Source organism: Mustelus asterias, chromosome 8 (assembly GCF_964213995.1).
Source record: "Mustelus asterias chromosome 8, sMusAst1.hap1.1, whole genome shotgun sequence".
Classification (NCBI taxonomy): domain Eukaryota; kingdom Metazoa; phylum Chordata; class Chondrichthyes; order Carcharhiniformes; family Triakidae; genus Mustelus; species Mustelus asterias.
In genome coordinates, this window is record NC_135808.1 from 6,414,302 (window position 1) to 6,485,863 (window position 71,562).

Below are 71,562 nucleotides of genomic sequence, written 5' to 3' on the forward strand. Positions count from 1 at the left end.
AGTAAATGTTCCAGCACGTAATGGCAATTTGAACTATGCGGCCCCTGGAAACATTGTGATACATTATGTCAACGCTGAACGCTGTGAACAAGTTGATTGAATCAACGGGTTGGGAGCTCTGTATATCCCCATTCAAATCACACTGGATCGGGCCTGGACTCAGAAACTAGCCATATAGGACAAAAACCTTAGTTTCCAGGCATGGTGTTCGATTATTTGATTTCACGTGAGATAATAGTTGACTCCAAATTGCCTCTGAGAAGTCATAGAGTCATAGACTCATATTCATACTGTGCACAAAAAGGCAATTTGGCCCATCGAATCTGCACGACATATCTACCACTAAAGGCGCGCTAATCCCATTTTCCTGTGCTTGTCCCATATCCTTCAATGTTATACTTCAAATGCTCATCCAAATTTTTTTTAATGTTGTAAGGCTTCCAGCCTCGACTACCTTCCCAAACAGTGCATTCCGACAACACTCTGAGTGTAAAAGTTTTATCTCATATCCCCTCTGAACCTCCTGCCCCCACTCCAGAACTCTGCCCCCTTCGTGATTGACCTCTCATCCAAAGGGAATAGCTGATTCCTATTCACCCGCTCTCCATATCCTTATATACATAATCTGATACACCTCAATCATGTCTCCCCCACCCCCCACCCCTTAAACTTCTCCGCTCTGCAGAAAATAATCCAAGCATATCTATTCTCTCATTATAGCACAAATAATCCACCCCAGGCAACATCCTGGTGAACCTCCTCTGTACCTCCTCTAGTGCTATCACATCCTTCCTATAGTGAGGTGACCAGAACTGCACACAGTACTCCAGCTGTTGCCTAGCCAACACTTTGTACGACCCCAACATTACCTCCTTGCCCTTCGGAGGTGTGATTTTTTTTGTATTTATTCATTCTCAGAATGTGGGCATTGTTGGCTGGGCCAGCAGTTGTTCCATATCCCTAATTCCTCCCTCTGAAGATGGTAGTAGGCTACCTTGTTGAACCGCTGCAGTCCATGTGGTGTAAGTGTACAGTGCTGTTAGTGAGGGAGTTCCAGGATTTTTACCTGGCAACAATGAAGGAAAGGTGACATTTTTCAAGTTGGGGTGGTGGGTGGCTCCTATTCGTTCTGTGCAGGTGAGGACAGGATCCAGCTGTACAGGAATGCCTTCCCTGAAGAAGTATTGCTCTTCTCTCCGACAGCTTTCACAAAGGGTCATCTGGACTCAAAACGTCAGCTCTTTTCTCTCCTTACAGATTCTGCCAGACCTGCTGAGATTTTCCAGCATTTTCTCTTTTGGTTTCAGATTCCAGCATCTGCAGTAATTTGCTTTTATTTACTCTCTATCTTGGGCCGAGAGGAGGAGGGGGATGGTGGGTTTGTTGTACTCGATGCTATGGGACGAGTCAGAGTCTTCTGGAGAGAAGGGAAAAAATGGCAAACAGATGAAGGCGGGTTGTTTTTTAAAGGGACTCAAGCAATGTGCGCAGACTGACACCACAGGGAGAGCAATGGTTCAAAAAGGCAGCTCACCACTATCTTTTCAAGGGCATTTAGGGATGAGAAGCAAACACCCACGTCCAGTAAACGAACAATATATCAGATAAACTCTCTCCGATATAAAACAGCATCCATGTTGAAACGATCCATTGAGTTTCAAGTGCACTTTCTCAAAAACTCAAAACGTTTGAAGGGATATTGTTCATGGCTGACACTGTCACTGGAGTTGATATTTGGAAATGTTGAACATTACTGAGTGGAGGTCATTGATGAGCCAATCGCAGTCACCAGGAAGTGCCAGAAATTCGAATCAGATAAATTCTAACAAGAAATGACAGCTCCCCAATCATTGCACCACTTAATAGAATGATAGAAACTAGAAGCAGGAGTAGGCATTTCGGCTCTCTGAGCCTGCTACGCCATTCATTTTGGTCATAGCTGGTCATCGAATTAGAAATTTAGAAATACACAACAGGTGGATTTTCACCTTGAATATCCGGGTGTTAAGAATCCAGTACACATCTGGGCCCAGATCCCATTGAAGAAAAAGGAAAGAAAATATACATTTCCCATCTTATATCATTGGATTAAATGAGAATAATTCAGAGTAGACCATTTAGGATGGAGGTGAGAAGACATTTCTTCACCCAAAGAGTGGTGAGCCCGTGTAATTCATTACCACAGAAGTGGTTGATGCCAAAACATTGAATGTATTCAAGAGGCGGCTAGATATAGCACTTGGGGTGAACGGGTTCAAAGGTTATAGGAAAAAAATAGGATCAGGATATTGAATTCAATGATCAACCATGATCATAATGAATGGTGCAGCAGGCTTGAAGGGGCAAATGGCCTCCTCCTGCTCCTATCTTCTATGTTTCTATGATTCAGTCAACTATTTCAGTCTTTGAGATCATTGGCAATATCTCGACTGTTTGCTAGTTAGACCCCTCAGTGAAGGGCAGGAAGGAACCTCTGGTGGGGAGGTGGGAATTGCCTTTACAGTCCTTTATAGTAATATAATGTCTGGAGGCTATCCCGCCTGGTTTCCATTTTGCCCAAGTGCCACTTAACACCCAGTCAGCGAAAACAAAACCATTAGCCATAATTGTTGGGTAAGGTTCTTTTTATTTTCTTGCTGCCAGTCTCCGGTGTACTGAGGCATAGTTTTTACAAACCAAAGGGCTGCAACAAAAGCTGTCCAGAAGATTGAATTGTACCAGAAACTTAGAAAGAAATTAGATATAGCTCTTGGGGCTAAAGCGAACAAGGGATAAAGCACTGGGGGAGGTGGGATCTGGATATTGAAGTTGATGATCAGCCATGATCAAAATGAATGGTGTAGCAGGCTCGAAGGGCCGAATTACCCACTCCTGCTTTTAGTTTCTATGTTACTATAAGACCTGAATAATCCTCCATCGTGCTGTTGACAAAGTTATTTATGCTGGGCTCTGGTTCACTGGACCCTTGTGTCCGGGTATCTTGGCTTGGATACACATAACAGGCACCAAGTGTGAGACAGGGTAATTCAACATGAAGTTGGTTAGACCAACTCCTAACTCATCCTCAATCAATCCGAGCGGTGTTGTTGATGGAGTGATAATGCCACTAAACTAGTTATTCGGGGGCCGAGGTTAATGTTCTGGAGGCAGGGGCTCAATTTCCACTCACATGAGTTGATGGAAGGTAAATTTAATTAATAAAACCAGAAATTGCAAAGCTAGATTCAAAAACAGTGATTGTACAATAATGGTGATTTTTCTTGTTCAAAACCCATTTGATTCACTAATGTCCCTTTTGGGAAGCAAATCTGCTGCCCTTACTTGGCCTACATGTGACTCCAGACCCACACAATGTGAATGACTCTTTTCTGTGCTCTGAAGTAGCCCAGTAAGCGCAGGCAATTAGCGATACTTAAGAAATCCTGGACTTGCCAGCACCGTCCACATCCCATGAAAGAATAAGAGGAATGTAAATTTCTAGCATGTATTATTGAATTAAACCTGACTGATTTAATCACTCACCTTTCAGAGTCTTTGAAAGCATTGATGCCACCTCTATTGTTTCAGAGTTATAGCCAGAAGTCAGTGCTGCCTCCTTTCGGACAGGCAGTGCATGTGGGGAAACTACTCAACTCATCTTCACATGAAGAATGAAGACGAAAGTTGTGAAAATTCATGGAGCTCGACACCAGACAAAACACCAAACAGTCCTGTTTGATTGGCATCACCTCAAAACAGAAGATGGTGGAATTTGAATTCAACAAATGTCTGGAATTCAAAGAGTAACAATAATTATGAAACCATTGTTAATGTCCGTGAAAGCCCTTCTGATTTACTGATTTGCCAAACTCTGCAGTCCTTACCTGATCTGGCCTCTTAGCAAGTCACTCAGTTCCATCAAACCGTGGGCAGACAACCCAGCATCGACCTAGACCCAGAAACAACAACAGCAAACTCAGCCCTGTCGACACTGTAAAGTCCCCCTTACTAACATCTGGGAATTTGTGCTTGGAGGGCAGTCTCTCGGAGTAGTCAAACAACAGCCTGACATAGTTACACTCACAAAACATACCTTATAGATAATGTCCCAGACATCACCATGCTCAGTGATAGAATCATAGAATCCTACAGTGCAGAAGGAGGCCATTCGGCCCATCCAGTCTGCGCCTACCACAATCCCACCCAGGCCCTATTCCCACAACCCCATTTATTTACCCCAGCTGGTCCCCCTGACATTAAGGGGCAACTTAGCATGGCCAATCCATCTAACCCACACATCTTTGTACTGTGTGGGGAAACTGGAGCACCCGGAGGAAATCCACGCAGACACAGGGAAAATGTGCAGACTTCGCACAGACGGTGACCCAAGCTGAGAATCGAACCCAGTCCCTGGAGCTGTGAAGCAGCAGTGCTAACCACTGTGCCACTGTGCTGCCCCTGAGGGCATTCCTGGATATGTCCTGTCTCACCGACATAGTAGACCCAGCAGAGATGGCGGCACAACTCACACACACCCCCACCAGCTCCCCTCTCCCCACCCCCTACCTCAACCCCTTCAGTTAACGAATCAGTTCTGTCCATGCTGAACATAACTTGGAGGAAATGCTGAGGGTGGCAAGGGCACTGAATGTACTTTGCTCCAATATCCATCACCTGGAGTGGCTCGATAGCGCCACTACAGACCGAGCTGGCCAAGTCATCAAGTACATAGCTGCTATACTGTGTCTGCAACAGGCGGTGAGGGAACCAGCAAGAGGGAAAATATATTTGACTACATCCTCACCAATCTCCATGCCATAGCTGCATCTGTCCATAACAGTATCGGAAGATGTGACCACCACGCGGCCCTTGTGGAGATGAAGTTCCATCTTCACATTGAGGATACTCTCCAGTGTGTTGTGTGGCACTACCACCATGCTAAATGGGCTAGATTTCAAACAGGTATAGCAATTCAACGTTGGCACTATTTGCTAGTAGAATTGTACTCAACCACAATCTGTAACCCTATGGCCCGGTACATCCCCCACTCTACCATTACTACCAAACCAGGGGATCAACCCTGATTCAGTGAAGAGTGTAGGAGGGTATGTCAGGACCAGCAACTGAGGGATCAACCTCGTGAAGCCGCAACACAGGACTACCAGCATAAGCAGCAAGTAATAGAGCTAAGTGGTCCCACAATGAAAGGAACACATCTAAGTTCTACAGTCCTGTCACATCCAGTCGTGAATGGTTGTGGACAATTAAGCAACTCACTGGACAAGGTTCCAAAATATTCCCATACCCAAAGGTGAGGAAGTTCAGCACATCAGTGCAAAAGGTAAGGCTGAAAAGTTTGCAACAATCTTCAACCAGACATGCCGAGGAGATGATCCATCTCGGCCTCCTCCAGAGGTCCCCAGCATCACAGATGTCAGCCTTCACCCAATTTGATTCACCACACATGACATCAAGAAATGCCTGAAGATACTCGATACTGCAAAGGCTATGGGCCCTGGCAATATTCCGGCAACAGTGCTGAAGACTCCAGAACTTGAAGCAGTGTTGAGTTTTATTATCGATCTGTGCCCTCATTGAGAAGCGAAACTCAAGTATACGAAATGATACACTTTTTCCAATGGTTCGACATGGGTCCTGCTAGCCAGGGAGCGGGAGGGGTGGGGTACATAGTGTTGTGCAGCGGGAGCAGGCTGGTCGATTACCTTTGTCCTTCAGATGTTTAGTCTAAGGCCCATTCCTTCATATGCCTACATTAATACATCGATGCTAGTTCAGAGCTCGGCCTCCGAGTATGCATATATTAAGCACCGCCAGTATACTACAGTTCAGTGGTAGAGCTTGGGGTGATGATAGTTCTTGAATGGAGGCATGATAGCTTGAATATTTCCCCACTTGCCCTGTAGAGTAGATTTTCTTTTTAATCTGATGTACCTCATCACAAGTTGATATGTTTATCTACATGTGTGTATTTGTCAGGCTGCTTTCCTGCATATCGAGGATGGATGAACATGTAGGTTGTTAGGTAGGTGGGAGGAAGGGAGGATGGGAGGAAGGGAGGAGGAAGGGAGGGAGGGAGGAAGGAAGGGAGGGAGGAAGGAACGAAGGAAGGAAAGAGGGAAGGAAGGACGGGAGGAAGGACGGGAGGAAGGGAGGGAGGAAAGAAGGGAGGGAGGGAGGCAGGGAGAGAGGGAGGGAGAGGGAAGGGGAAAGGAAGGAAGGGAGGTAGGGAGCGAGGTAGGAAGGCAGAGAGGGAGGCAGGGAGAGAGGGAGGGAGGGAGGAAGGGAGGCAGGGAGGGAATGAGGGAGGGTGGGAGGGAGGGAGGGAGGGAGGAAGGAAGGGAATGAAGGGAGGGAAGGGAAAGACTCCTATCACCAGGGAGGTCACTTGGCCCTTCAACATTGTTTATATTCAAATAATCATCTAGTGCCCCCTTGAATGCTTCAATTGAAACTGCCTTCACCACACTTCCAGGCAGTGCATTACAGACACCAACTCTCACTGTGTGAAAAAGTCTTTTCTCATATCACATGTCAATTGACCCTCGTGTCAGGGGGTTAGCAGGGTAAATTTGTGGGGTTATGGGATTAGGGCCTGGGTGGGATTGTGGTCGGTGCAGACTGGATGGGCCAAATGGCCTCCTTCTGCATTGTAGGGATTCTATGAGATAAAGTTGGTGAGAATCAAGTTTGAAGTAATTGATGCTGTGCCCTGATCAATATTTTGGGGAGAGAATCTATGCATGGAGCCAGAGGAAATGGGCGAGGTATTAAATGAGTACTTTGCATCAGCATTCACCAAACAGAAGGACTTGGTGGATGATGAATCTGGAAAATGGTGTGTAGATAGTTTGAGTCATGTTGAGATCAGAAAGGAGGAGGTTTTGGGATTCTTGAGAAACATTAAGGTAGACAAGTCCCCAGGGCCTAATGGGATATACTCTTAAATACTGAGAGAGGCAAGGGAGGAAATTGCTGAGGCCTTGAGAGAAATCTTTGTATCCTCACTGGCTACAGGGGAGGTGTGATGTGGAGATGCCGGCGTTGGACTGGGGTAAACACAGTAAGAAGTTTAACAACACCAGGTTAAAGTCCAACAGGTTTATTTGGTAGCAAAAGCCACACAAGCTTTCGAAGCTCTGAGCCCCTTCTTCAGGTGAGTGGGAATTCTGTTCACAAACAGAGTTTATAAAGACACAGACTCAATTTACATGAATAATGGTTGGAATGCGAATACTTACAACTAATCAAGTCTTTAAGAAACAAAACAATGGGAGTGGAGAGAGCATCAAGACAGGCTAAAAAGATGTGTATTGTCTCCAGACAAGACAGCCAGTGAAACTCTGCAGGTCCACGCAACTGTGGGCGTTACAAATAGTGTGACATGAACCCAATATCCCGGTTGAGGCCGTCCGCGTGTGTGCGGAACTTGGCTATCAGTTTCTGCTCAGCGACTCTGCGCTGTCGTGTGTCGCGAAGGCCGCCTTGGAGAACGCTTACCCGAATATCAGAGGCCGAATGCCCGTGACCGCTGAAGTGCTCCCCAACAGGAAGAGAACAGTCTTGCCTGGTGATTGTCGAGCGGTATTCATTCATCCGTTGTCGCAGCGTCTGCATAGTTTCCTCAATGTACCATGCCTCGGGACATCCTTTCTTGCAGCGTATCAGGTAGACAACGTTGGCCGAGTTGCAAGAGTATGTACCGTGTACCTGGTGGATGGTGTTCTCACGTGAGATGATGGCATCTGTGTCGATGATCCCCCATGACGATGGCATTGCTGCAACGGCCTCAGTGCTCAGCGCCAACAACTGCCAGTTTCCAGATGCAACTTTACATCTCATCCGCTTCATCCTGGACCACAATATCTTCACCTTCAACAACCAGTTCTTCATCCAGACACACGGAACAGCCATGGGGACCAAATTTGCACCTCAATATGCCAACATCTTCATGCACAGGTTCGAACAAGACTTTTTCACCGCACGGGACCTTCAACCGATGCTATACACTAGATACATCGATGACATTTTCTTCCTTTGGACTCATGGTGAACAATCACTGAAACAACTCTATGATGACATCAACAAGTTCCATCCCACCATCAGGCTCACCATAGACTACTCTCCGGAATCGGTTGCATTCTTGGACATGCGCATCTCCATTAAGGACGGTCACCTCAGCACCTCACTGTACCGCAAGCCCACGGATAACCTCACGATGCTCCACTTCTCCAGCTTCCACCCTAAACACGTTAAAGAATCCATCCCCTATGGACAAGCCCTCCGTATACACAGGATCCGCTCGGATGAGGAGGATCGCAACAGACACCTCCAGACGCTGAAAGGTGCCCTCATAAGAACAGGATATGGCACTAGACTCATTGATCAACAGTTCCAACGCGCCACAGCGAAAAACCGCACCGACCTCCTCAGAAGACAAACACGGGACACAGTGGACAGAGTACCCTTCGTTGTCCAGTACTTCCCCGGAGCGGAGAAGCTACGGCATCTCCTCCGGAGCCTTCAACATGTCATTGATGAAGACGAACATCTCGCCAAGGCCATCCCCACACCCCCACTTCTTGCCTTCAAACAACCGCACAACCTCAAACAGACCATTGTCCGCAGCAAACTACCCAGCCTTCAGGAGAACAGTGACCAAGACACCACACAACCCTGCCACAGCAACCTCTGCAAGACGTGCCGGATCATCGACACAGATGCCATCATCTCACGTGAGAACACCATCCACCAGGTACACGGTACATACTCTTGCAACTCGGCCAACGTTGTCTACCTGATACGCTGCAAGAAAGGATGTCCCGAGGCATGGTACATTGGGGAAACTATGCAGACGCTGCGACAACGGATGAATGAACACCGCTCGACAATCACCAGGCAAGACTGTTCTCTTCCTGTTATGGAGCACTTCAGCGGTCACGGGCATTCGGCCTCTGATATTCGGGTAAGCGTTCTCCAAGGCGGCCTTCGCGACACACGACAGCGCAGAGTCGCTGAGCAGAAACTGATAGCCAAGTTCCGCACACACGCGGACGGCCTCAACCGGGATATTGGGTTCATGTCACACTATTTGTAACGCCCACAGTTGCGTGGACCTGCAGAGTTTCACTGGCTGTCTTGTCTGGAGACAATACACATCTTTTTAGCCTGTCTTGATGCTCTCTCCACTCCCATTGTTTTGTTTCTTAAAGACTTGATTAGTTGTAAGTATTCGCATTCCAACCATTATTCATGTAAATTGAGTCTGTGCCTTTATAAACTCTGTTTGTGAACAGAATTCCCACTCACCTGAAGAAGGGGCTTAGAGCTTCGAAAGCTTGTGTGGCTTTTGCTACCAAATAAACCTGTTGGACTTTAACCTGGTGTTGTTAAACTTCTTACAGGGGAGGTCCCAGAGGATTGGAGAATAGCCAATGTTTTTCCTTTGTTTAAGAAGGGTAGCAAGAATAATCCAGGTAGTTACAGGCCGGTGAGCCTTATGTCAGTGGTAGGGAAATTATTGGAGAGAATTCTTCGAGACAGGATTTACTCCCACTTGGAAATAAGTGCACGTATTAGTGAGAGGCAACATGGTTTTGTGAAGGGGAGGCCGTGTCTCACTAACATGATCGAGTTTTTGGGGGAAGTGTTGAAGATGATTGATGAGGGTAGGGCAGTGGATATTGTCTACATGGACTTCAGTAAGGCCTTTGACAAGGTACCTCATGGCAGACTGGTACAGAAGGTGAAGTCGCATGGGATCAGAGGTGAGCTGGCAAGGTGGAGACAGAACTGGCTCAGTCATAGAAGACAAAGGGCAGCAGTGGAAGGGTGTGTTTCCCAATGGAGGGCTGTGACTAGTGGCGTTCCTCAGGGATCAGTGCTGGGACCTTTGCAGTTCGTAATATATATGTAAATGATTTGGAAGAAAATGTAACTAGCTTGATTAGTAAGTTTGCGGATGACACAAAGGTTGGTGGATTTGCGGATAGTGATGAGGACCATCAGAGGATACAGCAGGATGTAGATCAGTTGGAGGCTTGGGCGGAGAGATGGCAGATGGAGTTTAATCCGGACAAATGTGAGGTAATGCATTTTGGAAGGTCTAATAAAGATAGGAAATATACAGGAAATGGCAGAACCCTTAAAAGCATTGATTGGCAGAGGGATCTGGGTGTACAGGTACACAGGTCACTGAAAGTGGCAATGCAGGTGGAGAAGGTAGTCAAGAAAGCATATGGCATACTTGCCTTCATCAGCCGGGGCATTGAGTTTAAAAATTGGCAAGTCATGTTACAACTTTATCGAACCTTAGTTAGGCCACGCTTGGAATATAGTGTTCAATTCTGGTCGCCTCACTACCAGAAAGATGTGGAGGCTTCGGAGAGGGCACAGGAAAGATTTACCAGGATGTTGCCTGGCATGGAGGGCATTAACTATGAGGAGAGGTTGGAGAAACTTGATTTGTTCTCACTGGAACGAGGGAGATTGAGGGCCGACCTGATAGAAGTCTACAAGATTATGAGGGGCATGGATAGAATGGATAGTCAGAAGCTTTTTCCTAGGGTGGAAGAGTCAATTACTAGGGGGCATAGGTTTAAGGTGCGAGGGGCAAGGTTTAAAGGAGATGTACGAGGCAAGTCTTTTACACAGAGGGTGGTGGGTGCCTGGGACTCGCTGCCAGGGGAAATAGTGGAAACAGATAGTGAGTTTTAAGGAGCGTCTGGACAAATACAGGAATAGGATGGGAATAGAGGGATATGGTCCCCGGAAGGGTAGGGGGTTTTAGTTCAGTCGGGCAGCATAGTCGGAGGGCCGAAGGACCTGTTCCTGGGCTGGAATTTTCTTTGTTCTTTGTTCTTTGTTCACATTTGCTTCTTGGGCCAAACATTTTATATTGTTGCACTCTCGTTCTTGCTCCTTTTACGAATGAGAAGTTTCTCCATATCTACACTGTCCAGACCCTTGAACATCTCTATCAAATGTCCTATGAGCCTTCTTCTCTCAAAGGAGAACAGTCCCAACCTCTCCAATCTATCCTCATAACTGAACCTCATCCCTGGAACCATGCTTGAAACCTCTTCTGAACTGTCACGAATGTGTTCACATCCTTCCTATTGTGTGACTCCCAGAACTATACACAATATTCCTGCTGAAGTCTAACTAGTGTCTTTTATAAATTCAGTATAACCTCCTTGCTGTTGTATTCTGAAAGGCGTGCTGGTTAGGTGCATTGACCCGAACAGGCGCTGGACTATGGCGACTAGGGGAATTTCACAGTAACTTCATTGCAGTGTTAATGTAAGCCTTACTTGTGACTAATAAATAAACTTTACTTTACTTTTACTTTCAGTACCTCGATTAATAAAGCCCAGGAATACTATATGCTTTATTAACTGCCATCTTCAATGATCTAGGCATATATATGCCCATGTATCTCTTCTCCTGCAACCCCTTCAGAATTTCACCCATTATTTAATGTTGTCTCTCCATGTTCTTCCTACAAAAACGCAGCACCTCACACTTCTCTGCATTAATCTTCTATCTCACCTCCACCATCCTTCCCAGTCCGTACATATCATGATTTCCTTAGATTCCAAAAATCTACTATATGCATTCACTAATTTTGTGTTATTTGCAATGCTACCTATTAAGCTGGATTGCCAAAAAATGTTTCAGGTCCACCACGAGACTGTCAGACATTTGTCCTTAGAACACACTGGCAAATAAGGAAAATGTGAAAAATGGATCAAAAGCAAAATTACCATACGTAGATTTCTTTGTAAATATTCTTGGCGTTTCCTTTCTCATAATTAAGTATGAAACAACCAGTTGAAGTTTTTTCATAGAACATAGAACAGTACAGCAGAGAACAGGCCCTTCGGCCCACGATGTTGTGCCGAGCTTTATCTGAAACCAAGATCAAGCTATCCCACTCCCTATCATCCTGGTGTGCTCCATGTGCCTATCCAATAACCGCTTAAATGTTCCTAAAGTGTCTGACTCCACTATCACTGCAGGCAGTCCATTCCACACCCCAACGACTCTCTGCGTAAAGAACCTACCTCTGATATCCTTCCTATATCTCCCACCACGAACCCTATAGTTACCCTGATGTTGAGTAAGTGCATGACTTGAATAACTAAGGCACAGTTAAATGAGGAACAGCAAACTGTACAACCACTGTATATGGTCTGACTAACAGGAGGTTTGCAATTCAAGTGGAATTTCAAATTGCGAACTTGGTGGATGGTCAGAAACTGGGAGGATCTGGTGGATTAAATCCTCCACAGGCAAAAAAATATAAATTGAAGCTGGGCACCAATGCAGGAAATCTGCCCTCCTTAATCGACCTGGCCTAAATGTCAGTCCAGATCCACAACTATATATCCGCAACATCTTAACTGCCAGTTGAAATGCAAGGGACTCAATTGTATTCAAGTAGGCTGTGAATGCAACCACCAAGATGGGTTGTAGCAAACACCACATTCTCCAATTTATTGGGAAAATTGCCAACAAATAATGAAGCATACAAAATTCTAGGCTTTATTGATAGAGACGTATAGTGCAAAACAAGGAAGTTGTGTTAAACTTGTATTAAACACTGGTTCAGCCTCATCTGGTGTGTTGCCTCAGTTCTGCGCACTACAATGGGCAGAGGAAGGATGTGAAGGCATTAGAGAGTGTAGATGGAGAAAGAATGGCTACAACAATTATTTGCCAACAATATTGGCAATAGTGGCTTCACAATGGGGTTATGCTGCAACTGTACAGGACCTTGGTGAGACCACATTTGGAATATTGTGTGCAGTTCTGGTCACCTCACTATAAAGAAGAATGTGGAAGCGCTGGAAAGAGTGCAAAGAAGATTTGTCAGGATGCTGCTTGGTTTGGAGGGTAGGTCTTATGAAGAAAGGTTGAGGGAGCTAGGGCTGTTCTCTCTGGAGCAGAGGAGGTTGAGGGGAGACTTAATAGAGGTTATAAAATGATGAAGGGGATAGATAGAGTGAACGTTCAAAGACTATTTCCTCGGGTGGATGGAGCTATTACAAGGGGGCATTACTATAGGGTTCATGGTGGGAGATATAGGAAGGATGTCCGAAGTAGGTTCTTTACTCAGAGAGTGGTTGGGGTGTGGAATGGACTGCCTGCAGTGATAGTGGAGTCAGACACTTTAGGAACATGTAAGCGGTTATTGGATAGGCACATGGAGCACACCAGGATGATAGGGAGTGGGATAGCTTGATCTTGGTTTCAGATAAAGCTCGGCACAACATCGTGGGCCGAAGGGCCTGTTCTGTGCTGTACTGTTCTATGTTCTATTCTATGTTCTAATGGCTAGTCTGGCTGAGAATTAAGCATTCGGGGATTTTTGGTCAACTTATGCTTTAAGCCAGATGGAGATCATAAAGTTACACAGTTGGCTGGATGACGGAGAATCTTCTGGAAACAAGTGGAGGATTCATAGATAAAAGACACTGCAGTCCTTTGTTTGCCAGCGACAACGCTATAGAGATTAACCATCATAAGACACGTGCCCTGCAGGAACTTTCCTCAGGGGAAAAAATGGAATCTACATCGGGATATTTCTTGGCCAAGTTTTTCCTAAACTCAGTCGCATTTATTTACAGTTCAAGTTTAATCAAAATTAATGTTCAGTAAACTTAATGTGCAGTTAAGATTTAAAGTTCAGTTGAGAGGTGATGTTCAGTTAAGAATTAAAGTTCAGTAAAAGAGTTCCTGAGTTGCAACTGTTTAAGTTTCAGTTGGTACAGAGTATTAAATAGAGAAAAATTGTTAAATGAATGAAAAAGTCGATTACTGCTCTTGTTTCTCTCATTAAACTGGAATGCTTGCAAGGTGTTTAAATTAAAAGCCAAATAACAAGAGGGTATAGAAAATATTTGCAAGACTGGCTCTAGGACAGAGAAACTTAAGCTATGCAGATAGATTGGAAATATTGGAATAGCTTTCTTTGGAGAAAGGAGGACTGAGAGGAGATTTGATAAAGGTGTTCAAAATCATGAGGGTGTGGACAGAGGAGATAGAATTGTAAAATCATAGAATCCCTACAGTGCAGAAGGAGGCCATTCGGCCCATCGAGTCTGCACTGACCACAATCCCACCTACACCCTATCCCCATACATTTACACTAGCCAGCCTCCTAAGAGGCAATTTAGCATGGCCAATCCACCTAACCCATGGATCTTTCCATTGTGGGAGAAAACCGGAGCACCCGGAGGAAACCCACGCAGACACAGGGAGAACGTGCAGACTCCATGCAGTCACCCAAGCCGGGAATCAAAATCAGGTCCCTGGCGCTGTGAGGCAGCAGTGCTAACCACTGTGCCACCGTGCCACCGATAGGGAGAAGGTGCTTCCAGTCATGGAAGGACCAAGAACCAGAGGACACAGATTCAAGATAATTTGCAAAAGAAGCAATGGTGAAATGTAGAGAATCTTTTTCACACAGTGAGTCATTAGGATCTGGAAGGTACTGATAGTGAGTGTGGTGACAGCAGATTCAATCGAGGCACTCAAAAGGGAATTGGATTGTTATGTGAAATGGAAGAATAAAATTGGAAGATTACTCCTTTTGAGAATCAGCATAGACACGATGGATCGAATGGCCTCCTTCTGTGCTATAACAATTCTGTGATTCTACGAATCTGTAGAAGACTGGCCTTTCCAGGGTCATCCACATCCAGTAAAAGGGTAGAACAAAGGTGTATGTTTCTAGTTAGGACACAGTAATTGTTCAGTGCTAGACCTGGAAAGTGCCTGATGGGAAATTAGATGTTGCGAGTCCTGTATCAGATCAGTCTCATATTTCCGTATTTCTGACGAGAGGCAGCCGAGCTGTGAAAGTGCAGGAGTAATCTTTCCAAACACTGTAGCCTTGAAACCCATAGCTTTGTCAACCACCACCTTCAAATCCCCAGGCCTTACTCTGAGCCGCAACACACTCTCACCGCCGACACACTGTCCACCAACACACTCTCCACCCCGACACACTCTTTATTTCTGCAAGCTCCTCCAAGCCTATTGACTCTATGTAACAGTGCTTTTAGCTGACTGAGCTGAGCTCTGGACTCTTCTACCTATAACATCCCCACTCCTCCCCACCTCTCCCCTCCTCAAATCCTACCTTATGGACCAAACCTCCAGCCATCCACCTTCATGTTCTTATGTGCAGCGGTGCCAAATGCTGTTTGAATTTTTGTGTCCTTAAAGACACTTTACAAATGCCAAGATGTTATAGTTGCGTTGAAGCGCTCTTTCGATGTTCACGCATCTCCCATTGTCTGAAGCCAACCGGCCAAACTGCAGAGCACCCCTCCAATCAATGAATGCACTTCCCTCATGCCGTTTGGTAGCTTCATTCATTATGTTGCTCAATAGAAATGAGTTCCACTTTCATCAGTGGGAGCAAACCTTCAACAGTTTAACAAAAGACCCTGAATCCCAGCATGGTGCTGGCTCCAGTAAAGGGAGAAGGGTCATCTGAGCAAGAATCACTTACATGGACAAGTGCAGCTCCAATCACACAAATACAGTTGGACCGCATCCAGATGTGATAAACAACAGTTAAGCGTGGGCTTTTACAGTTTAACGTTACAATTCACATTGCAATATTTAGAAAATAACACACACATAGTAAAGTTAAAGTTTATTTATTAGTCACAAGTAAGGCTTACCTTACACTGCAATGAAGTTACTGTGAAATTCCCCGAGTTGCCACACTCTGGCACCAAACCAGCACGTCTTTCAGACTGTGGGAGGAAACCGGAGCACCACGAGGAAAGCCACTAAGACACGGGGAGAACGTGCAAACTCCACACAGACATGACCCAGATCCCTGGCGTTGTGGGGCAGCAGTGCCAATCACTGTGCCACTGTGCCGCATAGGATAGCGTGCTCCGTTAGGTGAGTAGCTATATTGTTAGTACTCAGAGGCTAAGGTGGTAAATCATAGAATCATAGAAACCCTACAGTGCAGAAGGAGGCCATTTGGCCCATCGAGTCTGCACCGACCACAATCCTACCTAGGCCCTACCTCCATATCCGTACATATTTACCTGCTAATCCCTCTAACCTACACATCTCAGGACACTAAGGGGCAATTTTTTAGCATGGCCAATCAACCTAACCCGCACATCTTTGGACTGTGGGAGGAAACCGGAGCACCCGGAGGAAACCCACGCAGACACGAGGAGAATGTGCAAACTCCACACAGACAGTGACCCGAGCCGGGAATCGAACCCAGGTCCCTGGAGCTGTGAAGCAGCAGTGCTAACCACTGTGCTACCGTGCCACTCCCTGTATGTGAAGGAATGTATATGAAGGAATGCGACCGTCCAGGTGAAGCTGTCAATTTGTTTGCGATACCTGCCACTTGTGTGGCAATTCGACATGGCATGCCTCTGGGTCTTTGGGACGTGGGAGTTTCAGCTCCTGACATGTACTTCAGACTTGGCCTACAGGTCAGCACACAGCAGACAGAATTGCAACAGAACATCAGCCCAGAATGCCAAAGGCAGCCTTGCAATAAAGCGAGATGTTGTATCCAGTGAGTAATGTATAGGTCATGTTGACGTTTGTCTGACCATTAATTAAATTACAAAAATAAGGTCAATTTTGTTAATCAATTTTTCATCACTGTTGTTTGATGACTACTGTCCTTCTGTTTGTTGACTCCAACTTGCGACAAAGCAGCGTTCTCGATCCGCGTCCGTCCCCATTCACCATCCACTGGTAAGTGAAACTAGAACTAGGGAGCATGGCCTCAAAATGAGGGGGAGCAGATTTAGGACTGAGTTGACGAGGAACTTCTTCACCCAAAGGGTTGTGAATCTGTTGAATTTCCTGCCCAGTGATGCAGTTGACGCTATCTCGTTGAATGTTTTTAAGGCGAAGATAGATAGATTTTTAAACAGTAAAGGAATTAAGGGTTATGGTGAGCGAGCGGGTAAGTGGAGCTGAGTCCATGAAAAGATCAGCCATGATCTTATTGAATGGCAGAGCAGGCTCAAGAGGCCAGATGGCCTCCTCCTGCTCCGAGTTCTTATGTTCTTATCCTAAACATTTACTCCCTCCACCTCTGATGCACAGTTACAACAGTGCGTACTATGTAGAAGATGCACTGCAACAACTCACCAAGGCTTCTTCGGCAGCACTTCCGAAAGCCACGACTTGTACCATCTAGAGAGACCAGACAAGCAGATGCATGGCAACACCATCAGCAACAAGTTCCCTCCAAGCCACATACCACATTGACTTGGAGATATATCACCGTCCCTTCACTGCCTCAGGGTTAAAATCCTGGAACTCCCTTCCTAACAGCAATGTGGGTCTACCCACATGACTGGCTCACGAAGGCAGCTCACCACCTTCTGAAGGACAATTAGGGATGTGAAATGAATGATGTCCCCGCCAGTGACACCCACATACTATGGAATGTACATTTTTTAAAAAGGTAATTGATGGAAACCTGCACACTGATACTGATGGCCTGAAAGGGAAGTGTGGGGTGTTTGAGGAGGAGGGGGGCGGGGGGGGGGGGGGGGGGGGGCGTGGTGGTGGCGGGTGGGGTGGGGAGCGAGTTAGGTCAGGGTGGAAATGCTGGTTTGATTATGTGGTGAATGTTTTAGTTTGTTTTGGAGTCAGGTTGCAGAGTTGGCAAGTAAAAGCTGATATGTGTCATATGAATATATCTCGATTCCTCCCCTACAGGCAGTCAGAACTGAGTCTGCTGGCATGTTGGCCACAGCTACGTGCAAAGCCACAAAAACATTGAAACTAAAAGCGGTTAGAATCAGGAAGTGCTGAGAGTGAACATGGCTTCCAGACAACAGGTCCAGAGTTTGACCCAGGAGACAATTTGTTCCATTTGTCTCGATTTCTTCACCGAGCCGGTTTCACTGGATTGTGGACACAACTTCTGCCGCTCCTGTATCACCCAGTGTTGGAAAACGAAGAGGATGAACTTCTGCCCAGAATGTAGAGAGAGGTTTGTGAAGATAACTTCCAAAGTTAATTGGGCCTTAGCAAATCTGGCGGAGAAATCACGAGATCTGGTTCTGAATCAGAAGGAGAAGGGGAGTAAACTTCACTGTGAGAAACATCAGGAAGGTCTGAAGCTGTTTTGTGAAACTGACAAGAAATTAATCTGCTATATTTGTAGAGATTCACAGGAACACAAATCTCACAACTTCCAGCCGATAGACGAGGCTGCAGAGATGTATAGGGTAAAAATATACTGATATAAAATAACAATTTTTTGTACACTTCTATGTTTCAATAATGGAGAGGTTTAACTTCCACTGTAATTTCAGGATAGATTGAGTAAATGTTTACAATGGGCTACATGGAGAAAGACTTTGCTTCAAGACACCGAACAGCAACAGAAATGGAAGATTTCTGAAGTTAGGGTAAGGTCTCCCTATGCTGATTTTCTGGGATCTTGGTGAGTTTTGTTCCCTTTATCGCGGGACATTAATTATGTTTCACATTTCATTGGGCAGGAACAGCCGAGCAGTCTGCAGACCCACATCACATCCGAGTTCACTAAAATGCACCAGATTCTCACTGAGAAAGAGCAGCGTTTACTCAGAGATCTCAGGGAAGAAGAGGAGAGGATTCTAGAACCAATGGAGAAAAACTTCAATGTCATCTACTGGGAGTTAGATTGTATCGAACGAGAGATATTGGAGTTAGAGAAACAAAGGGACGAACAAGATGCAGCCAGATTTCTGGAGGTAAGTTGCTTTGTAGCGAGTCGCCACTGCATTGGCAATGCTTGAAAACAACTTGAATGATGCTAGAATAAAAGATAAATGGATAAAAGGATTTTTAAAACTGTGCTCGGTGGCGCAATGGTTAGCATTGCTGCCTCACAGCTCCAGGGACCTGGGTTCAATTCCCGGCTTGATCACTGTCTGTGTGGAGTTTGCACATTCTCCCATGTCTGTGTGAATTTCCTCTGGGTGCTCTGGTTTCCTCCCACGGTCCAAAGATGTTAGGTTGATTGGCTATGCTAAATTGCCCCTTAGTGTTCCACGATGTGTAGGTTAGCAGGATTAGTGGGGTAAATGTGTAGGGCTGTGGGGATAGGGCCTGGAGTGGGATTGTTTTCGGTGCAAACTCGATGGGCTGAATGATCTCCTTCTGCAATGTAGGGTTTCAATTATTCAAATTACTGCAGATGTTGGAATCTGAAACAAAAGCAGAAAATGCTGAAAATCTCAGCGGGTCTGAAAGCATCTGTGGGGAGACAATCTGTCAGAGCTCTGATGAAGGGTCATCCAGACTCGAAACATAGAATCATAGAATCATAGAAACCCAACAGTGCAGAAAGAGGCCATCTGGCCCATCGAGTCTGCACCGACCACAATCCTACCCAGGCCCTACCCCCATATCCCTACACATTTACCCGCTAATCCCTTTAACTTACGCACCTAAGGAGCAATTTTAGCATGGCTAATCAACCTAACCCGCACATCTTTGGACTGTGGGAGGAAACCGGAGCACCCGGAGGAAACCCACGCAGACACGTTGCCTCTATTCTCTCTCCACAGATGTTGACCTGCTGAGATTCTCCAGCATTTTCTGTTTTTGTTGTGCTGGACAATACTGGGCTATTAATGTGGTTAGAAAAGTATTTCCCCCAATTCAGTCCCTATACAGTCAATTATTTGTCAGTAAGCCCAGTAAACTATCCTCAAGAGAATTAAACTTTCCCGCCTGTGCTTCCTGCACATTTCATTAAACTGGTTCAGTTGATGTCATATGCTCATTCATTTTATTCTGCTACTTTTTTATGGGATGTGAGACTGGCTGGCAAAGCCAGCATTTGCTGCCATCCCGAATTGCTCTTCTCACTGAATGGTTTGCTCGGCCAGTTCAGTTGCCAGTTTTGGAGTCAGTCACATCTATAAGGTAAAGGAGTAGAATTAGGCCATTCAGTCCATCGAGTCTACTCTGCCGTTCAATCATGGCTGATAAGTTTCCCAACCCCATTCTCCCGCCTTTTCCCCGTAACCTTTGATGCCCTTTCCAATCAAGAACCTATCTATCGCTGTCTTAAATATACTTAATGACCTGGTCTCCATAGCCTTCTGTGGCAATGAATTCCATCGATTCGCCACCCTCTGGCTGAAGAAATTCCTCCCCCTTGGCAGAGACTAGGTAAAGATGGCAGATTTCCTTCCTGAAAGGCATTGGTTCACACAACACTCGATAATTGTTGCTATGGCCACCTTCACTGAGACTTTATGTTCCAGACTTATTAATTCGATTTAAATTTCACCAGTTACATTGTGAAAGACATAGGTTTTAAGGAGTGTCTGGAATGAAGAAAGTCCGATAGAGAGACGCGAATGTTTGGGAATATTAAGAATGCTGCCACTATTATATTCTGATTTTACATGGCCAGATACAAAGCTATGAATTGAGGCCTCTCTCTCTCTCCCTCATTTCAGGAGGAGGTTCGCCACGAGAGAAGGTATGTCATTCTCTGTACAAAGCATTGATTAATATTAATGTTTAACTCAGAAATTGATGACAATTTCCAAAATTAAAAATATCATTCTTGAAGGATTGTTCAAAACATTCAGCCGCAGACATTAGACAATGGAACACTGCCACTGGGGATATTCAAAGCACCTTTGCAATACAAAACGTGGAGGGAAATGATAGACAGCATCGACCCAGGTAAAGAGATCCCTGCGTCCATTTTTTCCAAAGTTGTAAATCTAATTCTGTAAATTGTTTGAAATTCAACCATAGCGACTGTCCGGTAGAAACTTTCCACAGTTTGTGACCGTGGAATTCACAGTAAGAAGTTTAACAACACCAGGTTAAAGTCCAACAGGTTTATTTGGTAGCAAAAGCCACACAAGCTTTCGGAATTCGACAGAGGGCTTATAGTACCAACGTCTTCCAATCGGTGGCGCTGCGCCACCACTGATGTTATTGTAGAATTGGCGCAATGGTAAAGCGGTTTGCTACAGTTTAAAGTGTCCCAAGCAGTAACTGCAATAAAGTTACTGCGAAAATCCCCTGTTCGGGTACACTGAGGGAGAATTTAGCACGGCCAATGCACCTTAACAGCGTCTTTTGGACTGTGGGAGGAAACTGGAGCACCCAGAGGAAACCCACGCAGACACGGGGAGAATGTGCAAACTCCACACAGACAGTGACCCAAGCCCGAAATTGAACCTGGATCCCTGGCGCTGTGTGACAGCAATGTTAACCACTGTGCCTCGTGCCGCACAGATGGGACCAGAATCATTTCTTATCGTTGCTCTAACAGTTAATCCCACCGTGAAATTGGTCACGTTATTGACGGCCTCAAGGGAATCCCTGATCTATGTTCAGTATTCGTCGATTGGATCATAGTGCTACCTATATGTGCAAAGGACTGTTCCCCTGTCCAATATATCGTCTGAACATTTTTGTTACACCAGTAGTGAATCCCCCAATTCTGCCATCACAGTCCCGCAGTGTTCCTTCACTCTTCAACTTCTGCTATTTGCTGCATTGTTCCCTGTCAGTGCTTGTAAGGTAAATCCCTGGCAGTGCCCACAAACGGTCCAAGGCCTGAAGGAAAATACAGATTACATATAACATACAAACTGAAGGGTGCTACATGATCTGAGCATCCCTATTCAATGTTAAATGCTTGAAGTGTTTTTGCAACTTGCTGTAGTTTTATTATAAACCCGATAAACCCTTATCTGAGGCAGGATGTCCTTGCTATAGAGGGAGTGCAGCAAAGGCTTACCAGGCTGATTCCTGGGGTGACAGGTCTGTCAGATGAGGAGAGAGTAAGTTGGTTAGGATTATATTCATTGGAGTTTAGAAGAATGAAAGGATATCTCATTGAAAGTTACAAAATTCTAACAGGGTTAGATAGCGTAGATTCAGAAAGAATGTTCCCAATGGTGGGGGAGTCCAGAACTAGAGGTCATAGTTTGAGGATAAGGGGTAAACCTTTTAGGACTGAGGTGAGGAGAAATTTCTTCACCCAGAGGGTGGTAAATATGTGGAATTCACTGCCACAGAATGTAGTTGAGGCCAAAACATTGTCTGATTTCAAGATGTAATTAAATATAGCTCTTGGGGCTAAGGGGGCCAAGGGATTGGGGGGAAGGGGGATCAGGATATTGAATTCGATGATTAGCCATGATCAAAATGAATAGCGAGCAGGCTCGAAGGGCCAAGTGGCCTTTTCCTCTTTCTAGTTTCTAAGTTTCTATGTTTCCTGCGCAGAGATTCTGGCAAAATAATAGATTAACTTCAAGACAAAGGTTAAATGCTGCAGTTGCTGGAAAGTCGAAGTAAAAACATAAAGTGCTGGAAGTTTTCAGCGGGTCAGGAGCATCTGGGAGGGAGAGAACCAAGTCAACGTCTCAGGGCAATGACATTTCATCAGAACCTGGATTTCACCAGAATGGCAATCTACGCGATACTTTAAATCTGTTTCTTTGTCCACCCCTGCTGAATATTCCCAGCATTTATTGTGTTGTCGCCTTTGTTGTTTTAATTTCATCTTGTCCTTCCATTTGATTCACAAGCTATCTTTGCAGCTTCTCTATGACTGAAACAAGCTCAAGGGCCAATAACACTCGAACTCTCCTTAAATGAGAAGTAATTTTTAAAAATAAAGCTACTCAGAATTCAAACTGATCACTCACTTGTGTTATTTCAACTTTCCCCCAGCTCCAGCCCCTCTAACTCTGGATCCGAACACAGCGAATAGAGACCTCATCCTGTCTGAGGACTGGACCAGTGTGAGACTCGGAAACAAAGAACATGAGCTCCCTGACAACCCGGAGAGGTTTGACCACTCACCCTGTGTGCTGGGAACCATAGGGTTTGTATCAGGGAGAATCTACTGGGAGGTGAAGGTGAAGAACAAGACATGGTGGGGTCTCGGCCTGGTCAAAGAGTCCATCAGCCGGAAATGGAAAGTCAAAGTGACGCCTGAGACCGGATATTGGACTGTGTGGCTATTACCCTCAAAGGGCTATGTTGCCCATACCTCTCCCTCACTCACCCCCCTCACCCCGAGTGTGAATCCCCGGAAGATCGGGGTTTTCCTGGACTATGAGGGTGGACAGGTGTCATTTTACAATGCGGACAACATGTCCCATCTCCACACTTTCACCCACACTTTCACCGAGAGAGTGTTTCCTTATTTCTGTCTGGGGATGAGGCATGGCAGCAAAAATTCAAACCCCCTGAAAATCTGTCGACCGAAAGCTCAATAACTGGAGTCCTGGCCCAGGGAGGGGACCTGACTCTCTTCACACCCGAAATTCCCTATAGCCAATATATTCCCAACACTTTCAATTCGAACTCTGTTTTTCATTTACTTGGTGCAACCGCAAGTCCAGCTCCAGACAACTGGAGGAAAAACATTCTGCAATAAAAGCAAAATACTGCAGATGCTGGTAATCTGAAATAAAAGCAGAAAGTGCTGGAGTAACTCAGCAGGTCTGGCAGCATCTGCAGAGATAGAACTAGAGTGAATCTTTCAAATCCGATATGACTCTTCTTTGCAAATGAATACTTTCTCCGGATAATATCCCTAACATCCAATCCTAACCATTGATCCACTGCACCAATTTGTTCCTATTAGACTCTCAGCCTCTGCACTGCATTAATTCACTATCATCCGGCTCCAACATTTCAGCCATTTCCCAATTTTGCTTCCATTAAACATCACCCAATAATTAAAGAGATGAGTGACGTTGTTAAAATAACTATCAGGAATGGGTTAACCATTCTCCCATTTGTGCCACAGTGGTTCGCACTGCTGCCTCACAGCGCCAGGGGCCTGGGTTCAATTCCAGTCTCGGGTCACTGTCTGTGTGGAGTTTGCACATTCTCCCCATGTCTGCGTGGGTTTCCTCCGGGTGCACCGGTTTCCTCCCGCACTCCAAAGATGTGCGGGTTACATTGAATGGTCATGCTAAATTGCCCCTTAGTGTTGGGGGATTAGAAGGGTAAATATATGGGGTTACAGGAATTGGACCGGAGCAGGATTGTTGTTGGTGCAGACTCGATGGACTGAATGGCCTCCTTCTGCGCTGTAGATTCTATGATTCTATGAGAACTGTTATTTCTAAGTGCATATGGCAGAACCTTTTATTTAAATAAATTCACCAAAAAAATAAGCCTGTCTCGGATTTCCAGGGAATTATTTTATCACTTTCATTTCATTATTAATTGCACACTAGCAATCATTGCCCATCTCTCTGTGTGTACAGCTGCCCCTTGAATGACTGCACTTTGGGTAGTGAAGAAAGCATTCTGAGGTAGTGATCTCCCCACAATTTTATACAGCGATGGTAAAGGACCTCTCCTCCTGACTCCCCTAAGTCAGATTGCAGGAGTGTGATGGAATATTCCCCACTGGTCTGGATGAGTGCAGCTCCAACAACACCCAAGAAGCTCGATCCCATCCAGGATAAAGCAGCCCTGCTTGTTTGACACCCCATCCACAAACAGTCAATCCATCCACCAGCAACACACAGTAGCAGCAGTGTGTACCATCTACGAGATGCAACTCACCAAGGCTCCTTAGATAGTTTCTACACCCAAAACCTCTACCACCTAGAAAAACAAGGACAACCGGTGCATGTGAGCACAACCAACTGCAAGTTCCCCTCCAATTCGCACACCATCCTGACTTGGAACAGTATCACTGTCCCTTCACTTTTGCTAACAGCACTGTGGGTGTACATACACCACATGTGCTGCAGTGTTTCAAGATGGCGACTCACCATCACCTTCCCACAGCAACTAGGAATGGGTAACAAAAATCCAGCCAACGACACCCAGGTCCTGTGAAATATTTTAAAAGTTGTCATTGTCAATGGGCCCAACCTAAGTTTTTTTTATATTTCATAGGGTGTAGGTATCGCTGGCAAAGTCAGCATTTGTTACTCATTCCTACTTGCCCTCGAACTGGGTAGCTTATCACACAATTTCAGAGGGAAGTGAAGAGTCAATTCCATTTCTGTGGGTATGGAGTCCATTTAGGGCAGGGGGTGTAACAATGGCAGATTTCCTTTCCTAAAGGACATTGGTGGGACATCAAACTACCGTACACAAATTGCTCTGCATTGGTTTTTATCACAGATTGGTTCCCTCAGACCAGCTAAGGATGCCTGGATTCGAATAGGACTTTACCAAGATAAATGGAGATGAAGACTTGGAAACCATTTCTTTAGAAAGAAGGTTAAAAGGAATAACAGCCATCATGGATAATGTCAGTGAAAAATCTCTCATCACCTCCATCATTGAATATAGGTGGGAGTTATCGTCCCTGTTTATTAGTCTCTTTCTCTGTTTGTATGCAGGATATATCAGAAACTAATGTACAGATTTGAAATAAACTTGGTAAACACATATGGTATGGCCCACATTAGAATTGATCACAGATCGAGAATGGCCCATGGAGGAATTGATCACAGATAGCATATGGTTCATGGAAGAATTGATCACAGTTGGGTATGGCCCATGAGACGATTGATCACAGATAGGGTATGGCCCATGATAGAATTGATCACAGATGGGGCTTGGTCCACATTAGAATTGATCAGGGATAGGGTATGGCCCACAAATAAATTGGCAAATATGTAGGTCGAGATCCTGGAGTGTTTTTAAAGGATCCATTCATATTGGGCAAAGTGACTATTTTTAAAAATGTTGCTGCTTGCCTCAGCATTTTCAGGTTTACAGTTAGTAACTACTGAGGTGCCTTAACTATCAAATATTTGCAGTTTATACTAATAACATGGACAAAGAGGCTGATAGCAATGAATCCAATTATTATTTATTTATTTGTCACAAGTAGGCGTACATGAAGCCACTGTGAAAGTCCCCTAGTTGCCACACTCCGGCACCTGTTCGGGTACACTGAGGGGGTTTGCTCCTAAAGGTGTACATTGATGAGAAATGGACAGTTTAACTGAATGGGCAACAAGATGGAACAGTCTTGTTTTTCACTTGTTATGAAGAATAAAAAATTGTTTTTTAAAAAATGAGTATAACTTCTAAATACTGATATCTCTGAATTAAAGCAAATTACTGCGGATGCTGGAATGTGAAACCAAAAGGGAAAATGCTGGAAAATCTCAGCAGGTCTGGCAGCATCTGTAAGGAGAGAAAAGGGCTGACGTTTCGAGTCCAGATGACCCTTTGTCAGAGCTGATATCTCTGAATCCTTGTCCAGAAGATGGCAGAAGTGATCCACTCTTACCCCTTCGCTTGCTTGCCCTGGGGTATGAAGTTTCAATCACAGACAGTGATGCAGGTGAAAACGAAAGCTTCAAGAACGAGTTTCATCCACACAGAAATGAAAGAGTTTGGGGGGCATTTCCAGTACCTGCTGCTTTAATTTGCTTTCACTATTTATTTTCGCTGAACTGGGCATTTGATTTCCCATCACCTAAACAGAGCAACAACTTGCCTTCAGTTTCCAGTTACAAGGTGGCGCGATGGTAGCTTTACTGAACTTGACATGCTGATGTGTTGCGGATGTTGAGTTCTAATCCCACCACCGTGGGAATTTAAACCCAATTAGTAAATCTGACCTAATAGTGACTTTACCTCAATTAATGGCGATGGTGAATCTAGAAAATTGCAATTTAAACAAAAACCATCTGGTTCACTAGTGTACTTCAGGTGAGGAAATCTGCCGTCTTTACCCAGTCTGACCTACAACAGTGTGATTGACTCTGACCTGCCCTCTGACACGATCCAGCCAAGCCACACAGTTCAAGGAGAGTTAGGGGATGAACAACTGGCCCTGATCTGGTCCAAATGCCATGACAGGGCAAAAGAAATAGTTTAGATTGTGTTGTTGGGATTGCTTATCAGCACTTGGCAATCAGACTTGCTTTAATTAACAGAAACAAAACAACTGCTTAGAAACTAGAAGGAATCAAATGACTCAAAAAAATTCCCCAGAGGCATCTCCATTGTCAAATTCGACACTGTTTTTTTTAGAGTGAGAAAACTTTCGTGTGTTGTAATCTGTTGAGCTGCATTGATCATAGAATCCCTACAGTGCAAGAGGCCATTCAGCCCATTGAGTCCGCACCATCCCTCCAGAGCATCCCATCCAGGCCCTATCCCAGTTACCCCACGCATTCATTATGGCTAATCCACCTAAACATGTGGACGTGAAAGAGACTCCAGGATGGGTATGTTGTCTACCTGGTGCCAGGGTCCAGGATATCTCTGAACGGACAGAAAGCATTCTGAAGGGAGAGGGTGAACAGCCAGAGGTCGTGGTACATATTGGTACTAACGACATAGGCAGGAAGAGTGATGAGGTCCTGCAGCAGCAGTTTAGGGAGTTAGGTAGAAAGTTAAAAAGCGGGACTTCTAGGGTTGTAATCTCAGGATTACTCCCTGTGCCACATGCTAGTGAGGCCAGGAATAGGCAGATAGTGCAGCTCAACACGTGGCTAAACAGCTGGTGTAGGAGGGAGGATTTCAGATATCTGGACCATTGGGGTCTCTTCCGGGGCAGATGGGACCTGTACAAGAAGGATGGGTTGCATCTAAACTGGAGGGGCACAAATATTCTGGCCGGGAGATTTGCTAGTGTCACACAGGAGGATTTAAACTAGTTTGGCGGGGGGGTGGGACCCAAAGCAAAGGTGAATTAGCTGAAGGGGAACGAGAGAGTAGGGCCAGTGAGACTCAGAGAAACAGCAGGCAGGGTGGGATTGCAAATCAGAGAGGGTCTGGTGGACTGAAGTGCATTTTGTTCAATGCAAGAAGTGTAACAGGTAAGGCAGATGAACTTAGAGCTTGGATTAGTACTAGGAACTATGGTGTTGTTGCCATTGTAGAGACTTGCTTAAGGGAAGGACAGGATTGGCAGCTTAACATTTCAGGATATAGATGTTTCAGGTGTGATAGACAATAATAAATTAAATCAAATCAAATCAGAGGCGCAGATAATATTTACTGGAACGCTGCTATAAATGCAAATCAATCAGCAAGTCCATTCCACAACCTTCTCAATCCGCCGCCTTTGGCCCGCCTTCATATTTTCCGTTTGGTGTTTTTTTTAAGATCCCTTCTCATTGTTGAGAGCGAAACCATATCTGGAAATACCTGCAGCACAGCATTCAGCTGCACCGAAACCCTTCCAGGTGTGGGCCAAAACTCACTCGCTGGTGAAATTTCTCTCAATATATGCCCCGTTCCTGGAAACTCCTCGCTTAAGGAAGGCGAAGAGGGCTTCCCCCTCCCTCCCTCTCCACCCCACTCCTCCCCTTGGATAACATCCAACCCCACACGAATATTAAAAGCGAAATGCGTCTCGAACACCAAGCGCACAAGTGTCAACATGACTTCCAAGCAGCAAGCGCAGGATCTGGCCAAGCTAACAGAGGAGGCAATTTGCCCCATTTGCCTCGATTACTTTACCGACCCGATTATACTGCAGTGCGGTCACAACTTCTGCAGCTCCTGTATCTCCCGGAGCTGGGGAAGCGAGAAGGTTTACACCTGCCCGCAGTGCAGAGGGAAGTTTAAGAAGAAAACCTTCAGGGCGAACCGCGTTTTGGCGAACCTGGCCGAGAAAGCTCGGAAACTTTCGCTCGATCAGATAGAGAAATTGTACTGTGCCAAGCACCAGGAAGAACTGAAACTCTTCTGTGAGACGGACAAGAAACTGATCTGCTCCATTTGCAGAGATTCGCGGGAGCACAGATCTCACGAGTTTCTGCCGTTGGACGAGGCAGGGGAGATGCACAGGGTAAAATCGGAGACTTCTCGCTTCTTGTAATCTAGCTGTCCATTGTGTGTGTCAACATCTGGTGGCAAATACCATTAGCTTTCGGAGCGCTGCTCCTTCGTCCGATGGAGTGGAAATTTGCTACCAAATAAACCTGTTGGACTTTAACCTGGTGTTGTTAAAACTCTTACTGTGTTTACCCCAGTCCAACGCCGGCATCTCCACATCTGGTGGCACAGTGGTTAGCACTGCTGCCTCACAGCGCCAGGGACCCGGGCTCGATTCCCGGCTTGGGTCACTGTCTGTGTGGAGTTTGCACGTTCTCCTCATGTCTGCGTGGGTTTCCTCCCACACTCCAAAAATATGCAGGTTAGGTGGATTGGCCATGCTAAATAGTCCCAAAATGTGCAGATTAGGTGGATTAGCCATGGTAAATTGCCCTTAGCGTCCCAAGATATGCAGGTTAGGTGAATTGGCCATGATAAATTGCCCCTTAGTGTCCCAAGCGGTGTAAATTAGGAGGATTAGCGGGGAAAATACATCGAGTTATGGGAATAGGCCTGGGAGGGTTGCTCTTTTGGAGAGCCGGTGCAGCCTCGATGGGCCGAATGGACTCCTTCTGCACTGTAGGCATTCTATGATTCGTTTATTTGTTACTTAAATCCCAGGACCAACTGAAAACATCCTTAAATTCAGTTGCAAAGAGGAGGAGTTGGGCTCTGGACTGCGAACGGCAGCAGAAGCGACTGATTTTCGAAGTTAAGGTAAGGTGCTGGTTTTCTGGGATCTCGGTTAGTTTTGTTCCCTTTATCGCGAGACATTAATAATGTTTCACATTTCATTGGGTAGGAACAGTCAAACAGTCTGCAGACCCACATCACATCCGAGTTCACTAAAATGCACCAGATTCTCGCTGAGAAAGAGAAACATTTACTCAGAGATCTCATGGAAGAAGAGGAGAAGGTTCTGGATTCAATGGAGAAAAGCCTCAGTTTAATACAAGAGGAGTTAGACCGCACTCTGCGGGAGATGTCAGACTTACAAGAACTGCTGAAGGAACAGGACACAATTACATTTCTGACGGTAAGCGGTCTTTCTTTCGGAATCAAATGATACAATGTGGATTATACTTGACAAGAACTGGTACACAACAGCTCCACACAACAGCTGGCCTTCGGAGAACTTCCATGATCGACCTGTTTCGCTGCAAGAGTGGCTTGTGAGGAATTTTAGAGGGAACTGTGTTTGACAGTTTGGAGGCAAACAATACGGGTGAACCTGAAGCAATGACGAGACCTCTGAACTCTGATCCTGCAGGAATAGTTTAACTTTAGCGCTTTAACTGCTCGAGATTGGGATCATTATTGGTCACTAGTTGTTGCTCACTTTTCCACAGCTCAAACTTTTATTCCTTCTGCAGGAGAAAGTGAGAGAGTGCTTGAGAGAAGGGTAGAGAAAATGAGGGAGAGGGAGAGATGGGCTGACGGAAACAGAGAGACACAGAGCTTGATAGTATTCTGGTGATTTGAGAATGAATGTGGTAAATCCTATACTGAATTGCACACTGCAGAGTAATTCCGCAAAATACCTTCTGGGGGCGCCCTTGCGCCGCCTATATTACAGAGGTTATCGGGCGCAGGAAGGTGTTATTGGACCCAACGTCGAGAAGCTTCTCCTGAATTGGGGTTATTGCTGACTACCTTATATTTTTAGCCCCAAGTTTCGCTGTCCCTTTCATCTACCACATCCTCACAGGTCCCGTCATCCCCTCAAGCCTTTCCTTTTCTGTCAGCACGGCATTGAGGTTCCCTCAGATATCCTGACTGCGTCTTTATACCGTGTATATTGACACCGTGGCTGGCAACACCCGAGTTACGCTATTGGCATCCACCCCAACATTCCCTCCTCTCTCCTCCCCCCGTGTATTCCCCTCTCCAGCCGGAGGGTCTGTTGTTAGGGGCAACTCTTACACCTTCAGAGCTCTGACAAAGGGTCATCTGGACTCGAAACGCCAGCTCTTTTCTCTCCTTACGGATACTGCCAGACCTGCTGAGATTTTCCAGCATTTTCTCTTTTGGTTTCAGATTCCAGCATCCACAGTAATTTGTTTTTACCCAATGTCCGGGGAATTACCAGCGACAGGAAAGTAGTTTAAGTTTATTTATTAGTGTCACAAGTAGGCTTACATTAACACTGCAATGAAGTTATTGTGAAAATCCCCTAGTCGCCACACTCTGGCGCCTGGTCGGCGACATTGAGGGAGAAGTTAGCATGGCCAATGCACCCTACCAGCACGTCTTTGGACTGAGGGAGGAAACCAGAGCATCCGGAGGAAACCCACACAGACATGGGGGAATGTGCAGACTCTGCACAGATGGTGATCCAAACCAGGAATCAAACCCAGGTCCCTGGCAATGTGAAGCAGCAGTGCTGATCACTGTACCAAGTAAAGACATGTTGAATTGTAACTGTTGTGGTAGGTATGGCTCTATGTATGTCAATGGTGTCAATGTCAGTGGATTAGTATCCAGAGGCCCAGTCTACTATTGCTCCATGGGCACAGGTTCGAATCCCACCATTGTTACTGCTGGAATATAAATCCAATTATAGAAAATAAATGGAATTGTGAACTGCTCTCAGTTGCTGTCATCGATTGCTGTCAAAACCCAACTGCCTCACTAATGAAGGAAAATAAATCTGCCATTCTTACCTGGTCTGGCCTACATGTGACTCCATCCAGGCCCACAGCAATGTGGCTGATTCAACAACTTGGAGTTCAACAACAAAATGCTGGCCTTGCCAGCAACCCCTACATCCTGAGAAATAATGAAGAAACACCCAGATTAAATCCTTTTCACCAGCACCCATGGCAAATGACAACTATGATTCGCAGCTAGGCAATGACCATCTCCAACAAGAGAAGATCTAACCATCGCCTCTCGACATTTAGTGGCATTGCCATCACTGAGTCCCCCACTATCAACCTCCTTGGGGTTACCATTGATTAGAAACTGAACTAGCCATGTAAGTACTGTGGCTACCAGTGCCCAGGCCAAAGCATAGGAATGGTGAGTAACTCACCTCCTGACTCCCTAAAGCCTGTCCAACATTTACAAGGCACAAGACAGGAGTATAATGGGATACTCTCTACTTGGCTGGATGAATGCAGCTCCAACAATATTCAAGAAGCTTGACACCACCCAGGACACAACAACCCACTTGATTGCTAAGCCTTCCACAAACAAACTCCCTCAACCACCAATGAACAGAGACAACCGTGTGTACCATCTACCAGATGCAGTGCGGTTGACTCTTAAATGCCCTCAAGGATGGGCAATCAATGTTGGCCCAGCCAGCGACATCCACATCCCATGAATTAATAAGAAAAAAAGATACACTACAGGAGCTCAGCAAGGCTCTTTACACAACAACTTCCAAACCCATGACCACTTCCATTTAGAAGGACAAGAGCAGCAGATACTGGAACGCCACCACCTGGATGTTTCCCTCCAAGTCACTCACCATCCTGACTTGGAAATACATCGCCATTCCTTTACTGTCACTGGGTCGAAATCCTGAAACTACTTTGCTAACAGCACTGTAGGTGTATCTACACCTCAGGCACTGCAGTGGTTCAAGAAAGCAGCTCACAACTACCTTCTGATGGGCAACTAGGGATGGGCAATAAATGCTGGACTAGCCAGCGACATGAACCTCCCACAAATGATTGTTCTGCTGAGTGCTGATGCCAACATCCTTGCTGTGGGAAAACCCATTGCAAAACTACAGCAGGAAAAGTAAAGATATAAGTTACCAGCAGAAATAATACATGCTCTAAGAAATGAGACTGTTCCCAATTTTAATTCAATGATGTAAATCCTGGACAATATACCATAATCCATGGAACTTTGCAGTCTAAATCATTGCACACTTATTCACTTCACCCGTGTCTAAGAAAGGATGCACTGGCCTTAGAGACGATCCAGCGGAGGATCACAATCCTGGGAATGAAAGACTTGATGTATGAGGAGAAGTTGAGGAGCCTGGGTTTGTACTCGATGGAGCTTATCAATGTGAGGGGATCTCATTGAAAGGCCTGGATAGAGTGGATGTGGAGAAGATGTTTCCAATAATAAGAGAGACTAGGATCTGAGGGCACAGCCTCAGAGTAAAGAGACAACCCTTTAAAACTGAAATGAAGAGGAATTTCTTCAGGTGGTGAATTAGTGGATTTCATTGCCACAGAAGACTGTGGAGGTCAAGTCATTGAGTGTACTTAAGAAAGAGATAGGCTCTTGATTGATAAGGTGCTCAAAGGTTATGGGGAAAAGGTGGGAGAATGGGGTTGAGAAACTTATCAGCCATGATTGAATGGTGGAGCAGGACACAATGGGCCGAATGGCCGAATTCTACTCCTATATCCTACAGTCTTATATGTCTGATCTGTGTTGTTCCTTCAGCGAGGCAGGCCAATGATTACTAATCAGTAACATGTTTGCAAATATGTTCTTGATCTGTCACAGAATTCTGATTACCGTTTCCCACATCTCCCCACAGATCTATGTCTCTGCTTCGTTTCAAGGTGAAGTTTTCAAAGGCCGGAGGTATGGCGGTCTCTGTATTGACACATACGTGAGTCTAGTAAATTAAACGGATTGATGCTGACTTGTTTGATATTGACAGGATTGGCCAGATGGAATCTGCACCGCCACCGGCAACTGGTTCTGTGTCACTGGGAATAGCCAAAGAACTCTTTCAGTACAAAACCTGGAAAGACATGATCGGCAGTCTCAGCCTAGGTAACAGGGTGTTCTGTCTCTCCATTTCAAACTTTGCATGTTCATATTTATTTTTTAAAAGGATCATTCTTGGGATGTGGGCGTCGCTGGCTGGTCAGCATTTATTGTGGAGATGCCGGCGTTGGACTGGGGTAAACACAGTAAGAAGTTTAACAACACCAGGTTAAAGTCCAACAGGTTTATTTGGTAGCAAAAGCCACACAAGCTTTCGGAGCTCTTAGCCCCTTCTTCAGGGCTAAGAGCTCCGAAAGCTTGTGTGGCTTTTGCTACCAAATAAACCTGTTGGACTTTAACCTGGTGTTGTTAAACTTCTTACAGCATTTATTGCCCATCCTAGTGCCTGAGGGCAGTTGAGAATCAACCACATTGCTGTGGCTCTAGAGTCACATATAGGCCAGACTTCCTTACCCGAAGGACATTGCGACAATTAACAATGGTTTCATGGTCATCAGTAGATTCTTAATTCCAGATATTTTTTATTGAATTCAAATTCCACCATCTGCCGCGGCAGGATTCGAACCCGGGACCCCAGAACATTGGCTGACTTTCTGAATTAACAGTCTAGTGATAATACCACTAGGCCATCGCTTCCCGTGTGGTGTTCTTTCCTGCAACTGTATCCAAAATAGGAGACAGAAGGCCATTTGTCCCATCAAGCCCATAGAATTAAATCCCTAACCCCGCTTTTCTCCCTGACTCCCATAACATTTGACTGCATTCGAAAGTAGCAATCTATCTAAGCCAGCCTAGGATACATTGAATGACCCAATCTTAATTGTTCTTTCCAATTCTCTTCCCACACCCAGTGGTGCACTGAGGCAGGATTGTGTCTGTTTCCATAGCTAGTATGGAACAGATTGTCAGAGGCTTATAGCTTGAGGGGCGCCACTTCACATCAAGCCAGCCATTGGAGTGTTGGAAGGATTTGCTATTCAACCTGTTTAGCCATCAAGTTCTGGGATGGGACTTAAACCCAGTGCTTCTGGGCTCAGGGGCAGGGATGATACCCATTGCGCCATTAAGCTAGCAAATTCCAAATTTAACCACACCATGAAGAAGACATTCCATCTCATCTCTCTCTTAAATGGGAGATCCCTTATTTTTAAACATTGACTCCTAGTCCTAGATCCCCAGTGAGGTGAAAAATCCTCTCAGCATCAACCCAGCCGAGCCCCTTCAAAACGTTTTGTGTTCTGATAAGATTGCCTCTCATTCTTCTAAACTCCAATGAGTACAGGTCCAACCTGCTCAACGTTTCCTCCTAAGAGAAGAGCAAGTTAAAAGGAGATTTTATTGAGCTCTTCAGAATCGTTGGCAACATCAGAGCGAGTAGACAGAGAAAATGCAACCATTAATAGAAAGGTCAGGAACCAAAGATGATGGATTTCAAATGAGGAAAAGAAGCAAAGCGACTTAAACAAATGTATTTTCAAGCAGCGAGTGATTAGGATCTGGAATTTTCTGCCTGTGAGTGAAGCAGATACAGGGTCAATCAGGGCTTTCAAAGAGGAATTGGATAAGCCCACGAGGGGGTGAAATTAAGGGGAAAGTGCGAATGAGTGAGGCCATCAGAGAGCTACCAAGGATAAGATTAACGAAATGGACCCCTTAAGTGCTATACCCATTCTATAGAGTCATAGGGTCATAGCGTCATACAGCACAGAAAAGGCCCTTTGGTCCAACGATTCTGCACCGGCAATATCTACCACCAAAGGCGCACTAATCCCATTATCCTGCACTTGTCCCATATCCTTGAATGTTATACTTCAAGTGCTCATCCAAATATTTTTTAAAGGTTGTAAGGTTTCTGGCCTCGACTACCTTCCCAGGCAATGCATTCCAGATTTCCACCACCCTCTGAGTGAAAAAGTTTTATCTCAAATCCCCTCTGAGTCTCCTGCCCCTTAATCTAAAACCATGCCCCTCGAGATTGACCCCGCAACCAAGGGGAATAGCTGTTCCCTATCCACCCTGTTCATACCCCTCATAATCTTATACACCTCAAGCATGTCCCCCCTCAGCCTTCTCTACTATATAAAGAAAACAATCAAACCCTAACTAGTCTCTCCTTATAGCCCATTTGCTCCATCCCAAGTAACATCCTGGTGAACCTCCGCTGTACCCCCTCTAGTGCTAACTCATCCTTCCTCTAGTGAGGTGACCACATCAGTACTGAAGCTGTGGCCTAACCAACCAACAACTCAAACATTACCTCCTTGTTGTTATATACTATACCATGACTGATGAAAGCAAGTGTCCCATATGCATTCTTAACTATCCTTTTAACATGCTCTGCTGACCTCTATGGTTCAACAAAATCAGCCTCATATCGGCAGTTCTGCATTAATACAATATTCAAATAGAACGTAATTCGATCCAATCAGCACTTTCCAACTCTCATATTTAAGCACCTTTTGCTCCTTGTGGGTGTCACAAACGTCTCCATTTTCACCTGGTCTGCTTTGAAACCACTGCCAAGATGGAGTTCCGATAGGCATTCCAAACACTGACCCAGTGACCATAAGGCTAATTATTTTGCACCAGGTATCCAATATCGGGTACACAGATCATTGGACATCCCCCCAATCCCATTGCTTGAATCATGAGTCTTGATGAAACACCACAACTGGATTTAGTGGTGGGGACAGAATGGCAAAGGAGAAACACTCTGTGACATAGATGTGACTGTCTCTCAGTGTCTGACATCATAAAGATTACACTAGTAAAGACAAATTTAGTTATTGGTGTATTTGTCTCATTCCCCAATCAGAAATCTCCAAATATGTTCATCAATAATAAAGGGGGAGGTGGCTAGATGGGTGGAGAACTGGCTTGGTCACAGAAGACAGAGGGTGGTAGTGGAAGGGTCTTTTTCCAGCTGGATGCCTGTGACTAGTGGTGTTCCACAGGGCTCTGTATTGGGACCTCTGCTGTTTGTGATTTATATAAACGATCTGGAAGAAGGTGTAACTGGGGTGATCAGTAAGTTTGAGGATGACACGAAAATGGCTGGACTTGCAAATAGTGAGGAATATTGTCAGAGGCTACAGAAGGATATAGATAGGCTGGAAATTTGGGCAAAGAAATGGCAGATGGAGTTCAAACCAGATAAATGCGAAGTGATGCATTTTGGTAGAACTAACGTAGGGGGGAGCTATACGATAAATGGCAGAACCATAAAGGGTGTAGATACGCAGAGGGACCTGGGTGTGCAAGTCCACAGATCCTTGAAGGTGACGTCACAGGTGGAGAAGGTAGTGAATAAGGCATATGGCATGTTTGCCTTTATAGGACGGGGCATAGAGTATAAAAGTTGGGGTCTGATGTTGCAGTTGTATAGAACGTTGGTTCGGCCGCATTTGGAATACTGCGCCCAGTTCTGTTCGCCACACTAGCAGAAGGACATGGAGGCTTTAGAGAGAGTGCAGAGGAGGTTTACCAGGATGTTGCCTGGTATGGAAGGGCTTAGTTATGAGGAAAAATTGGGTAAACTGGGGTTGTTCTCACTGGAAAGACGGAGGATGAGGGGTGACCTAATAGAGGTGTATAAAATTATGAAAGGCATAGATAGGGTGAACGGTGGGAAGCTTTTTCCAAGATCAGTGGTGACGATCACGAGGGGTCATAGGTTCAAGGTGAGGGGGCGGAGGATTAACACGGATATCAGAAGGACGTATTTTACACAGAGGGTGGTGGGGGCCTGGAATGCGCTGCCGGGCAAGGTGGTGGAGGCGGACACACTGGGAACGTTTAAGACTTATCTAGATAGCCACATGAATGGAGTGGGAATGGAGGGATACAAAAGAATGGTCTAGTTTAGACCAGGGAGCGGCGCGGGCTTGGAGGGCCGAAGGGCCTGTTCCTGTGCTGTATTGTTCTTTGTTCTTTGCACTCACCTGAAATAAACATCTTCATTTCAACCATCAAAGGTCCAGTGCTTCTTAAATATATTGATACGTTAGAAGGTGCAACAGAAATTCGCCAGAACTACCTTGGGGCCAAAGGACTAAAATTATGAAGTCAGATTGTGTAAATTAGTTTGTAATCTCTTTAATAGGGTTTTTAATAGGCTCTTTAATAGAAGATTATGCAGTTACCTAACTGCAGTTTGGGTCTCCATATGTAAGGAAGAATATGCTTGTCTTAGAAGTGAAGAAGAGGATGATCCTTCCATAAAAATATACACACGATTCAAATCGGAGGTAACAGGGAGATGTCCCTTTATAAATAGGACCGTCAAGCCTTCAGCGATCAGATTATTGTATCAGTAGATAATTACAGAGAGCTATCAGCACACAGATAGTTTTCAATTCCAGAGAGACTAGATGAAGAGCTGCCACTACCTACCTCACCCCCGCCTCCCACTCCCTCCCTCCCACACCTCCCTCCCCACCCCCGCACCTCCCTGCCACTCCTCACACATCACCAAACCAATCACTATTAAATTGTGCAGCGGAGCAGGAGATTACAAAGAAAAGTGTTTGGATAGATCCAAACAACATTTTCATTCACTGACTGTGTTATTGTAACTTTCCCCCAGCTCCAGCCTCTCTGACTCTGGATCCGAACACAGCGCATCCCTGGCTCATCCTGTCTGAGGACCGGACCAGTGTGAGACTCGGAGACAAACGGCAGCCGCTCCCTGACACCCCGGAGAGGTTTGATCATTCTCCTTGTATCCTGAGCTTAGAGGGATTTGCATCAGGGAGACATTACTGGGAGGTGGAGGTGGGAGATAATGCTGACTGGAGTGTGGGGGTGACCCGAGAGTCTGCCGAGAGAAAAGGGGACATCGACCCACAACCTGAGATCGGATACTGGACAGTGGGACTGGGAAATGAAAGTGGGTATTTTGCCCTCACTTCCCCCTTATGGACCCCCCTCACCCCAAGTGTGAATCCCCGGAAGATTGGGGTTTTCCTGGACTATGAGGGTGGAGAGGTGTCATTTTACAATGCGGACAACATGTCCCATCTCCACACTTTCACCCACACTTTCACTGAAAGAATCTTTTCCATTTTCAGTCTAGGATGTTTTAGTGGTAAGAAAACCTCTGGAGTTCCCAGACCCCTGAGGCTCAAAGGCCACAGTGAAAGTCATGCCTGTAAAATACTTTCCCAGGTGACAGAATAAGGAATATGGCCAAATATTGATTCAGTCTGCTGCCTTGTGTCTGAGATGGAACATTTGCAGTTTTTTGATTTTCCGTATTCTCTATTAGCATTCTGAGTTTCTGACTTTCTTTAGTTCTGGGTGCCTGACTAAGGAACTTCTAAAATCCAATCCTATTTACTCCTGTTACCTGTGCTAGGAATATTCCCGGGTTTGCAGATCACAAACTGACTCGTGTCTGCATAATGGACCTTCCTAGTTTCTGAATCTCTCCACTTCCACTAATGTGCAACAAACTATTCAATCTTCCATCTCATTCACTGAGCAGCGTCAATTGAGAATCTAGCTCCCAGCAGAAAATAGATGTAATCCACCAAATAACGGCTCCCTCTTTCTCTTCCTGGCAGTAGAGGATTCCTGGTCAAACTATTTTGGAATAGATCCCTTTGCAGTCAACAACCACAGCTTGGGAACTCATCTCTAATTTCCATGGCTTGCTAGGCCATTCCACAGAACAGTTAACAGTCAACTATGTTGCTGTGAATCTGTAATCACATGTAGGCCAGGCCAGGTAAGAATGGCAGATTTCCATTAAAGACATTAGATGGCAATGGTTTCATGGGCATCTCCACTTCATGGACATCATCAGACCTTTTCTTTGCTGAATTCAAATGTCACCATCTGCCATGAGAAGGTTTGAACCCAGGTTCCCAAAGCTATCTTCAGGTTCTCTGGATTACTAGTCTAATGAAAAACCTGCTACACCATCACCATCGGAAAGATGTAGGAGCCTGGTGCTGTTTAACTACAGGAAGAAAATATGGGAATTAAGAGGCCAGTGGGTTATTTTTCACATAAGTTCATTGTGCAACAGAAGAAATACTGAGCTGTGAAAAAGGAGACTTTGGGTCCGATTTTACCATCGCGTTGCACCCGTTTTCGGGTGCAAAAACTTGGTAAAGTCGGGCGTGAGGCAAATAGCATGATCCACACCCACCTCCATGCCCGTTCCCCCTTTACCAAGGCCCAAAAATGGGCGTGATCGGCACCGCACCCAAAACAGGCGCGACGGCAATTTAAATGCATTTAAATTGACTTAATGGGTTGGATGCCCAAACTTACCTGCATTTCCCCCTTTACCATCGCGTTCGCCCGTCCAGATTCGGCACAAAACAGACATGGTCCGCAAAGGTCTGTTTTGGGCGCTCCAGCTCCTGAAGAGGTAAGTTCAGAGCTTCCAGCGGTTCCCTGACTCAGATCGGTGGTGGGGGGGAGGGAAGCAGGTCAGATCGTTCTCTGGTGGGGTGGGGGACGAGGGAGGCGGGCCAGATCATTCTCTGGGGAGGGGGAACGAGGGCCAGATGGATTTCTGGTGTTGGGGGGGGGGGGGGGGGGGGGGGAGGGGGGGGCGGGGTCCGCTGCAAATCTGCGTGCGATTGGTGGGGGCGGGGGAGTGAGGCAGGGGGTCGTGGGTAGTGGGGGGGCGGGTGGTGGATAAGGAGGACTGTTACGTTGCGGCCTGGGAGCGATGTGGCAGGGGAGCATTTTTCAATTTTGTTTTACTGTGCATGTGTAGTTGAGGCTCCGATCGGAGCAGCAGCTTTTCGGGTGTGAGAAGCGCCGCCCACAGGCTCCTGCAGCGCGATTCAGAATTGTAGCTTTTCTTTCAGGCTGAGTGCGTGTGGGGCGCCGGAGAACGGGGTTTACAAGTCGGATCTGGATCACGCCCAGATTCAGCACTTAGAATCAAAATGGTAAAATCGGGCCCTTTAAGTTAGTTCTGGCTCTGCAGCATCATGAAGTGTATGTTGCAAGCAACTCTTCAGAGATGATTTTATATAATGACCATAATCCCTCGACGTTTCTGGAAAAATGACAAGATAAAAACGCCAGGCTGTTCTGATGGAATTCATTGTCACAACAATTCAATTTGAAAATAATACATTCGGCTGGATGGGCGAATGACATCATGGATATGTTATATGCACTTCGAGTTCAAAAGGACTTGGATGTCAAAATTCGAAAATGGACTGGAACGAACTTTATTCTTGCCAAATACTTGTGTATATTTTCCTTTTTGATGCATGTACATTATATAATACATATATAAGAAGTGGGTTGAGGAAAATGTCTTTAGAAATATGATGCTTCATTTTTGTCTTGGGAAATGTGATGATATGTTTATATTTTTCAATGCTATGTATATATTCTGTGCAGATAAGGAAAGCTGCATCTTTGGGTGTCCAGGGTTACTCAAAAGAGAAGTTGTTATGCTGAAATAGTTTGTGCAGTCTAATGAATGAAAGAGTAAAGGTGTAACCTCTTTGCATTTGTAATGAAGCCTTGTGGTCAGTTTTAGTTTACAGGTAAACAGAATAGGTTGGAAATTTACATTTAGGGTTCAGTGATGAAATTGCTGTGTAATTATTGCATCTCAAGAGAGGTTCAAAGATGGCAAGGAATGTTGCCATTTTATAGCAGAGTCTTGAGTGAACAGGGACAGATATTATAAATGTTGCTGATCCAAAATAGAAGTAATGTAGAAACATGGAAGATTTTAATATTTTGGGAACTTAATTTTAAAAAGATTTGTGAAGACAATCATTGAATCACTACAGTGAAGAAGCTTCAGATAAGCACGTGAATATACAAGGAATAGAGGGATATGGACCAAGGGCAGGCAGAGGGATTAGTTTAATTTGGCTTCATGTTCAGCACAATATTGTGGGCCGCAAGGTCTGTTCCTGTGCTGTATTGTTCTATGTTCTATGTAAAAGGCCATTTGCACCGACTCTCTGACAGAGTCTTACCCAGGCACTCTTCCCCACCCTTACCCTGTAAACCCACATTTACCATGGCTAATCCATCTAACCTATACATCTTGGGACAATTTAGCATGGCCAATCCACCTAACCTGCACATCTTTGGATTGTGGGAGGAAACCGGAGTATGCAGAGGGAACCCATGCAGATACAGGGAGAATTTGCAAACTCCACACATACAGTTACCCGAGGCTGGAATTGAACCTGGATCCTGGAGCTGAGGGCTGTGCCACCCATTTTCCCCATTAGTAGCGGGGTCAATAATCAATAACAATGGGAAGCAAATATGGAAGTGTGCGGAGGAGATTTCTGAGAGCAGGTTTTAAGCTGGAGGGAGATGCTGTGGGGGAAGCCCACTGAAGATGATCTTCTTTGTGTTGAAGTTACTGTGGGGGATTTCACTGAAGGCCAGCTCCTTTGTTTTGACTGTGAAAGGTGTTTGAATGAAGAACACAAGTGAGGCCAAGAGAATATTTGTCCTGTGAAACAGTTTGTTTTGAATCTGCCTTTGGAAAATCTCATCATGGCGTTTTGGTTCTGAGAAGTCATAGAATATATTTCTCCTTGCAGTGAAAGCCAATTTCTTAAATTGGGGAACATGGATTTCATTGTTAAGAATTTATTATAGCTGTTGCCAAAACGTTGATTTAATTGTGTACCTTTTGTAATGCGTTTTTGGGGATTATCTTGTATTATCTTTTCGAATCGTATATCTTTTATTTTGCATGTTTAAGTTTTATCTTTCCTTTTATTAAACATTTTTAAATTCTTCAAATTTTTAAAATTACCGCTGGAATTCTGTGCCTTTGTGTTCAGTAGCCATCGTTCCATGTTTCTACAATACAAAAAAAGGAATGCGACTGACTGAGATGGATTTCAATCTGAGATATGCTTGCTCAGCATTAACACCAACTGTAGTCATAACAGCTGAGGTAGATTTAATTATACCCAGTAGTTTTAATGATGTTGGTTATTGTTGGTTTGCATCCACTGTAGTATTTTCTATATTAATGTCTAATTGCATGCTGGTGTTAGATGGGGTGTCATTCATTTTTCAATGAAGGAATCATTACTTTGTCAGACTGTATATTTGTCAGAGAGTGGTTAGCTAGTTAACGAGTTTACTCAATCATACATGCATATCTCAAAGTAGTTCATTTAACTTTTAGAACATGTAGCACACAGGTAGTTACTGGATTTTGAGTCACGATTCCAGATCTGTATTCATCCTTTTTTACCTGGATGTTAAGCGTCCAGCCAGTATTCTCTGTTACACTGGTAAGAAACTAACCTGCGTCATTCCCAAATAGACATGAATATGTAAAATATCCCATCCAATTCAGGTCCATTTTCTAAATTCTTTCATGCGATGTGGGCATCGCTGACTGGGCCAGCATTTGTTGCCCATCCCTAATTTCCTCTTGAACTGAATGCCTTGCAAGGTCATTTCAGAACATTAAGAGTCAACCATGGGGGAGTTCTCCGATCATTCGTGCAGGATTCTCTGGTCCACTGACAGCGCACTCCTTCCTGTGGGTTTCACGGTGGCACGAGGTGATATCAAAGGGAAATGCTATTGACAGCGGAAGACCAGAGAATTGCGCCGCTAGTGAATGACACGAAGCTTGCCGCCACTGAGAAAAACATGCTGGGAGGCTGGAGAATTACCCCCCTTCCCCGACATAGCTGTAAGTCTGGGGTCACATGTAGGCCAGACCAGGTAAAGGTGGCAGATTTCCTGTCTAGACCAGATGGATTTTTATGTTTAATTAGAATCATTAATTCCAAATTGTTTTATTGAATTCAAATTCCATCTATCTGCCATGGCATGCCTCTGCCTCTGGATTACTAGTCCAGTCCCAATACCATTATACCACCACCTCCCCCAGATGTTCCAGCATTACAGTGAGGATTGTGTCAGTGTGCATCAGTCCAATCTATAAATATTCTTCATAGATATAAAGAATGGTGCTGCCCATCCACCATTCTCTCAGCATAATTCATCCACACATTTCCAACACTTCTACATGTGCAGTGGTCTTTCCTTTAGTATCTGTTTCTTTTCAATTCATACTGATGCATATGGGTGTAGCATCAATACTGGAAATAGAAAGACTTAAGCCACTGAATAGGCCATCTGGGCTGCTCTGTTACAGTTCACCCAGGGAGTCTGCGTTGCTTTGCTAATATCTGGAGCTACGGACATGATGGTAAAGGCTTCAGTTTACTCTCCACCATATGACTGACCAGGAATCTCTCCAGCTGTTATTGCCTGCTATTGACCTGTGTAGGGAGGATGTGCAGAGTGATATTTAACCAGTTTGGTCTCATTGAGTAGGCAGCTTCCATTGTTATAATGTAATCAATGATAACATTGGATCTGTTACAACGTAACCAATGGCAAAATAATATGGTGGTCAGCTGACCAGGTATAAATAAAAAGCAGATGGGAATTGTGGGGAGCTTGTATGGCCCAGGGTGTGGTCCCAAGTGTTGGAGTAATGGAGTTTCTTCATTAAACCTTCCTCTTTGATTTACTTTCTGAAGTTAGTTCTTCTATTGCTTGCAATTGAAGTATCCCTACTATCGGATGAACATCCATGGTCATCAAGTCCTGGGATGGGACATGGACCCAAAGATTCTGGCTCACTACCCATTGAACTACCAACATGCTGGGGATTGCCATTGACCAGAAACTTAGCTGGATTAGCCAGTTAAATACAGTGGCTACAAGAGTAGTCAGAAGCAAGGAATCCTGCGGTGAGTAACTCAACTCCTGACTCCCCAAAGCCTGTCCATCATCCACAAGACACAAGTCAGGAATGTGATGGAATACTTGCCTAGATAAGTGTAGCTCCAAGAACACTGAAAAGCTCGACACCATCCAGGAAAAAGCAGCCCATTTGAATGGTGCCACATCCATAAGCATTCAACCCTCCAACACTGACAATCAGTAGCAGAAGTGTGGGCCATCTACAAGATGCACTGCAGGAACTCACCAATGTTCCTTAGGCAACACCTTCCAAACCCACAACTACCATTTAGAAGGACACGGGCTGCAGACACACATTTATTGCCCATCCCTAACTGCTCCCCATTTCAGAGAGTTGGTGGCTGTTTGCTGAAGATTGCAAATTTCCTTCCTAAAAAGAAAGCAGTAGTGAACAACCCACAACATTTTGATCAGACTTTTGGTGCTATATTTTCTAATGAGTTAAAATTTCACCATCTGCTGAGATGGTTTTTTATTATTTATTTTTTTGGAACCCAGGTCCCCAAATCGTGCTCTCGATCGCTGAATTACTAATCTAGCGATAACATCAGTACTCCACTGCCTCTCCTTTAACTTAAAGCGATCGCTCCTCTGCTAGAGAATCTATCTCGCTCTGCCTTTGAAGAAAATCAAGAACTCTACTTCCACTGCCTTTTGAGGAAGAGGTCGAGAGACTTGACTTTGCAAGGCTTCAACATAAACCTGTTCCAGAACATGTCTTGATCACTTCGGAATTCACACACACACAACTGGCAACAGCAAGCCGTCACCAAAATGTGTACAGGAACTTTCTACCGGATGATGGCGCTGGTGCACAGTCTGAACATGTTGAGAAATTGTTTCATGGCCAGCTGTCTATGTAAAGCGGTGTGGCTTTTGCGACCAAATAAACCTGTTGGACTTTAACCTGGTGTTGTTAAACCTCTTACTGTATGTAAAGCGGAACGGATTCAGTATCAGAGCAGTATCAGATCAGGTCCTTTAACTTTCTGAAACTTCCCTTTCACTGTGCTGCTCCTGTCCCGGCAATTCCTCTACACTCTGAAATGAATATTTGATGTGGATCATCGACACGGGTGCCATCATCTCACGTGAGAACACCATCTACCAGGTACACGGTACCTACTCTTGCAACTCGGCCAACGTTGTCTACCTGATACGCTGCAGGAAAGGATGTCCCGAGGCATGGTACATTGGGGAAACCATGCAGACGCTACGACAACGGATGAATGAACACCGCTCGACAATCACCAGGCAAGTCTGTTCTCTTCCTGTGGGGGAGCACTTCAGCAGTCACGGGCATTCAGCCTCTGATCTTCAGGTAAGGGGTCTCCAAGGCGGCCTTCACGACACATGACAGCGCAGAGTCGCTGAGCGGAAACTGATAGCCAAGTTCCGCACACATGAGGACGGCCTAAACCGGGATGTTGGATTTATGTCACATTATCAGTAATCCCCACAGCTTGCCTCCTGGACTTGCAGGCTGTCCTGTCTGGAGACAATACACATCTCTTTAACCTGTGCTTAATGCTCCCACCAGCCACATTGTCTGTATCTTTAAGATCTGGTTGGCTGTAGGGATTCGCATTCTAATTAGTATTCTGCAACTTGATTTTGTGTCTCTGTGCCCTGTTTGAGAGCACATTTCCACTCCATCTGACGAAGGAGCAGCAGCTCCGAAAGCTAATAGTATTTGCTACCAAATAAACCTATTGGACTTTAACCTGGTGTTGTTAAAACTCTTAATGAATATTTGACCCAGGCTCAATATTCAACACCAAAGTAAAATGCTGGACGTCTGAAATAATATGAGAAAATGCTGGGAAAACTCAGCGGGTCTGGGCAACATCTGTGGAGGGGAACGAGGTTAACGTTTCAGGTCTGTATGCCTCTTCTTCACAGCTCCAAACATTAACTTTCTGCCATTCCCCCCTTCTCCATCTCCTCAGTCAGTCTCTCGGCGCCCTATGTTTTCCCTTCGCTAACAAACTTGAAGTTGTTAAATTAATAAAAGGCCCTGCACTTTAACACATGCATGTTGCAGTCTCGAGTTACAGATGGTGATGGCAGGGGCTCCAACGTTCTTTTCATATTTCATACCCAACACTTTTGGAGCGTCTTCCGTGGCCACCCAGTCCTGAGGGTTAGGCTGGAATCCGGCACTTTTGTATCAGAGGCAGGGACTCTACCCACTGCGCCACTGGACATCACAGGCACGATAAACTATCAGATTACAGCAAAGGCGAATATTTAACAGTCAATTGGAATAAATCACAGCAAGAATTTCATTTATTTTAAAAATTTCCCACAGCTCCAGCCTCTCTGACTCTGGATCGAATGATGTGGAGATGCCGGCTTTTGCTACCAAATAAACCTGTTGGACTTTAACCTGGTGTTGTTAGACGTCTTACTCTGGATCCGAACACAGCGAATGCCCGGCTCATCCTGTCTGAGGACCGGACCAGTTTGAGACTCGGAGACAAATGGCAGCCGCTCCCTAACACCCCGGAGAGGATTGATCGCTGGGAATGTGTCCTGGGATCAGAGGGATCCACATCAGGGAGACATTACTGGGAGGCGGAGGTGGAAGAGTGGGACAGAGTGACCAGAGAATCTGACAAGAGTAAAGGGGGAATTGATGTGAGACCAAATACTGGACTGTTTCTAATGGTAAATGTGCTCCATCCCATAAGACCATAAAACCACAAGACCATAAGACATAGGAGCAGAATTAGGCCACTCGGCCCATCGAGTCTGCTCCACCATTCAATCATGGCTGATATTTTTCTCATCCCCATTCTCCTGCCTTTTCCCCAAACCCCTGATCCCCTTATAAATCAAGAATCTATCTATCTCTGTCTTAAAGACACTCAATGACCTGACCTCCACAGACTTCTGCAGCAAAGAGTTCCACAGATTCATCACTTTCTGGCTGAAGAAATTCACCCCCCCTCACCCCACGCCACCCACATCCAACAACCCCCACATGGAGCGAGAAACCCTGGAAGTTCGGGGTTTTCCTGGACTATGAGGGTGGACAGGTGTCATTTTACAATGCGGACAACGTGTCCCATCTCCACACTTTCACCCACACTTTCACTGAGAGAATCTTTACCGTCTGCAATGCAGGAGAAAACTTGAGCAAGCAAAGCTCAAGAACTCTGAGAGTGATTGGGATTAAAGGTGAAACAGTGAAAGAGCCCTCTCCATTATGCTTTCCTCTGTTGCTGGTATAAGAAGCATTGCCAGATATTGATTATGTTTTGTGGCTTGGTGCCTGTATTCGCTGTTTCTGAGTCTCCTAACACCTGCCATATCCAAGACAAATAAACCAAGTTTCTGGTTATCTTTATTGCCTGACCCCTGATTTAGGAATTTCCAAACCCTTATTTACTCCTGATGCCTGGGTAGGGAGTGTCCCAGGTTTCGGCCTAATAATTCCCCCGAATTATCTGTGTCTGGGAAATTCTCAGTTTCTGATCATTTTTACATCTATTACCTCCACAGGAAACTCCCTAGCTTCTGATTTTCTTCACTGGCATGTCTTTTTGTGTAACCAATCTTTCCAGTTTTACTTCATTCTCCGGGCAGAAACTGACTGAAACTTGAACTCTTGCCCATGTAGCAATAGAGCTACTTCTCCACATTCACTGTTAACCATTATCCTCAATCAGCCTGTGGTGAATTACACTTAGAAATCTAACACCTCACCCTCCACGGAATCAGCGCAGGTGAGGGTCGAACAACAGAAATCTCCATTGACCTCGAGAGGGAATTTCCGGTCGCGTCTGAGCGAGGCTGTAAAATCCCATGAGGTCAGACATCTTGGAAGTGTCTATTGTGGTATTTATTACTGGGACATACATTTGGAACTGTGATTTTCATGGAGCTATTTGCCCGTGTAAAACAGGCCTGTTTCTCATAGCAGTTAAAGTCACAACAAGGTGCTAATCATACAGTGCAGAAGAGATCCTTCGGCTCATTGAGTCTTCACAGACATACATGAAACACCTGACCTCCCACTTAATCCGTTACCAGCACTTATCAGCTAAAATCACAATAGATATAAATGTAGGAGTTGAATTGGAAACAGATTGTTTTATTTTATTTGATTTATTATTACATGTATCAGTAGACAGTGAAAAGTATTGTTTCTTGCGTGCTATACAGACAAAACATACCGTACATAGAGAAGGAAAGGAGAGAGTGCAGAATGTAGTGTTGCAGTCATAGCTAGGGTGTAGAGAAAGGTCAACTTAATATGAGGTAGGTCCATTCAAAAGTCTGATGGCAGCAGGAAAAAGTCTGTTTTTGAGTTGGATGGTACATGTCCTCAGACTTTTGTATCTTTTTCCAAATGGAAGAAGGTGGAAGAGAGTATGTCCAGGGTGCGTGGGGTCCTTGGTTATGCTGGCTGCCTTCCAAGATGGCGGAAGTGTAGATAGATTCAATGGATGGGAGGCTGGTTTGCGTGATGGACTGGGCTTCGTTCATGACCCTTTGTAAATTTTTGTGGTCTTCGACAGAGCAGGAGTCATCAACCAGAAAGAATGTTTTCTATGGTGCACCTGTAAAAGTTGGTGAGAGTCATAGCAGACATGCCAAATTTACATAGACTCCTTAAAAAGTAGATGCATTCGTGGGCTTTTTTAACTATAGTGTTGGCATGGAGGGACCAGGACAGGTTGTTGGCGGTCGGTACACCTAGAAACTTGAAGCTCTTGTGACCATTTCCACTTCACTTTTGTGCCCATATCTACGTACATGTGGGACCAAGCATTATTCTTTTTAAACAATGTAACACTTTCACTGAGAGAGTCTTTCCCATTTTTGATCCAATGGAATTTGGGCAGGAAAATCCCAGGAGCATTGAAAATTCTCTGGATAAAAGGTCAGTAACAGTAAGGGGAGTTCCATAATTTTTCCCTGGTTGTGGCATAAGCAACATTCCCAGTAACTTGATTTGGTTTGATTTATTATTGTCACATGTATTGGGATCCAGTGAAAAGTATTGTTTCTTGTGCGCCATACCATTATAGAGTACAAAAGGGAGAAGGAAATGGGAACGTGCAGAATATGGTGCTGCAGTTACAGGTAGGGTGTAGAGCAAGATCAGTTCTCTTTGCTGCCTTGTGTCTATTAAGGAAGAATCACAGTTTTGATTCTCCTTATTTCTTCTAACTTTATGAGGAGCAATCCTTGAATCGATCAGAAATAAGGACTGGAGTAGGCCTATTTTATTATTTGTTCTTTCATGGGATGTGGGTGTCACTAGCTAGGCCAACATTTTTGACCATCCCTAATTGCCCCAAGAAAATGGTGGTGAGCCACTTTCTTGAATGTTGCAGGTATACCCACTTTGTTATGATGAAGTGAGGCCATTTAAGTCTGCTTTGCCACTCAACCAGAATATGGCTGATCTTTTACTTCAACTTCATCTCCCTGCACTATTCCCAGGTCTCTTCTTGTTCAAAAATCTATCAACCTCTGTCTTGAATAAATTCAACCACAACTCTCTGGTGTCAATAACTCCGAAGACTTACAAACACTTGATTGAAGATTGAATGGGGGTTTCAATGCATATGAGCTAAGACAGGGGTGAAATCAAGCAAAGTTATGGAGTTGGAAATTGGCGATCTTAATGACAACATGAATGCAAAGTCTAAAGTTTGCCTCAGGGGCAAATATGACACCGAGGTTACAAACAGATTGGCTCAATCTGGGGCTGTTGCCAGGAAAAGGATTGAAGTTGCGAGCTGAAGTTTGGAGTTGTAACCAAAAACAATATTTAACAGGAAGAAATTATTGCTCATGCAGTACCGGATGTTGGATAAACAGTCTGATAATTTAACAAGAGTGGAGAAGTCAAGAGAGGTGAAGATAAGGCTGAGCTAAGCATTGTACTAATACCTTCAGACAATGCTGCCAAGAGGCATCATGTACGTGGCAAACAGAAGGTGGCTGAGGATAGATCCTTGTGGAACAGCAGACAAAACTGTGGGAGCAGCAGGAGAAGCCATTGCCAACAGTCCATGTTCAAATGCAGCAATAAAATATCCAGGCTTGGGCTGATCAGTGTCACGTAATATTCACGTCACATAAGTCCCAGGCACTGACCATCTCCAACAAATGAGAATTGAACCATCAGCCCTTGATATTCAAAAGCATTACCATCGCTGAATTCCCCCATTATCAATATCCTGGGGATTGCCATTAACCAGAAACTGAACTGGACTAGCCATATAAATACTGTGGCTAGCAAAGCAGGTCAAGGGCTAGGAATGAGTAACTCATCTCCTGAGTCCCCCAAAGACTGTCCACCTTCTACAGGGCACAATTCAGGAGTGTGTCATCCATTTGCTTGGATGAGTGCAGCTCCAACAACGCTCAAGAAACTTGACATCAAGTTGACACTCTGCTTGATTGACACCCCATCCACAAACATTTAATCCCTCCACCATTGACAAGCAGTGGTAGCCGTGTGTACCATTTACAAGATGCACTGCAGAAACTCACCAAGGTTCCTGAAGCAGCACTTTCCAAACTAATGACCGTTACCATCTAGAAGGACAGAAGCAGCAGAAACCACAACTTGGAGGTTGCCTTCCAAGCCATTCATCATCCCGACTTGGAAATATATCGCTGTTCCTTCACTATGGCTGGGACAAAATCCTGGAATGCTCTCCCTAACAGCATTGTGGTTGTACCTCTACTTCAGACACTGCAGCAGTTCAAGAAGGCAGCTCACCATCACCTTCTCAAGATCAATTAGGGATGGGTCTAGTCCAGTGGTTCCCAAACTTTTTTCACTGGGCCGCACTTTCGGAATAAAAATTTGCTCATGCCACACCAAATTTTTTATTGATAAGAAATACATTCAAAAACAAAAAAAAAACAACTTCTAGCAATGCTTGATTCATAACATAGAACACAACTACTTTATAATATGATCATGGGACATCCAGAAAGTATAAAACAATGCTTGTTTAAACCATGTTTAAATGTTTCTTTGATTCTCCTTGAATCTTCCCGCCACACTTGCCATCCTCTCTCGCCGCACCAGTGTGGCACGCCGCACCCTTTGGGAGCCACAGGTCTAGTCAGTGATGCCCACATCCCATAAATAAATTTTTAAAAGTGATCCTGGACTACAATTAACTATGATTAGTATTAGACAACTCAATTGCCACCGGAAGGGAATCAGGAACAGGTTTCGATCATTTATTCAAGTGTAGGCAAGGGGACACTACCTCAGGCAGTCTGACAATCAGTGCTGAAACTTATATACATTGTGTTTCACAATGTGGTTATACAATCATTATGTAGTTTTCCATGCAGCTTTATGATTTACACAGTTCAGTTAGCCAAGTGGCTTTACAATTTACACAGTTAAGTTTGTCACATACATAGTTCTATTCTTATGAGTTCATGATTACATGCTTAGCAGATGTCTTTGACCTCAGTTTCTTATCTCCTGGTTTCATATTTACCAGGCCACATCCTATTGATTCTGCAGTCTGAGTTTTTTTGTTTCAACATCCACTGAGGATCTCTGTTGCTTGCTTGCCTGAACTATTTCTTATCCTGTTGTGTGCCACTGCTGAGTTGTCTTCAACTATTTCTCATGCTTAACCCCTTCAATTAAACAGTTAAGAATAGAGCCAGATGGGAGTAGTCTCACATAGCCAGATGACAGAGGAGACATTGGAGAAGGATGGTGTGGTCAACAATGTCAAAGGCTGCAGATGAATGGAGGGCAAGGAAAGAAAGATTATCTTTGTCAGTCACACAACATGCTATTTGTGACTTCAATAGCTGTTTTAGTACCTGTGGCAGATGTGATTGTGCCAGAAACTTGTCACTTGGTCGGTGACAACACATTCAAGCACTGTGGAGAGGAAAGGGAGGTTAGCGATGGAATGGTAGTTTACAAGGACAAGGAAATCAAGTTCTCTTGTGAGAAATAGGATTATAATGGCAGATTTAAAGGAGGGATGAAGAGAGAGAACCACTAACAATGTTGGCTAAGTGGGGGTTTGAGGGAAAGTTATGCCATAGAAATCTATAGCACAGAAAAAGGCCTTTTAGCCCATCAAGTCTGTGCAGGGCAAAGACAAACCACACAACTATTCTAATCCCATTTTCCAGCACTTAGTCTTATATGCCTTGGCAAATGCTCCTCAAATGTAATGAGGGTCTCTGCCTCCACCACCCTTTCAGGCAGTGAGTTCCAGGCTCTCACTACGCTCTGGGTGAAAACATTTTTCCTCACAACCCCTCTAAACCTCCTGCCCTTTACCATCAATCTATGCCCCCTAGCCATTGGTCCCTCCATTAAGGGAAAAAGTTCCTGCCTCTCTACGCTATCTATGCCCTTCATAATTTTATACATCTCAACAATGTCCCCCCTCAGGCACCTCTGCTCCAAGGAAAACAACATAAGAAGTCTAACAACACCAGGTTAAAGTCCAACAGGTTTATTTGGTAGCAAAAGCCACTAGCTTTCGGAACAGGCTGTTCCTTTGTCAGGTGGGTGGGGAGTTCTGATCACAAACAGGGCACAAAGACACAAACTCAATTTACATGAATAATGATTGGAATGTGAGTCTTTACAGCTAATCAAGTCTTAAAGGTACAATGTGAGTGGAGGGAGCATTAAGCACAGGTTAAAAGAGATGTGTATTGTCTCCAGACAGGACAGCCAGTGAGATTTTGCACATCCAGGCAGGTTGTGGGGGTTACAGATAGTGTGACATGAACCCAATATCCCGGTTGAGGCTGTGCTCATGTGTGCGGAACCTGGCTATCAGTCTCTGCTCAGCGACTCTGCGCTGTCGCGTGACATGAAGGCCGCCTTGGAGAACACTTACCCGGAGATCAGAGGCTGAATGCCCGTGACCACTGAAAACCAACCCCATTCTATCCAATCTCTCTTCACAAGTAAGACTCTCCAGCCCAGGCAACATCCTGGTAAATCTCCTCTGTGCCCTTTCCAGTACTATCACATCCCAACTATAATGTGGATTCCAGAACTGCGCACAATACTCTAGCTGTGGCCTAATCAATGTTTTATACAGTTCCAACATAACCACCCTGCTCTTAAACTCTATGCCTCAGCTAATAAAGTATAACATATGCCTTCTTCATCACTTTATCCAACTACCTTGGGAAACAGTGGGAATCCTAGCTGCTATCTGGGTCCAATCGTTCACTGTAACTGTATTTAGAGCGGATTCTCTGAAATGTCACTGTAACTGACGGGTTCCCTGACGGATTTTCTGAAATTTCACTGCAACGGAGAGGTTCCCTCTCTGTAGTTGGTTATCCGAAATTTCCATGTTTATAGTGGGTTATCTGAAATTTCGCTGTAACTGACGGGTTCCCTATTTAGAGTTGGTTATCTGAAATTTCATTGTAGCTGACGGGTTCCCTGTCTACAGTAGGTTATCTGAAATTGCTCTATAGTCTATAACTGACGAGTTATGTGTTTATAGTGGGTTCTCTGAAATTTCGCTGCTTGTGACACAATATTCTGTATGTGCCTGAAATCGTTCCCACTGCGGGTTCAAATAAATGTGATATGGATTTTAGGTGGGTTTCATTTTTTGCTCTGGGTTTCAGTAGTCATCCCCACCCCTTGCCACAAGACAGAAACCTCATTGCCATTCCCACCCCGCCACCGTCTTTATACACAGTATTACCCTCGCCCTCCCGCCTAAACGTCCATATTGCAGTGAGCATGGGGCTGTTTTGTACAGCGGCTCAAATGGGTTCATCTAGCTCACCAATGTGAGAAACGCAGCTCACTCTTTAATAATTTTTCTCGAGTCAAATTCTGAAGCAGTGGTTTTATTCAAACGTTCTTGCAAGAGCGGGTGTCCGATAAGTAGGCACACCCAGCAAACATACTCAGCTCATTTTTATACAGCAGTTTTGAGTCTCTCCACGCCTCTCCCTTCCATGATTGGGTTATATTGCCATTTGAAGAAGCCTATCCTAGGTCTATTTTCTCTGCCCTTGTTTACTTCTTCCACTCCTCTAATCCCTTTACCCCTTACTCGTGTTTGTTTTATGCTTTATTTGATTATCTATTCTTGTGCAAGCTTCTTGTGTGTGTGCTAGCTGCAGTTGTCAGCGATTTTTTTTAGTTCCATCAGTTAACCGTTAACTATATCTTTTTGTTTGTCTGATCTAATTACATACACACACATTATGGGTCAGTCTTGTGGTTTATCTGCAGAAGCAACATTCCCATCTGTTTTTCACACCAATAGCGAAACTGAAACCGATTGGAATGAGGAAATCCTCACTTGCGGACATGGCTTCCAGAAAAAAGACGGATAATTGGACCGAAGAAGTAAACTGTCCCATTTGCCTGGATTTCTTCACCGACCCAGTGATACTGGAGTGTGGACACAACTTCTGCCGCTCCTGTATCACACGGTGCTGGGGACAGAAGTGGCCAAGCCACTTCTGCCCGGAATGTCGAGTGATGATTCGAGAAAGAAACCTCAGGGGAAACCGGGCCTTAGCGAATCTGGCTGAGAAAGCCCGAAATCTGAAGCTAAGCTCAACAGAGAAGGCAAATAAACTTCACTGTGAGAAACACGGGGAAGAACTGAAGCTGTTTTGTGAAACTGACAAGAAATTGATCTGCTATATTTGTAGAGATTCGCGGGACCACAAGTTTCACAACTTCCTGCCGATAGACGAAGCTGCGGAGATGTACAGGGTAAAATGGGGAGGTTTTATTTCAGGTCATTTTTCTTAATTCGCTAATTTTGTGTTCAAAGTGCTGATTCATTGAGTTTTCTTCCAATTCCAGGACCAGCTGAGGCCATTTTTAGAATCGGCCATAGGGAAAAAAGTCTTGGTTCAGGACACCGAAGGGCGGCAGAAGCAGCTAATAGCTGAATTTAAGGTGAGGCTTCCCTGTGCCGATTTTCTGGGATCTCGGTTAGTTTTCTTCCCATTATTGCGGGACATTAATTGTGTTTCACATTTCATTCGGTAGGAACAGTCGAGCAGTCTGCAGACCCACATCATGTCGGAATTCGCTAAACTGCGCCAGATTCTCGATGAGAAAGGGAAACGTTTACTCAGAAATCTCAAGGAGGAAGAGGAGAGGATTCTGAAAACTATGGAGAAAAACCTCAGTGGAATCCAACAGGAGTTAGTTAGCGTTAAGCGAGAGCTAGCAAAGTTAGAGAGACAGATGGAGGAGCAAGACACAATCACATTTCTGAAGGCAAGAGGTTATTTCATTGAAAGCAAACTAAAGTTAATACCGTTGTGGGACTGGGAGAGCCAGTGATAGCTGCAGGCTAGGGAGAGGCTAGGCTAGGTGGTACAGTGGTTAGCACTGCTGCCTCACAGCATCAAGGACCTGGGTTCAAATCCTGGCTGGCCACTGTCTGTGCGGAGTCTGCACGTTCTGTGTCTGCATTGGTTTCCTCCCAGTCCAAAAGAGGTGCTGATTAGATGCATTGACCATGCTAAATTCTCCCTCAGTGTACCCAAACAGATGCCAGAGTGTGGCAACTCGGGGATTTCATTGCAGTGTTAATGTAAACCTGCCTCATCCTGGTTTGGATGAGGGAACAAAACGTAACATCTCAAAGTTTGCAGATGATACCAAGTTGGGTGAGAGGGTGAACTGTGGCGAGGATGCAGAGATCCTTCAGAATGATCTGGATAGATTGGGTGAGTGGGCAAATCAATGGCAGATGTAGTATAATTTGGGTAAATGCGAGGTTATTCACTTTGGAAGCAATAACAAGAAAGCAGATTACTACCTGAATGGCTGTAAATTGGGAGAGGGGAGTGTGCAGCGAGACCTGGGTGTCCTTGTGCACCAGTCACTGAAGGTAAGCATGCAGGTGCAGCAGGAAGTGAAGAAGGCAAATGGCTTTCATTGCGAGAGGTTTCGAGTACAGGAGCAGGGATGTGTTGTTGCAATTACACAGGACCTTGGTGAGACCACACCTAGAGTTTGGGTCTCCATCGGAGGGTGTTTTTGCTCTCGAGGGAGTGCAGCGAAGATTTACCAGGCTGATTCCGAGGATGGCGGGACTGAGGTATGAGGAGAGATTGACTAGGTTAGGATTGTTTTCGATTGTTTTGTTCAGACGAATGAGGGGGCATCTCATAGAGACTTATAAAATTCTAACAGGACTAGACAGGATAGATGCAAGGAGGATATTCCCGATGGTGGGAGAATCCAGAACCAGGGGTCACAGTCTGAGGATTCAGGGTAGACCATTTAGGACGGAGGTGAGGAGACATTTCTTCACCCAAGGAGTGATGCGCCTGCGGAATTCATTACCACTGGAAGTAGTTGATGCCAAAACATTGAATATATTTAAGAGGCGGTAGGATATAGCACTTTGGGCGAATGGGATCAAAGGTTATGGGGAAAAAGCAGGATTAGGCTATTGTGTGGACCATCAGCTATGATCGTAATTAATGGCAGAGCAGGCTTGAAGGGCCAAATGGCCTCTTCCTGTTTCTATCTTCTATGTTTCTATGTAACAAAGTCTTCATGGATGAAAAGACCAAAGGTAGTGGCAAATGGTAGTAATCATGGCTCAGAAGTGTGCTGATAGTGGCACATCAAGAGATCAGAATGTGTTAATGGCAGAACAAAGGTAAGCAACGTGACAAAGAACAACCAGGGACAGGTAACATATGGCCCTAGTGGAGGGGAGGGGTGCTGGTTGGGTGGTGGGGAAGGGGTGAGGGAGATGGCTTATAGCTCATGGAATAAAAGTGACAGGAACAACATGGTTACAGAATTTGCTGATTGTAAAGAAACAGAGCAGTGGTTAATTGAAGATTTTCAGGCTGGAAAAAGTTTTGTTCTGGGGTTCCCCAAAGGTCAGATATATATTCATGATCTAGCCCTTGGTGTACAGGGCACAATTCCAATGTTTGAGGATGGTACAAAACCAGAAAGCGTTGTGAACTGTGAGGATAGTGTGGAACTTCAAAGGGGCATAGACAAGTTGGTGGATTAGGCAGAAAGGTGTCAGATGAAGTTCAATGCAGAGAAATATGAAGAAATTTATTTTTGCAGGACATGTACAGAATATAATAGCTCATGAAAGGTAAGATTTTTCAATCTAGGGAGGCAATGTCATAGTGGTATTGTCACTGGACTAGCAATCCAGAGACCCAAGGTAATACTCTGGGACAGTGGTGACATTTCATTTCACATTTTAAAATGCATTTTATACTCACTGATTACATATTCTTCGATACCAAGCTGAACACGAAGAGGAGAAAGGGATGGAGAGTGAGGAAGATAAATGACTGCTCCAGAATGAGTTCTGTGGTGCTGAAGAATAACAAAATGAATCTATTTTTGCCTCACAAACTTCAGATCTGCAGAAATTGTACACCACATACTGAGACTGGGTATTTCTACTATGTGCATTAACCCTCCAGCTGGCAGAGCTGATTTAAACTGCTGGCCATTCCTGGTCTATATGTCAAACTGAGCTGGAAACTGAAATCCTGGGGTAACAGATATGTGCTGGTCCCAGTGAGAGGTGATTACAACCCATTAAACAAGAAATAAAACTTTTAACTTTTGAGAATATCCATCCCCACCACATTTAATCACGTTGACTCATTGTTTTGCCCATTGCTAATTTGTGCTGTGGGAAAAAACGTAATTCCAAACTACAGCAGTAGAAAAAAGCTATTTGACATTAGCAGAAATAACAAATTCTCATTGAGTATCAACAGCTTCAATTTCAGTGTTACCCTGGAAAATGTACAGCACAACTCTGTTTTCCATGTGAATTTACCAGTACAAATTATTCCAAGCCATTCATTTTATCATTTTCTAATCTGTATAGTCATTTGACAGAGACAGTGAACGATGGTAACAGGTTGGCTGTGTCACTAACTTCTGGTTATCCTCTCCATGTCATTCCTCAGACCCATGATTCTGTTTTACTTCAAGAGGTTTCCAAGGGCAAAGGGTATGTATTCTCTGTATTGACATGCAAGTTAACTTAATAAGTCAAAAAGCGATGATCATTACATTGCAGGCTTTATATTCACAGGATTAATGCTCATGATGTTGCACAGTCGTTGGTACCTGCCTCAGTGTTACTTGGAAAGTACAAAGGCCCTCTACAGTACACTGTGTGGAAAGAAATGATAGCAAGCATTTGTCCAGGTAAAGATCTTCTCGTTTTCCATTTAAAATCTTGTAAAGCTCTCAGCATGCGAACAGAGCAGATTTGTGACAGAACCTATACATAGAAAAGGCAGAGCATGGAGAGGATTGATGAGGGCAGTGAGGCTGATGATGTGTATTTAGACTTTCAGAAGTTATTTGCCAAAGTACCACATAATAGATCCGTTGGAAAACTAAAGCTCATTCAGGTTAAAAGGACAGTAACGGTACGGATTCAAAATCTTCCAACTTGAAACCAGTCAGGGGGTAGTGGATGCTCCTGGTTCGATGTTTTCCATATAGGGCTGGGTAACTAATCCGATGTGGAGATGCCGGCGTTGGACTGGGGTAAACACAGTAAGAAGTTTAACAACACCAGGTTAAAGTCCAACAGGTTTATTTGGTAGCAAAAGCCACACAAGCTTTCGGAGCTCTAAGCCCCTTCTTCAGGTGAGTGGGAATTCTGTTCACAAACAGAGCTTATAAAGACACAGACTCAATTTACATGAATAATGGTTGGAATGCGAATACTTACAACTAATCAAGTCTTTAAGAAACAAAACAATGTGAATGGAGAGAGCATCAAGACAGGCTAAAAAGATGTGTATTGTCTCCAGACAAGACAGCCAGTGAAACTCTGCAGGTCCACGCAACTGTGGGAGTTACAAATAGTGTGACATGAACCCAATATCCCGGTTGAGGCCGTCCTCGTGTGTGCGGAACTTGGCTATCAGTTTCTGCTCAGCGACTCTGCGCTGTCGTGTGTCGCGAAGGCCGCCTTGGAGAACGCTTACCCGAATATCAGAGGCCGAATGCCCGTGACCGCTGAAGTGCTCCCCAACAGGAAGAGAACAGTCTTGCCTGGTGATTGTCGAGCGGTGTTCATTCATCCGTTGTCGCAGCGTCTGCATAGTTTCCCCAATGTACCATGCCTCGGGACATCCTTTCTTGCAGCGTATCAGGTAGACAACGTTGGCCAAATTGCAAGAGTATGTACCGTGTACCTCACCAGTCAAGACTGTTCTCTTCCTGTTGGGGAGCACTTCAGCGGTCACGGGCATTCGGCCTCTGATATTCGGGTAAGCGTTCTCCAAGGCGGCCTTCACGACACACGACAGCGCAGAGTCGCTGAGCAGAAACTGATAGCCAAGTTCCGCACACACGAGGACGGCCTCAACCGGGATATTGGGTTCATGTCACACTATTTGTAACTCCCACAGTTGCGTGGACCTGCAGAGTTTCACTGGCTGTCTTGTCTGGAGACAATACACATCTTTTTAGCCTGTCTTGATGCTCTCTCCATTCACATTGTTTTGTTTCTTAAAGACTTGATTAGTTGTAAGTATTCGCATTCCAACCATTATTCATGTAAATTGAGTCTGTGTCTTTATAAGCTCTGTTTGTGAACAGAATTCCCACTCACCTGAAGAAGGGGCTTAGAGCTCCGAAAGCTTGTGTGGCTTTTGCTACCAAATAAACCTGTTGGACTTTAACCTGGTGTTGTTAAACTTCTTACTAACTAATCCGAGCCATCAAGTATCAGATTTTTAAATCCTGCAGGTATATCGTTGCTGCTCATCTATTCAAAAATAACATTGAGGATTGAGATGCAGGGAATCAAAACATGATGCAGATTAATTGACAAGTTTTCATAATTTGAACATATATAAAATTAATCTAACAGTTTTGTCCCCCGCCCCTCGTTCCTGCAACTTCTTCCCTTTGACCCTTTGGTCCCAGAGCAGCGGGACTCAGTCTGGAGCTACCCCAACCATTTCCCCATCTCTATGACTTGTGACCAAATTACAACTTGTACATCGTGGCAATAGCATCCAATGCTGGGCACAAGAGCCTCAGATCCTCAAGCCAGAATTAGAAAAAAAAACATCTCCTGGAGATTTCTGAGACAGGAGGAGATTACCAATACAGAGAGGGGTAATACCGTGAACAAATTTGAAAAGAAAGATGGGAATTTCAAAATCAAGGAAATTTACTGAGGCTGGGAGATAGAGTTTGAATAAAGCATAGCAAAATCAAAACTAAATCACTGACTGTTATTTCAACTTTTCCCAGCTCCAGCTTCTCTGACCCTAGATCCTAATACAGCGAATCCCCAACTCATCCTGTCTGAGGACTGGACTAGTGTGAGACTCGGAGACAAACGGCAGGCACTCCCTGACACATCGCAGAGGTTTGATTCTTGGGCCTTTGTCCTGGGATCAGATGGATTCACATCAGGGAGACATTATTGGGAGGTGGAGGTGGGGAATAAGAGTGAGTGGGGTCTAGGAGTGACCCGAGAGTCTGCCGAGAGGAAAGGGGAAATTGACCCAAAACCTGAAACTGGATACTGGACAATGGGGGTTGGAAATGGAACTGAATATTTTGCCAGTACATCCCCGTCATGGACCCCCCTCACCCTGAGTGGGAAACCCCAGAAGATAGGTGTTTACCTGGACTATGAGGGTGGGCAGGTGTCATTTTACAATGCAGATAACATGTCCCACCTCCACACTTTCACCCACACGTTCACTGAGAAAATCTTTCCTATTTTTGATCCGGGTTGGAATTTTGGCAAGAAAAACCCAGGAGCATTGAAAATTCTCCGGATAAAAGCTCAGTAACAATATAGGGAGTTCCATTATTTTTCCCTGGTGGTGGTGGTGCAAGCAACATACCCAGTAACATTCTCTTTGCTGCCATTAAGGAACAATCACAGTTTTGATTTTCCTTATTTCTTCTACTTCTATGAGGAGCAATCCTTGAGGACATTAAAATAAGGGATGTCACCAGCGAGGCCAGATTTGTTGTCCATCCCTAGTTGCCCTCAAACAAGTGGTGGTGAGCTACTTTCTGCAGGTATACCCACATTGCTATTATGGAGAGATTAGGAAGGCCATTTGCCCTTTCACACGTCTGTTTTGCCACTCGATAAGATCGATGATCTGCAACCTGAAATCCATTTTCCCGCACTATCCCCGGATCACTTGGTGTCTAAAAATATATCTGTTTTGAATATACTTGATGGCTGAGCAACTACAACTCCCTGAGATTCAAGATCTCACGTTCACAACAATTGATTGAAGAAATTTCTGCTCATCTCAACTCTAAATGACTGACTCCTTATTCTGAGTCTCGGAGTCAATGTTCATTCAACAGAAACATTTCCTCAGCAACGACTTGTCAAATCATCTTTCAAATAGGGCACTTCTCATTCTTCCAGGGAATCGAGGCCTGATCTGCCCAATCTCGTTTCATAGGACAATCCCCACATCCGATGGCAGTCTTAATGAACTTGCATTGCACTTTCCTTTAGTGCAAGGAGCTCCTTCTGTAGGTAAGGTGGCCACAACTGCAGAGTACTCCTGGTCTGGTTTCACCAATGCCCTCTCTAATTGTAATTGGGCCTCATTACTTGGATTCCAATCTCAAAAACTAACACACCATTTTCTTTCCTATTTGCTATTAACATTCCGTGACTCATGAAGGACACCCAGGCCCCTTTGAATACAAACAATTCCCAGAAAATCAAAAATGGTTTAAAAAAATTGTTTTTCTCCACATAAATAATTTTATATTTTGCCACATTGTATGACATCTGCCATTTTGCTCACTAACCCAACGTGTCTATGTCCCTCCACAGCCTCTTGTGTACATTCTCCTCAGTGCTTACTCTCCACCTAACTTTGCATCACCAGCATACTTGGGGACATATTTATTCCACTCATCTATACCAGTAATATAGATTGTAAATAACTTAGGCCCAAGTACCAATCTTTTACCCTATTAAAGTCCTAAAAATGTCCTACTCTGGATTTCGGTCCATTGACTAACGCTTAATCCAATGCATCCACTATCTCTTTGAAAAGCTGAGGATATAGGCCATCGGGTTAAAGAGACTTATTGCCACTTAGTTTAATTAATTCTCCTGTACTATTTCTTTCCTTAATACAATTTCTTTAAGTCATTCATTCTCTCCAGACCTCCATTATTTCCAAATGTGTGTCTCTTCTGGTACACAAAGCATTTGCCTAATGAATTGCAAGTTTATGAATCTTTTTTCCACCTAGTGCCGGATTATGGAACATCTAAGATCTGATCCAATTTATTCCTTTGTCTATGTAAAGAATAGTCTCAACTTCTAGCTGAACTACATGTCAGTATAAGTGTCATCCCCAGCTTCTCATTCTGTTAACTCATAGGTGTTTCTGTACAGCAATCATTTGCATCTCTCTGAGCAGTATCTAATTGTGACTCTAGCTCCCACCATATTCACGAGTAATGGATCCTTGTGAATCTCACTGCTCTGGAATAAACCCTTTCTCCTTCAGGGAACATTCCTTCTAGGGTACAAGAAAGCTAGCCTCTAATCCATATCTGAGACATTCCTGTGGCTACTATTTTTGCAGACTATTAATCCATTTAAAATAGATGGATTAAAGCTGGTGTTGCACAGAAGACTGAGAATGTCACACCAATGGACCTTTACCCCAGATTCCTTAATAACTTTATCACAAAAAATTATCCATCTGAGTGCTAAAATTAACAATTTGTCTAGAATGAATTGCCTGCTCGGGAAGAGAGTTCAAAACTTATAACACCATTTTTAAAAATTATTAAACTATGTTCTCCAGTTTTAGTCTCCAGATGAAATGGTTTCTCTCTTATCTGCCCTATCTGTTCTCCTTAATATCTTGAAAATTTGATCAAATCATTCCTTAACCTTGCAACTTTCAGGGAATACAACCCTAGTTTATGTAATACTCTTATAATTTAACCTTTGGATTTCACATATCATTCTTGGTTAATGTATCCATCCTAAGGTGGGGAGCCCAGAACTGCTCACAATACTCCAGGTGTGGTCTAACCAGGACTTCATGTAACTTTGTATTCTTGAGCTCTAGCTATAAAAGCCAGTAATCTTTTTGGCTATTTTCTGTAAGGGTTCATGGCAATTTTTATTTGCCATGGGATGCAGATATCACTGGTAAGGCCAGCATTTGTTACCCAGCCCTAATTGCAACAACTGAGTGGTTGCAAGGTCATTTCAGTGGGCAGAGAAGAATCAACACATAGCTGTGGCTATGGAGTTACACATAGGCTACAGTGCAAATATGTCAGATTTCCTTCCCTAAAGGACATTAGCAAATCTGGCGAATTTTTGATGACAATCAATGATAGCTTCATGCCAACTGTTACTGAAATGAGCCTTGATTTTGAGATTTTATTCGTTGAATTTAAATTCCACCAGCTGCCCTGTGGGATTTGAACCCAGGTCCCCAACATATAAACCTGAACCTCTGGATTATTAGTTTAGTGACATTATCACTCCACCCATCACCTCCCCTCAATGATTCATATACCTTTGAACCTTCACTGTTGCTACTTTTCATCATTCAGGAAGTACCCCTTTCAGATTCAAAGTGGGTTGACCTCACATTTATTTGCATTCTAATCTATTTGCTAGTTTTTCCAAACATTTAATCTATTAATCTCCCCTTGAAATGTTATGCTTCATCTACTCTGCTTACTGCTTACAATGTCGTCTGTATTTGTGTCACCAACAAATTTAGGTATGTGATCTTCTACCCCACCTAAGTTATGAATAAAATGGGTAAACAGTTGAGTCCTTATAATGTCTTCTGGAATTTCATGCAAATAACATTGAGACATTCCCCTCTGCCCATTGGTTTAGTCACCTCTGTAAATATACAATGGTTTTCGCCATGCTTAACTTTTTAAAAACACAGCCTCCCTCTTCAGTTGACAAAATTCAAGTTGTTTGGCGTTACCTATAGACCATAAGACATAGGAGCAGAATTCAGCCACTCAGCCCACCGACTCTGCTCCACCATTCAATCATGGCTGATATTTCTCTGATCCCCATTCTCCTGCCTTTTCCCCATAACCCCTGACCCATTTATTAATCAAGAACCTATCTATCTCTGTCTTGACACACAATGACCTGGCCTCCACAGCCTTCTGCGGCAAAGAGTTCCACAGATTCACCACTCTCTGGCTGAAGAAATTCTGCCTCATCTCTGTTTTAAAGGATCATCCCTTTAACCTGAGGTTGTGCCCTCTGGTTCTAGTTTTTCCTACTAATGGAAACATCTTCTCCAAGTCCACTTTATCCAGGCCTCGCAGTATCCAGTAAATTTCAACAAGATCCCCATCTCATCCTTCTAAACTCCAACGAGTACAGACCCACAGTCCTAAGCTGTTCCTCATACGACAGGCTCTTCATTCCAGGGATCATTCTTGTGAACCTCCTCTGGACCCTTTCCAGGACCAGCACAGCCTTGCTTAGATACGGAGCCTAAAACTGCTCACAATACTCCAAATGGGGTCTGACCAGAGCCTTATACAGCCTCAGAAATATATCCCTGCTCTTGTATTCTAGCCCTCTCGACATGAATGCTAACATTGCATTTACCTTCCTAACTGCCGCCTGAACCTGCCCGTTAACCTTAAGAGAATCTTGAACAATGACTCCCAAGTCCTTTTGTGTTTCTGATTTCCTAAGCATTTTCCCATTTAGAAAATAGTCTGTGCCTCCATTCCTCCTTCCAAAGTGCATAACCTCACACTTTTCCACTTTGTATTCCATCTGCCACTTCTTTGCCCACTCTCCTAACTTGTCCAAGTCCTTCTGCAGTCCCCCTGCTTCCTCAATACTACCTGTCCCTCTACATCTGCAAACTTAGCAACAGTGTCTTCAGTTCCTTTCTCCAAATCGTTAATGTATATTGTGAAAAGTTGTGGTCCCAGCATTGATCCCTGAGGCACACCACTAGTCACTGGCTGCCATCCTGAAAAAGACCCCTTTATCCCTCTCTGCCTTCTGCCAGTCAGCCAATCCTTTATCCATGCCAGGATCTTACCCGTAACACCATGGGCACTTAACTTATTTAACAGTCTCCTATAGACTCTGGTCAACTACAGACCTCCAGGTACAGTCTTCAACCACTGCAATGAAGGGGACTACACAGTGAGGGGTTGCTAATGAAAAATCAACTGTACTCTTCAGTGACAAAAATGCAAACAATGAGTTAAATGACATGTTAATTGACATTAAATCTTGGGACACAAGATGAAGTCTCTATTTCCAAGTAATATCCTCTGTAGCTCATGAATTGTGATATATTTTATCAGTAAGTGCATCCAGATGTTTAAATGTTTATAGTTAATGCTGATTTACAGCTATTGCACTATTTTCGGTACAAATTGTGTAACCTTATGGTGGTGTTAGACAGAGCAGTAAAATATCAATAAAGGAATCATTCCAGTTTACTGTGTCACAGAATGTACATTTGTCAAGGAGTGGTTAACCAATTTACTCAACAGGGATTGTTACCTCAAAGCAGTTAATTTGGCTTGTGCAATTGCCAATATGTATTGATGGTTCAGATCAGTATTGACCTTTTCATTTGCACAATAACCAGAGCCCTTTGGGCTGAGCGAAAAATTAGCTTCGAAATGAACCTCAATCCCTGATAAACTTGCCTTTTTGTAGATATGTGGAGCACTCCTGGTTTTAATTCTATCCAGATCCATTCCGGAGAGCCCCCAGACTTTCAGGTTACGGCAGTGCGGTTTTATGCTCCAGCTCTAAACCGGAGATGTGATCTTTGACATGTCATAACTTCACCACTTTACGTGGATCATTCTAACAATTCTCTCCATTTGTATAATGGGTGTGACTGCAATATCTACTGTTTAAATTCTGATACGGGCATATCCAGTGCGGCCAGCTGTTATGGTCCCTCCTTAGTTGGCCTCGAGAAGGTGGTGCTAAGCTATCTTCTTGAACTTCAGCTTTGTGCTGGAGCTATTCTCAAGTGCTGTTAAATAAGAAGGTACAGGATTGAAAGTTCAGAGACCCTGCAACTCTGAATCTTCCAATTCTGCCTCCTGCAAAGGCATAATCCATTTCACTCAGTTACTCCACCACACCCATCTCTGCTTTGTTGGCTGAACGTGGTACATCTATATTTTCCAAAAACTGTGCAGGTGGAAACATGAACGGTGTCCAAAATTGCCCCGGTCTCTGTTGAAATCCTTCTGCTACTACAGGATTTACGCTGGTCTTGTCTGATAATGTTGACTACCATGTTAAAAGTCCCTGTTGATGCCAATGGCCTTTTTGCAGCTTCATAGGCCACCAATGACCTGGGATTTACCCTCTTCTGATTTTATAATTCTGGAGGTGGACAAAACCCTGGCTGAACTACTCTCTGGCAGATCCAACCAACAAGGAATGGAATGGGTTCAGCAGCAAGCTACCACCCACGTATCCACTAAAAAAAAAATATTTGAAGAATGAGCAGAACATCTGAGCCTGAAAGTACAATTGTGAATTAATGGAGAAAACTTTCACGACCTTGGGGAGAAGCCTCACAATGATTCCTGTACTGTCTCACTGCAGGTGTCATACCTTCAAACACTCAATCACACCCGTTTTCACCACTTGTCAATCCTAAAAAGTGTGGGTAAATGTTCCGTTGCACCTTCAGCCTCATACCAGGGACAAAAGGCTTTAATTATCTGGAGAAGAGGGTATGTTTTTCCTTAGAGGGAGCAGAATATAAGGAGATTTGATGGAGGTCATAGAAGAGTACAGCACACAAATAGGCCCTTCAGCCCAATGGGTCTATGCCAACCATGATGCCCTCTCAGCTAGTCCCAATTGCCCACATTCCTCGAATCTTTTCCCATCCATGTCCTTATTCAAATGCTTTTTAAATGTTGCTGTTGAACCCACCTCAACAACTTTCTCTGGCAGCTCATTCCAAACGTGCACCACCCTCTACGTGAAGATGTTGCCCCTCAGGTCCCTTTTAAATCTTTCCCCTCTCACCTTAAACCTCTGCCCTCTAGTTTTCAATTCCCCTTCCCTGGGAAAAAGATTATGTGTGTTCATCCTATCTATGTCCCTCATGAATTTATCCAACTCAATAAGGTAGGAAAACAAGTGTTTACCCAAGTGACTAGGGGTGAACAATAATGTATAGAAGTAGGTGAGTTCAAAGTGGGGAGATAAGAAAATAATTTACATTTCTGCCAAAAATCTAGTCTAAGTTGTTGTTGAAATAGAATAACATCAAAGGGAAATAACACTATGTCCACAGCAGGGTAACTAAGTACAGCGGGTGAGAAGGAAAAGTAGCATAGCTGATAAGTAGCTAGGACCATTGCCAAGCCCAGCTGGTAAAACAGGCTCTCCAGAAAACAGGTTGGTGCTGAAAGTTGCTATTTTTAAAACTCTCGAAGAGCAGAAACGCTGAACTGAAGAAAGATTTTCGCAAACTGGAAGATAACTTGTGGGTGGTAACCATATCTAGATTCAGCTCGTAGAGTTATATAACACTGAAATGTCCTTTTCCCAAACAACATCCAGAGTTCAGGAACATAGATAGCACGGTAGCACAGTGGTTAGCATTGCTGCTTCACAGCTCCAGGGACCTGGGTTCGATTCCCGGCTTGGGTCACTGTCTGTGTGGAGTTTGCACATTCTCCTCGTGTCTGCGTGGGTTTCCTCCGGGTGCTCCGGTTTCCTCCCACAGTCCAAAGATGTGCGGGTTACGTTGATTGGTTATGCTAAAATTGCCCCTTAGTGTCCTGGGATGCGTAGATTAGAGGGATTAGCGGGTAAAATATGTAGGGATATGGGGGTAGGGCCTGGGTGGGATTGTGGTCGGTGCAGACTTGATGGGCCGAATGGCCTCTTTCTGTACTGTAGGGTTTCTATGATTGTATGATTCATAGCTGGGAAAAGGTGTTATCAATAGCCATTATTGTAGTTAATTGTACTGTTGTAGTGCATTGTAATCTTTGCGTGCTTCTTTTAAGTTAATTCTTTAATTGATTACAACAAAATTGAACTGTTTCTCAGTTCCTCATTGGTTGCACATCTTTCCTCACATTATATCAAATTGAAAATATACACCACTAAAAACGGGTGTTCCAAGTTAATCCTCTGGGTTTTAGGAAACCTTTGCACTTATCAGCGGGGTTCTTAACTGGAGAAATCGTCTCCGGTGATGGAGGACAGAGATTTAAGTGTCCTTGGTGAAGTTCCAGACATTCTGCATTCACAAACAGCAGTGGTCCAGAAGAGCCAATTCACTCTTTTAGGTGGAGTGATAGGAACTGTCTCAATAATCCTGCTCTCCAACAGCGCAGTGGGTCAAGCATGTTTGCCATGATGAGTGCTTTCTAAGAAATTTTGTATTAAATGTGGATATGAGACACATTCTCACTTTCAAAACCTAAATAGCACCTTGCCCGCAAAGCAAATTCAAACCACTATTTAGTTAAAATTGCAATTGTACAAATCTGACACGTGTACTCTCGCAGCAAAGTATCTGATATGCATAGATTTCCAACTTGCTGGGGTTGGTTCACAGGAAATTTGGCACTTTATTAAAAAACTTTATACATAACATAACAAGTGGCACAGTATGAAGTGTTAAAAATCTGAGTTTTCATATAATCAGGAGCCAAAAATTTCTAAGCTCTTGGCAAAATACAAACAGCAATTAAACTCTGGTTAGTTTCAGTGTTGACCTAGGTGAGTTAATGCAGTGTTCAACGAATTACACTTCATGGTTAGCAGCTAAACCTTACCGCAATTCTTCAGATATTGCACAAAGTCACAGGAGAGCATCCAGTTTTTGTTACATTCAGAACCACGTGGATGATGACAATAAATTTGACAGTCACAAGTAAAGGAATGAGCTGCCTGGATCTCTTGGGATACCATTTTATCATGGTTATAACCCCAACATAGAGTAAAATACTGAGCAATCTTTAACACATATTTTGTTTGGTCAAAACATGGCATTTTCCTGTGGTCAAGTACTATTTTGTCAATGAGAAAGAATGTTGCTGTCATTTGATTATTTATCCAGTTCATTTGAATGAGGGCCTGTACACACTCTCAGATGAACAGCTTACTCATTGCCTTGCCCATTTTTTCATTTTGTGCTTTGAACTGCTCGTTAAGAACTCGGAGTTGCTGTGCAGCAGCTGTGTTTCCTGGCTCCAATATCAGCACACTCTTCCAATCATCTCTGGCTTTGTCAAACTCATGAATGGATGCGTAGGCCTGACCCCTCCGATACAGGCACTTCACGGAGTCAGGGTCGATCTCTAATGCCTTTGAGCAGTTCTGGATGACATTTCTGAACTGCTTCTGTTTTATCTGGCAGGCGGCCAGGTTCGAGTACAATGCCCTTCTAGCTCGGTCATACTCCTCTCCTTTCTCGAGAGGGACGTCATATTTCACCGTCACCAGCAGCCTCAGTGATTTTGCATACCGCCGTGCAGCTCCAAAGAGATTCCCACTTTTAAAATGCTCATTGCCCTTGGCTTTGTTGTACATGGCCACCTGCCATTTTTCCTCAAATCCCATTTGCCAGGAGTCACAATTGAGAGTGAACTCCTCCAGTTTCACATTCAATCTTAGTTCATTCCCACAGTCTGTGAACATCTCCATCAACCCTGGAGCCAGGAGTACCTCACACTGCTCTCCCAGCAGCATCGTTTCAACACATTTCTCAATTATTTCCCCAAACTGGGTATCACTTTCTCCAAGAATCATCTCGACCGACTGATTGATCCCATTTTGGAAATGTGTCTCAGCTTCAAAATTGCAGGAGGGTTCTACTTCCACATAAACGCGACACTTGGAGCCTTCTTTGGGCCTGTCGAGGCCACTACCTCGCTGTAGAATTTTCTTCACAAAGGAACCATCGGGGCACGCCCAAGTGCAAAGTTCAGGATTAGTCCACCCTTTGATGGGAGGTTTTAGATTTCTAGCTTCCTCTGGCTCATCACGGTGATTGGTGGCCTCCAAGGTCTCACTGAATTGGTTTGCAGCCATTATTCCTCCATGTGAATGACCATTCCCATCTCACTGAGGCGCAGCCGATGCATATAAATCTGACTGAAGTGGTGGCTCCCAAGTCGTGTACAGAAATTGACTCACTCAGGAATCATCTGCAAGTTTATTTTTGAAAAATAAAATACCAGAAATCATGTGAGTATTCAAAATAAAGTTCACAACTTTTCCTGATGGTGCATGACTCCTGGTGATGTACAATATTAAAAAAGGAAGCAGAAGTCATATTGTACTACTTCCAAGTAGCCACTCTTCATGCTTGTCATATGCACAGCAGTTAACTGTAATTTTTTAGCAGGGACACTACAGCCTGTTTGTCTCACACACTTTTCAACAGTGCCTAGCAATCAAGAGAGTAACTTTGGTTGACTTTACATTTTCTTAAGGACCAATAGCCACTGCAGCAATGGCAAACGCATCACAAGAAATGTAACTTGTACAACTTAATCCCACAGCATGCAGCATATTAATAATCAGAACTGTTCAGAAAGGTCGGAGACCTGAACCATTAACTCCATTTCTTTCCACCCAGATGCCACCAACCTGCTGAGTATTCCCAGCATTTTCTGTTTTGATTTCAGATTTTCAGCATCTGTGATGTTTCATTTTTGTATTCATGATAAATGGTTGTTTTACAAGTTGAGAGGATGGTGGGTAGTGATGTTCCCCAAGAGTCAGTGCTAGAACCACTTTTTTTTTGCTGCATTTAATAACTTGCATATTTGAAACAGAGAAAATCTTCAGAATTTGCTGATGAGACCATTCCTGGAGGTATGGCCAGTGCAGAACATAGGGAGACTAGCAAAATGGGCTAACAAATAGCAGATGGAATTTAATATAAAGAAGCACAAGTTGATGCATTTTGGAAAAAGGCATATGGAGAGGCAATACAGACTTGGTGGTTCAGTTCTAAAACATAGGTTGGAGGCGAGGGGGATTCTTGTGCATAGATCTTTGAAGATGGCAGGACATATTGAGTGAGCAGTTAGCAATACATGAGATTCCAAAATAGTCATATTGAGTACAAAAGCAAAGTAGTTCTGCTGATCATTTATAAAGCTCTAGTTACGCCACAGCTACAGTATTGAATCCAGCCATGGTTACTTTTGGATGGATTTGAGGGTGCTTGAGAGGGTGCTGAGATTTCCAGAATACAGCCTCAAAACATTAACTCTAATTTTGGGGCAACACAGTGGTT

General features: G+C 44.3%; 4 protein-coding genes across 7 annotated transcripts in view; 3 read left to right on the forward strand and 1 right to left on the reverse strand.

Annotated features, from left to right (window-relative positions):
• Nucleotides 1-17,827: 17,827 nt before the first annotated feature.
• Nucleotides 17,828-24,169, forward strand: LOC144496785 (zinc-binding protein A33-like). Its single transcript, XM_078217327.1, has 6 exons — nt 17,828-18,245; nt 18,333-18,428; nt 18,522-18,755; nt 20,478-20,500; nt 20,594-20,709; nt 22,720-24,169. Exons 1-6 carry the CDS (start codon nt 17,835-17,837, stop codon nt 23,268-23,270), a joined length of 1,431 nt encoding a protein of 476 aa, XP_078073453.1. The 5' UTR covers nt 17,828-17,834; the 3' UTR covers nt 23,271-24,169.
• A 4,206-nt stretch (nt 24,170-28,375) lies between these two features.
• LOC144497638 (zinc-binding protein A33-like) lies at nt 28,376-38,697 on the forward strand. Its single transcript, XM_078219081.1, has 6 exons — nt 28,376-28,786; nt 29,434-29,529; nt 29,615-29,848; nt 33,323-33,369; nt 33,449-33,564; nt 38,105-38,697. The coding sequence occupies exons 1-6, from the start codon at nt 28,376-28,378 to the stop codon at nt 38,695-38,697; spliced, it is 1,497 nt and encodes a 498-aa protein (XP_078075207.1).
• Nucleotides 38,698-54,334: 15,637 nt separating this feature from the next.
• LOC144496778 (zinc-binding protein A33-like) lies at nt 54,335-65,744 on the forward strand. The gene is made up of 6 exons (XM_078217318.1): nt 54,335-55,003; nt 55,097-55,192; nt 55,286-55,519; nt 58,216-58,259; nt 58,344-58,459; nt 60,533-65,744. Exons 1-6 carry the CDS (start codon nt 54,566-54,568, stop codon nt 61,081-61,083), a joined length of 1,479 nt encoding a protein of 492 aa, XP_078073444.1. The 5' UTR covers nt 54,335-54,565; the 3' UTR covers nt 61,084-65,744.
• Nucleotides 65,745-68,308: 2,564 nt separating this feature from the next.
• LOC144496801 (FK506-binding protein-like) overlaps nt 68,309-71,562 on the reverse strand; it is a 6,651-nt gene continuing 3,397 nt past the window's right edge. For 2 of the 4 annotated variants that reach the window (XM_078217354.1, XM_078217357.1), the window contains one exon: nt 68,835-70,462. In XM_078217354.1, coding sequence (XP_078073480.1) covers nt 69,402-70,346 — 945 coding nt within the window. In that variant the 5' untranslated portion in view covers nt 70,347-70,462 and the 3' untranslated portion in view covers nt 68,835-69,401. Of the gene's footprint in view, nt 70,463-71,562 lie in introns of all 4 variants that reach the window. The other 2 variants (XM_078217353.1, XM_078217355.1) reach the window with 2 other exon arrangements.

Excerpts from the sequence above, each read along its gene's own strand:
- LOC144496785 (XM_078217327.1), top strand. The coding sequence starts at position 17,835 with ATGGCTTCCAGACAACAGGTCCAGAGTTTGACCCAGGAGACAATTTGT. Across the intron at positions 18,429-18,521 it reads GGAAGATTTCTGAAGTTAGG|GAACAGCCGAGCAGTCTGCA; the intron begins GTAAGGTCTCCC and ends TTCATTGGGCAG. Across the intron at positions 18,756-20,477 it reads ATGCAGCCAGATTTCTGGAG|GAGGAGGTTCGCCACGAGAG; the intron begins GTAAGTTGCTTT and ends CCCTCATTTCAG.
- LOC144497638 (XM_078219081.1), top strand. The coding sequence starts at position 28,376 with ATGACTTCCAAGCAGCAAGCGCAGGATCTGGCCAAGCTAACAGAGGAG. Across the intron at positions 29,530-29,614 it reads GACTGATTTTCGAAGTTAAG|GAACAGTCAAACAGTCTGCA; the intron begins GTAAGGTGCTGG and ends TTCATTGGGTAG. Across the intron at positions 33,565-38,104 it reads GATCGGCAGTCTCAGCCTAG|CTCCAGCCTCTCTGACTCTG; the intron begins GTAACAGGGTGT and ends ACTTTCCCCCAG.
- LOC144496778 (XM_078217318.1), top strand. The coding sequence starts at position 54,566 with ATGAGGAAATCCTCACTTGCGGACATGGCTTCCAGAAAAAAGACGGAT. Across the intron at positions 55,004-55,096 it reads AAGCTGCGGAGATGTACAGG|GACCAGCTGAGGCCATTTTT; the intron begins GTAAAATGGGGA and ends TTCCAATTCCAG. Across the intron at positions 58,460-60,532 it reads GATAGCAAGCATTTGTCCAG|CTCCAGCTTCTCTGACCCTA; the intron begins GTAAAGATCTTC and ends AACTTTTCCCAG.